This window comes from Rattus norvegicus, chromosome X, assembly GCF_036323735.1.
Source record: "Rattus norvegicus strain BN/NHsdMcwi chromosome X, GRCr8, whole genome shotgun sequence".
Classification (NCBI taxonomy): domain Eukaryota; kingdom Metazoa; phylum Chordata; class Mammalia; order Rodentia; family Muridae; genus Rattus; species Rattus norvegicus.
In genome coordinates this window covers 147542619-147614707 of record NC_086039.1, presented here as the reverse complement: position 1 = coordinate 147614707, position 72089 = coordinate 147542619, and the positions used below count along the sequence as shown (strand labels likewise).

General features: G+C 37.5%; 2 long non-coding RNA genes across 3 annotated transcripts in view; one reads left to right on the top strand and one right to left on the bottom strand.

Annotated features, from left to right (window-relative positions):
• The window catches only part of LOC134484007 (uncharacterized), a 9389-nt gene extending 1459 nt beyond the window's left edge, over window positions 1–7930 (top strand). The window contains exons 1-2 of the long non-coding RNA XR_010061294.1: window positions 1–2748; window positions 4004–7930. The exon at window positions 1–2748 is cut by the window's left edge and continues 1459 nt beyond it. This is a non-coding gene — a long non-coding RNA (uncharacterized LOC134484007). The remainder of the gene's footprint in view (window positions 2749–4003) is intronic.
• Window positions 7931–31259: 23329 nt separating this feature from the next.
• LOC134484005 (uncharacterized) lies at window positions 31260–70386 on the bottom strand. 2 transcript variants are annotated; one of them, XR_010061291.1, is made up of 4 exons: window positions 70266–70370; window positions 56482–56625; window positions 39198–39493; window positions 31260–31367 (listed from the first exon to the last, which is right to left on the bottom strand). It is a non-coding gene; the product is annotated as an uncharacterized LOC134484005 (long non-coding RNA). The 2 variants fall into 2 exon arrangements; XR_010061292.1 differs by lacking the exon at window positions 56482–56625 and having other exon boundaries at window positions 70266–70386.
• Between the last annotated feature and the right edge of the window lie 1703 nt (window positions 70387–72089).

The window sequence follows — 72089 nt, the reverse complement described above, 5'->3', positions numbered from 1 at the left end:
AAGAGGATAAGTAGAGAGAGAAACTTCACTTTAAGAGAGTTCCAATGTAAACTTTAGTCCAGTCTATGAGGTGCTATTAAGCTACAATAATGCTTCAGAGGTATCCTTGAAGAATATGGTGATATTGTATTCCAATGTGAGTCAGTCAGTTTATTTGTGATTTCCTATGGAAAGAGTTATGATTTTGGACATAGAAGGGTAAATTACATGTAGTGCTCAGTTCTGAGTTATCATCAGCTACTACAATAGTTGAATAAATAATCCATTCTGAAGAGAAAATCCAAGTGGCATCTCATAGCCCAGATGCACCAATTTTAATTAGCAGTTAAATGTATACATCTCAGTAATTCTACTTAAACTCACTGTAGAGGCAAGAGAAAAAAATAAGCATACCAGATACCCAAGAATTGAAAAAGATTCTTCAAAGAGAAGCTAAGTATCATAAAATTATAATGAGGTGTCATGAAGCACAACATTTGCCAAATGTTTTGAACTTTCTCCCTCCATAATTTAAAATTCAGTAGCATGGCATTGGAAAGCATTGTGACAGTAGACTTAATGAATGATCAATGTCTGGAGATGAAGGTGAACCTAGTTTTATATTTATCACTCACTCCACTAGTGTCATAGATTTGTACCATTGAAAATCTGTTTTTCAAAGGACCACAAAGACCATTTGTCTGTTTCTCAGTAAATCTTCACCAAGCTTGTGTGCTCTTTGTTGAAAAGAACATTTTGCAAGAAGCAGTATTTCCTTTAGAGTGGACAGTCAAGAATTTGGAATGTTTACTACTGTCACCTACTTCACATTCTTTAGTTAGTTTGTTTGTATAACTATTTATATAAAAACAGAGTACTAAAAAGTAACCATTATGTGAACTGTAGGTGTTCATATAAGGCACAGTGAGTTCATCATATCTCTACTATAAGATGTCTCTTCAACAAGACCAAATTGCCCAAGAAAGGGATGATCTCAGAACTGGCTCCGTCTTATGCCTTGAAACTCACTCTTTATATAATCTTTTATTTTTGTATGAATTATGCCATAAAACACATATTGCTTGGAGTAGTCCTCAGTAGCCACTTGAATACGAGACAAAAGGTTCTTATTCACATTTTGAGCATTGTTTATAGAAGAAAAATAAATTTGTGTGATAATCTCCAGATAATTCCATTTACTGCTTCCATTTCTCTATAGATTTGTATTGTCAATGTACAAATTAACTGAATAAAAGGCAAAGATATTTGATTACACATTCACTTCTACATAAAAGTAATTATAGATCAGAACTAAGAGCATGATTAGGAGACCTTACACTTCTTGAATAATCCTTCAGTGAATGTTTAATACTAAATTCTTCACCTCTATTTTCAAATGATCTAGAGTGACCATTCTATTTTCTGCTAAGAAGTAAATAAGATTTATGACTTTGAAAATAAATAGCCTTGAATGTGACCATCCAGAAGGTTAAGATATCCCTGTTAATGATTTTTAAATATTTAGGAGATTAATCACTAGGAATATTTGCACATATAATGTCTCTGTGAATTATAGTTTATAAACTTCAGGTATAATGGGGAAAGCTACCCAATTTGGATATGACACATTTTTTACAAATGACATATTGAAGGCACTAATCAAGTATTATATGCATTCATATACTTTTTATATAAGTAATACATTTTTATGTAGCAACTGAAGACAGCAATTTTTAATCATACCTTTACAACGTGGAAACCACCATGTTAATTTATATACCTTTTATTACTGGTAATACTAACACTGATATCAGTATTTACTTGTAGCTATCTTATTTCAGATATCCAGTTTAAATGAATATTTTATAGGATTAACTATTTGCCATTTTCCACATTTAATATTTAATTTTCCAATTTTGCCTGTTAGATTTTGATTCAAACCATTTAAGATGATGTAATAATAAATTGATATTGATGACTGCAAAATTTCCCTGATGTGTTTCATCACAGGTATAGGTAATAATGTTAATAATGCTATTATTTGTTAGACATCTGCCTTAGAATAGAGTAATGTGTTATAATAAACATCTCTCATTACACCTTACTTAACCTTTACAAACCCCTTAAGTTGTTGTTCTTTTTTGTTCTACAGATAGGAAAGGTGAAGTTGAGAAAAAAGAATGTAATCAACTTCCCTGGTGAATCCTTTTCAATGTTAATATATTTGAGCAACATACTATGTACAACATACTCCTTTTTGGTATGTGGTGAGCTTTTGTGCAGGAAAATGGCAATGCATTGTCATCTTGGTATATTCTTTAGTTATATGAATCATGCTCAAAGCAGTCTATTGTATGGACACGTTTTTTCTCTTCTGATGTAGTTAAAGAAAATGGGGTGAATTATAAACCTAGATGGTAGTTTTTATATAAAGTTTATTCTCTGTCAGTAACAAAGCAAATATAATATATATAATATTGACTTTCTCAAAATAATTATGAATGAGTATTGGTGACTGTGCATCTCATCAGATTTCCAGGGAAGCTGACATGAGTGCTGATGATATGCCAAATTTTTCAGCACAAGCAAGGCACATGAGACCTGATTGATACTGCTGGAGTGATGGGTTCATTATGCAAATTGCATGACATCACTGTGGGATGATTTTCTTATAATTCCTTCCATAGATACAGAAGCGTGCAAAGAGGTCTAGAGGAACTTAAGGCAAAGAGATCTTTGAACCTGAAAGGACAGAGGCAATGTGAATTGGTAGGTGAGCAGAGACTGGAATTTCTTATGTACCTTAAAAGGAAAGAAAATAACTGTATGGAAGTAATTGCAGAAACTAATTTTCATTTGTCAAGGGATGAAAATATTACTGAGATAAGTGTAAACAGAATCAAAGGCTAGGAAATAGAATTATCTTATGCTTTGATATTCCCTGGTATACCCAAAATATTCCTATGTGAGTCAGGAAAGTTACACAGCCATAGCTTAATAGTGTGGGGAAGGAAACTGATTATAAACCAGTATATAGCTTCCATGTATAGAAGCCTCTAATAAGATAGTAGAGAGACAAATAAGCCATATATTTTCCAGGTCACACTCAGCACCTCTAAGTTCTACTAGCCATGCTATAACCATGAGACCCAAGACTGAACTGTGGTTAGAAGAAAAAGCTGATACGTAGAAATATTTTATTAGGATTCGGGTTTACTTCCATGTCAAGACAACTGGTAACATAATTTAATGGGAAAAATGTATTATTTTTTATTCTGGGTCATCTAGATCTGTTATTTCCATTTTTCTTTTGTGTATCCATCCTTAAATGCTGACAGTGCCTATGCATAGTTTACTTAGTTAAAACACCAAGTACATGATTATATATCTTATTGCCAGTTAAAAGTTTTCAATTATGCTAAAATCTCTAGAGATATATTAGTCATTATTTCAAATATTCCCTTAAATATAGTTCATTTTTCTCTTGATAAAGATGTTTATATTTTACAAATAAGAAAATTATAATTTAGTTTGTTTTCTGAAAATTGCTAAGTCCATTGTAGTATAAAGAAATGGAATATGGTCAGTGAAGTTTCAATTAATAAGGTAAAATTTCATATAAGTAATTGGAAAGATTATTCATTGGTTAATGGTACTTGATGGTCTACTTGAGTACCTAGATTCAGTTCTAAACATCTACATGGTGTCTCATAGCTGTCTATAACCCCAGCTCTGGGTGATCCATAGTCCTCTTTTAGCCACTAGTCATGTGGTATGCAGACACAAATGTATACAAAACATTCATACACAAAATAAATGAAAAGTCAATTTAATAAATACTTTCTCAAAATACATTTCTTAAAATGAATCTAATAAAGACATCTATAGTCTTAGCAAATCTTATGCTTGTTTTCTTAAGAACTAACTTACCATGACTTGTTACTTGTAAGTGGTCTTATATTCTTCTTCATTCTTTCTTTTGTTATTTATTTTTCTGCCCACACATGTTATTGTGCATGTGCAGAAGTCAGAGGTCAACGTTCGGGAGTTGTTTTTTTCCTGTCCTGTGGCACTCTAACATTGAACTCAGGTTTTTGGCCTTTATAAGCTGAGACACATTTCTGGTATGTACATTTCTTTTTAAAACATATTTACATTATATGTGTAAGTGTTTACCTGCAGGTATCTAGTGTAACATGAATATGCATGGTGACCTAGGAGACCAGACAAGATGTCATATTCCTATTTCCTGGAACTGGAGTTATAATTGGTATGAATGGTTATCATGTGAGTGCTGGGAGCCCTATGAAAGTGGTAAGTCCTCTTAATATTGAGCCATATCCTAAGCTCATGACATTGCTTTCCTAAGGAGACATTCCCAGCAGTAAATTTTGAGACTTTAATTTAGATTTTCAGACTGTGATTTTACAATGCTTTTGTTGATCTAGATGGAAAAGTTCCATCTTCTGCAATCAACAAGTTTGAAATTGGTGGGGAAAGCTTTTGGCTGAGGTTCTGAACTTTGTAAAACTTGAGAGATTCAAATCATATCCTCCAATTTTTTGGTATCTAAAGTTTGTGATGTTTTGTAGTAAAAGCAGGCCTGATGATGAAAGTGCTCTCCATCTAAAGCAGCTGTCTTGTATTCACTGGAGTAATTTAAATCATTTAAAGTATTTACATAGCTGACAAAGTGAGAGCATAAGTGGCTGATGTGAGAACATCAAGACAGCTCCCAAAGAAATCATGTTCCTTTCAATATTGACTTCCCTAACTTGATTTTCCATATCAGGTGGTCAGAAATTCCAAATTATTTTTAGATGTAAACAATAATTTTGAAAAGTCTGTTGACTGTGGCTTTAATGTGAAGCACGAGTGTTAGTACTTTGCAATTGTTTACTTCATTTTAGATTTACAATAGCTTTCAGAGCTAAGTGTAATAATCTTCTCTTTGCAATTTAAGAAACTGAGGCATAGAGTCATTCAGTAATCTGCTTAAGGACAAAAACAAATTCAGATAACAGAAATCAAGAATCTTGATTCTGACTATTCTTTTTTGTATAAAAACTCTAGTGGTGTTGATTATATGAATTTTTATAGAAAAAAGCTTATTGTTAGATGCTATTGTTGAATGTTTGTCTTTTATGGACCTGTTACTTAGTGCATTGCTAAAATTTACTTGTGGAATATTCATATCAACATTCTGAGAAGGATGAATAGTCTCATTTCAGAGATGAAAGATCTGAAGTCACATTACATCCATATTTCACAATTTTAAGAACTGAGAAAGTTGGGATTTTCTTTCATTTGGATAGATTGAAACTTTAACAATTGTGCTGATAGTCCTGTTATCCAACTACAAGCATTATAATTTGACTGAAGCTAGATTTGCCTGTAGAAAAAAAGCTTATGTTTATGTATGCTAAACGTGTTGTCTGTGCAGTAGAAAAATCTTAGCTACTGATACACAAGGTCAAGTCATGTCTTTGGAGATTTAATGCAATGATGTGAATACTGAAAGTATATACTAAGTGCCTTGGAACCATCTCTTATTCTATCTAGAATGCACTTAGAATCCTAGACTGCCAAGCCTAGATTAGAAAGATATTAGGGGTCATCCAGTTCAGTATTCTTCTTTTACAAATTAAAATTCAAACAAGCACAGATAATATGGATTTATATTGTGTTTTAATAGCCTTCTAAATTTCTTCTAAAATATTTTCTATTTATTTTTTAGAAAATTAAACTTCTTTTTCTACAGTCTGTATTTATATCAAGAAATTGCATATTAAGTGACTACTTCCAGCTGCATCAAAATATAATGTCCCTATTCATCCTAATCTTCTCTCTTATAACAGAACAAATAAACACAGATGGCTTCAGAAAGATGACTACAACATGGCAGGCTATGTAGGAATCATGGTACCTGGGAAGCATATTACTGTACAGTTCCTAGAGCTTTCAATTTATGTTCCATATATCTTTAAAGGGCTCTAGCAAAGACACAGGACTTAAAAGAACTGTGGTCAAAAAATCCATACAATGTTAAATATTGTTTACTGTAACTGAAAGATTTGAAAAACGGGAAATACAGAAAATAGAAACTTTGTTAAATTTTATTTGTTTTAATTTTTCATAAAACATAATCTGATCATGTTCTTTTAGGAAAATATATCCATTTCAGGCAAACACCAATGAAAAAAGTGCCCCATCAGCATAGTTCTAGTTGAACGTATTGTGGAGCTGGTATTGTTTGCTTCCAATGCTACTGAAGCTTTCTAATGCAATCCCATTCATTTGTAGTCTAGTTTTCATGGAAACAATCATGAAGTTGCTCTTCCATGCCCTATGTACATATGTTTCTCTAATTCCTTCACAGAAAGTGGCAATCACATATCTCTCATTCAGTGCAAACAATCTGGTTTATGTACCTCCAGGATAGCATTTGTAGTCACTGCTCTTAGGGGAGCACAGTAGAAAGTAGCCAAACTTTGGCAAGACTGAACAGTATGATGTAAGTCAGACCTAGTTAGCATGCTACCTTTAATGTCATTTGGACATAAAGGGAAAAATAAATGTCTACATACAATTCTCCATCATAAGAACATCAACCGTTAAATTATAACCTTTGCCCATTACAGAAAATGAATTCTTGATGACCTTTTGTTTTCAGCACCCACATAATGGCTGACCAACATCTGTAACTTAATTTCTATGAAATCTGGCACCTAGCTGTGGCCTATGACGACATCACGTACATACATGGTATAGATCCATGCACTCCAATAGGCACAAAAGCATGCACATAAAATAGGCAAGTCCTTTTTTTTTTTTAAAAGACCACTTGTAAGATTATGGAAGGACAAGTTAAATGATTGGAAATTATATTTACAAATACTACAACAGAACTATTATTTAGCATTAGCAATATGCGTTGAAAACTGAATATTTAAAACTAAAGGACTTCTGGTGTTGTAAATAAATATATTGGAATGATTTGGCCTGTTGTGGTGACACCAAAATTTGAACTGAAACTGACAAGCTGCTAGATGTGTATGAGAGTAAATTAAAAAAAAAAAAAGTTGAGTTACCCAGTTAAAAGTAGAGTCCTGTGCACTGATGACATCTACCTCCAGGAGTTGTCCAAGTTCATCAGAATAGGTGCTAGGAAATTCCTTCTGGCCACCAGAACATGAGTCAGTTTGAAATATAATATTACACATACTCTTCTTATCCATGCCTCTTCTCAGGAGAATCTAATTGACCACTGTCATATTTGTAAGAATTTTTTTTTGCCAGAGTTCAATTTACCTAAGAGGAGAATACCAGCCAGTACCTCAGTGTAAGAAATATCAAGAAGTACTTGCAAAGATCAAAGGACATAGGCCCATGCTCGGATAAACCAGTTACCTATATAAAACCACGGGGTGCTATATACCCCCTCTAAGGTTTACAACTATATTACAAAAGGACTATTTGGTTTTACTTTTTATCTAAAATTTCATGTCCTCATTCAACAAAAAATTATGAGACATGCGATTAGAAAAACCGTTTTTGAAGAAATCGAACAGATACCAAAATCTGATGCAGATATATCAGATAAATCGGGACTTCCAGAAAGGTAATTTTAAATATGGAAAAAATCACTATTGGAGAAATGTACTGAAAAAAAAAACAAGAATAGAAGAGTGATGTTGTCTGCATAATGTGATTCTCGAAAGTAAAGAGAGAAGGCGAAAAGAAAAAAAATATTTGAAGGAATAATGGTTGAAATTTTCACTTAAGCTACATAACCATAGATTAAAAAACTCCGAAAAACATCCTGCAAGATAAATATCTCCTCTTCCCCTCAAAAATGCATGTAATCATCTCCTATTCTACATTCAATATATCAAACAAAAAGAAATCTTGAAACAAGACAGAAAAGTAAAGAAGGTTTAAAATAAAATAAGAAAGTTTTAAAAAGCATTAAAAAAGAACCATACCTTTCTTTTCTTAGAAAGGAGCAAAGGTGCAAATTATATCTAACTTCTGCTTAGAAATAGAATAGCAAGGAACATGCATAAACATATTAAATGTTTACAGAAAAATGGCACCTACCCAGGAAGTCTACATCCAGTGGATTTACCATCCACATTGGATGAAAAATTGAATTTCTCTGATGTTTCTATTATATTCCTTGAGAAAAATGTACAAAAAGACTTCATTAAAAAACTCAAATCTACACAAAGATAGAAATATTGTTAGAAAACAGATTAATCAACACACTTTTCTATTGTTTTTGACTAAAATCAACTTATTACATTATATAAAATATTAGTGACAGTTTATATCTAGAAGATAAAGGATGATATAAACGATGATGAGTACAAAGGGAGAATTGGAAATATTTTTTACAAAATACCCAACCAATTAAGGACACAATATTAAGTATTAAAAGGTATATATGACTGTGCTGTTTAGCTATTTGTCAACTTGACCCAAGCTAGAGTTATCTTGGCAGAGGGAATCTCAATTAAGAAAATGCCTCTATCAGATGGCCTATGTATATGTCTTTGGGATATTTTCTTGATTGACAATTGATATAGGAGTGTCTAGCCAACTGTAGGCAGTACTACCCTTAGATGAGTGGACCTGGGTGTATAAGAAAGAAAGCTGAACAAGCCCTGGATAGCAAGCCAGTAAGCAATGTTTCTCCATGATCTTTCCTTCAGTTCCTGCCTCCAGGTTGCTGCCTTTAGTTCCTGCTCTGAATTTTCTCAGTAACAAAATGTGACCTGAAAACTGTAAGCTGAGATAGACATTTTATCTACTCTCTTTCCCAAGCTCCTCTTTGTCATGCTGCGATAGCATGTTGTCACAGAAACAGAAGACAAACTAGCACAATGTGTCAATTAAAAATGGATATTGTAAATATTAGTGGAACAATTATTTTTAAGGTATCATTAGTATGCTAGGAAATGAGAATGATTCTTACTAATGGGCTAATTCAGCAAGGAAAACAATTGCTTATGACATGCCTGAACTAAAAAATAATATCAACTGGATAGACACCCATCAATTTATTCATCCAAAAGTGACAAATTACATACCCTACTGAAGCTCGCATGAAAAAGTTGCTACGACACATACTCCAAATCCTGAAACACAAATTTAAAATAATAGACAATAATACAATCTTCTCTCTAAGGAATCAAGCTATGAATAAATAACAGCAAGTTGGAAATAACAATATATTGGCAATAAAAATAAATTTCTGTATAATATATGAATACAAATAAAAAGTTATCTAATAAGCATGCAGACAATATCACATTTTGTTATTGAGAATTTCTACTCTTTCCTGATAAAATTTGTAATTTAACAAAGGTGACATGTTATCACTACTTTTTCCACCTTTTTATTACTAATGCAATAAGACAAGAAATAGAAACTAGCTTGTCCATGACTGGATTGTACACTCATCACTGACATTTGTTAAATTTAAAAATAAAGTAAGTATATTTTATTAGTTTAATTTCTAATTTCTTGTCTTCTCCCTTTTGTCCACTCCTCTCTTGTGTTTGTGTGTGTGTGGGGGGGGGTGTTATATACTTACCCTGAGAGAACAGAGGTAAATGTCCAGTACCTTGTTGCTCTCCCTCTCAGTTTTTGAGACAAGGTCTCTTATCTAATTGGATCTGGAGCTTGCTCTTTCTTCTAGACTGGCTAACAAATAAGTCTCTGTGATTTGTCTATCTTCACCAACTGAGCTCTCAGGTTAAAGGCACATACAGCCACTACTTGCTTTAACTTGGATTTGAAGAATCTGAATTCAGATCTCAGTGTTTCACCCATTGAGCTCTCTTCCAGACCCATGATATCCTTTGCTAATTATTTATTTTATTACTACTTACATTTTAAAATTCATGGAGAAGATATAGTGTCTTAATATCTATTTTACAAGAAACAAACTTGATGACTATCCTTGTCTATATATTTGTGGTGTTTTGAATTATAATGCCTTCCATAGGGTCATATGTTTGAATGTTTGGCCCATATTTGGTGTAATTGTCTTGGAAGGATTAGGAGGTGTGGCCTAGTTTGAGGGGTTGTGTCATTTGAGTGAGCCCTGAGGTTTCAAAAACCCATGCAACTCCATTTGGCCCTTATTGCTTTGTGGTTGTACTGTGTATCTGATATAAGTTCTCAGATTCTGCTCCAGCACCATGCTTGTTTCCTTGCTACCTTGCTCTCCATATTTTTTAAGTTGCCCCAATCATGGTGTTTTGTTATAGCAATATAAAAATGACTAAGACAATATACATAAATCTTACTTCTATACTTCTACACTTCTATATTTATAATATTCTTTCTACAATCTATCATATATCTAACACATATACTTACCTTCTCATTCATATAGTATTCATTGTTTTCTCCTTTCTTTAATCATTCCACTTTTAAATAATTAAATGATGATGCCACTTGCTCTAAAAATTAAATATAAACGGCATTTTAGAAAACAGTCCCGCAATGTTTTTTCCCTCAGAATCTGAAATGGAGATGCAAGTGGAATGCACAAGTGTCTGCTATGACTAAAAAAATTTTAAAAAATAAAGAATAAAGAAACCAAGATTTTGATAAATTACTAAGGGCCCTGTTGTATGCCTTTCTTTTTTTTTTTTTTTTTTTTTTTGGTTCTTTTTTTCGGAGCTGGGGACCGAACCCAGGGCCTTGCGCTTCCTAGGCAAGCGCTCTACCACTGAGCTAAATCCCCAACCCCTGTATGCCTTTCTTAAACAGCTGTAGGAAAAGTAATTCATAGTGAAGGCACACTAAAGACACATATAAAACCAAGCAATATATCCTAGACTATAAATCAAGCTCTGACAAATACAAGAGAATTAGGATAATTCCTTGTGGCATATCATACTACAGTGGAAGAAAAGTAGAAATTTGCACCACAAGGGTAAATGATAGCTCTAAGATTTCACATTGTAAACAAAATCAAAGGAAGTTCAAATAAGTAAACAAATGATCCAATTTTAGGCATTAAAAAATAATTCACCATTCCCAAACCCAGAAGGAAGCAAGAGATTGTAAAGTTTAAAGCAGAAGTAGCAATAGAGAGGATCAATCAAGTAAGGATCTGGTTCTTAGAAAAATTAAATAATATTGACTAACACTTACCCAACTGAAGGAGGAGATCTATGTGACTAAAATTACAGACAAAAATTGAGTTATTAAGAGACTAAAAGATACTTATGATATACTTTGTAAACTAATGTTCAAAAGAAATACCTCAAAAACCTTGAAATAGAAAATTTCTAAACATATCTGCATATCAAAATTAAGGCTTGAAGATACAAATAAATTGAAACATCATCATAACAAGCATTGATATTGAAAATATTAACTACATACAAAGATAAAACCAGGACTAAAAGGATTTCCTGATGAATTCTAATCTAATACCAACACTTTTCAAGCTGTTTCTTAAAATAGAAAATGAAAGAACACTTTAAACATCTTCTATGAAGCCCTCATAGCAAAATTCAATACATATAGAACAAAAAATGAACACATCAGACTTATTTCCCTGTTGAACATAGCTGAACATATTTTCAATAAAGCTTTGCAAACCAGTTTCAAGAACACATTAAGGGAATCATATATCATAGTGTAATGTAATAGTGGGTTTCGTCCCACACATGCCAGGTTGATTCAACACATACTATAAATAAACTTTTATGTCTGAAGAGATGGCTCAGTGATTAAGGGCACATACTGCTTTTGTGGAGGATACAAATTCTACTCACAGTTTCCTATAAGCATAGTACCAGCACATTCAACACCTTCCTCCTCTGACCCTTACATGCACCTTCTTTTCTTTTTTCTTTTCTTTTCTTTTCTTTTCTTTTTTTAAAGATTTATTTATTATATTTAAGTATACTGTAGCTGTCTTCAGACACACCTGAAGAGGGGGTCTGATCTCATTACAGATGGTTGTATGCTACCATGTGGTTGCTGGGATTTGAACTCAGGAACTCTGGAAGAGCAGAGGTCAGTGCTCTTAATGACTGAGCCATCTCTCCAGCCCTTCTTTTCTATTCTTTTCTTATTGGATTTTTTAATTTACATTTCAAATGTTATTACTTTTCCTGGTTTCCTGTCCATAAATCTCCTATCCAAGCCCCTATACACAGTATGACAAGTAAAAGGTAAATCATTTTATAAGTAAATAAATAAATACACTCAACGACAAATCACAGAATCTTTTTTAAAAGATACAGAAAATACATTTGATTAAAAAATACACTGACAGCTAAACAGTCATATTTTTCTCTTTTGTTTAACCAAGTAGATTTTATGGTAACCCTATACTTATAAAAGAAAGCTTAGGAAAATAGCATTTGAGGAATAAAACAAAATAGTAATAATACATTATAATAAATGATCCTGTGGCCATGGACTTGCCCTTATACAAACCTAATTTTAAAGTTGTTTTTAAAATGTATTACCTGAATTTCCTGTATTCCATAAGATTTAATACTTTAACTGTGTTTGTGATTTCTCCATTAATGCCTCACCCTACTATTTATTATTCAGAGGCAAACAAGTTAATTTTCTCATAAGAATAGAATGTGGATATGAAAGTCACATGAAGGAGTCCTTGTAGACAAATCAGATCACTGTATTAATGAGTGTGCTAAAGGCTACTTCATTCAAATAAAAATCCAACTGCTACCATGCAAGGCCCTAGTGGACAAAAACTGTAAAGTTTTTTACAATCACCTTTAACAAGCAGGCCTCACGACAACCCAGGGCATACAAGACGAAATAGCTACGCATTTTCTTCCTAATAAATATGTTCTCTCATTCAACATTTATTGTGCACATTCCACAGCTTTTACATATTAATCAGTAGGGAAACAAAACACACACCATAGACACCATTCTCATTTGTTTCTAAGTTAGATGAGGTTTGCATTATGAACTGAAGGATTTTAGATATTTGCGATTTCTTTTATGTTGAAATGATGCTACATTTTTTTCATTAATCTGCCACTTAATTCATTCTTTATGGTTGCTGGGTATCTATTCTGTTCAGTAGACTACTCTGGATTTTAGAAATATAGGAGGTCATTGCTGTCATGGAAGACAGCAGAACCAGGGAAGCAATCACAGATAAATAAGAGTGAATATATAACAACACAAAATCTCAAATGCTACCAAAAGAAATAAATACAGAGTAAAAAGACCTAGAGATTGATGGATATTTAAGAAATGCATCTTGTAAAAAATGCCTTTTGGGGAGAAACATAAAAACACATATTAACATATGTACTTCTCTCTCTCTCTCTCTCTCTCTCTCTCTCTCTCTCTCTCTCTCTCTCTCTCTCATGTTTGGCATGATCTTCAAAGAGTAAGAAGAGCAGTACAGCCAAAATAATAAAGAGTGGCCAGCTGCAGCTGAGGTCAGATACATTGAGGCCACTCGGGCTACACAGAGATTGTCCAAAATTGTTCAGAAATTGGATTTAGTTCTAAATGGCCTTGGAAAGAATCAGATGGCTTTTTACAGAGAAATGTCATTATTTGCTTTAGATTTGAAAGGATCACACTGGCTGCTATATAGAGTCTATTTGTAGGAGAACACAGGTTGAATCAGGGAAATGAGTTAGGAGGATTTGGCAATAATTGAGATGAGATAGATGTGGCCTGAATTAGGATGGAAGGAATGCGACTAGTGAAAAGTGATTAAATTGGAATTTTAGGGAAGACTTTTGGAGTAGAAGTCTTGAAAAGGAATCCCGAGGCTTTAACAATGAACATACTATGTTGGAATTCAGGCACTCAAATGAAAATGTAGAATAAGTAGTTGCCTATATATATCGTAAGCTCAAATAACAGGTGTGGGCTAAAGATAAACATTTTAAAACCTTCAATATGAATATGGCATTTAAAGTCATTTGAGTAGATGAAATCATCAAGTAGCTATGTGAAGAGCTTTTTAAGTTTAAAACTTTGTAGCACAAAATTGTGGCACAGAAGCCAGACCAGATTAATTCCTTAAGATACTAGTTTAAAAGCTGCAAAAGTGGACATGGTCAGCAATGCCAATGCCACTACAGTTATTCAGTAATTACTGACTAAAAGCTCAATCTTTTCTAGGCATTCTTTAAGAGTTTGAGAACCAAAGCTGAAAAATAATATGGCTCTTATCTTAGAAAAGCTTGTTATTCTGTACCAACAGTGGACAAACCAGCAGATGACTGTGTCATATGATGGGCAGTACTAGAGGGATTGCATGCCAAATTATACCGGGAATGCATGCCTTCCCTGTAATGTGATGCCCCCGTTGACACTTTAGAGGGAAGTGATTGGCAGCAACAGATCTTGCTCACTAGTGTAGATCATTGACTGCTTATTGCCAGAGACATTCTAAATTGTATGTGAGGTTGATTTCGTAACAAATGAAACACTACATACATAAAAGAGATGGATACTAAGACTTACACTTTGTATTCTCATTTGAAGTAAACATGGAAGGAAGTAAATAATGCTCTAAATATATGGAGGCACTAGATGAATGTTCTTTTTTATAATTGGTTATTTTATTTATTTACATTTCAAATGTTATCACCCTTCCCCGTTTCCAGTCCACGAGCCCCCTGTCTCCTCCCCCACCTCTATGAGGGTGCTCTCCCACCTGCCCACCCACTCCTGCTCAGTGGTCTAGCATTCGCTTAGTCTCCACAGTACCAAGGGGCTCTGCTCCCATTGATGCCAGATAAGCCAATCCTCTTCTACATAGATAGCTGGAGCCATGGGTACCCCCTGTGTATTCTTTGGTTGGTGGTTTATTCCCTGGAAACATTGAGGGGGTCTGGTTAGTTGATACTCTTATTCTTCCTATGAGGTTGCAAACCCCTTCTGTTCCAGCAGTTCTTGCCCTAACTTCCCCACTGGGGTCCCCGTGCCCAGTCTAATGTTTGTCCGTGTACCTCTGCATCTATACTGGTGTGGCTCTGTCAGAGCCTCTCAGGAGACCATTATACTGGGCTCCTTTCAGTAAGCTCTTTTGGTATCAGCATTAGTGTGGTCTCTATAGGTTCTATCTCTCCTTTGTTGGGTATTTTCACTAAAGTCCTCCCTGTTGTGTCCTTGGAACCTTTTGGGTCCCTGCCATCTGGGACAAACTTTCTAGTGGCTACTCCCAGTTCCCCCTACCCCACTGCTACTTTCAAACTCTTTATCTAAAGCAATTGAACTTTCTTAGAGGCAGCCTCAAGAGTATGTGGGAATAGAGTAACAATGTTTAAAAGTTTTCAAGGTAAGTTGCTTCTTTGCTTAAGCAGCTTATTAATGTGGGTCAATTCACTCAAGTGATAAATTTAGTTGTAAAACAATAATTTCCTGTCTTTGACTATTGATAGACAAAATGACGATATAATTGACTTAGTGCATTTGTTTATTTAAATGCTTCATTGCTTGACCATAAGGTCATAACATACAAACTCTTTAGTGGGTACACACCTTTCTTCAGAAGCTATAGAAAGGAGTAAATCATGTATCAGGCCACCTTGCTTTGAATGTGCTTCCACAATTGACTGGAAAAACTTGAAACTTTATGTTATTTCTCTACCCTTTAGTATTCTCCTCTGTAAAATCAAGAATGTAAGAATAGAGCATGGCTCACAGGGTTATTGTGAGTTCTAAATATGCTTCTTACATACTTAGCAAGTTGTTCGCAACACAGTAGTACATTTGAAGAGTTTGCTATTAATATCTGGTTCTGTCTGGCCTTACCAGCTGCCACTAGGAAACATGCAGCCCTCTTCCAGAAAACCAAATTTGCTTGAAGGGAAGAGCACAGAAAACAGTTAGCTGGTGTTCCACTGTTATAAGCAAGAGTTGACAATGTCAGGGGAGATGGAGAAAAGTCAACTGATATAGATTCTTTTGAAAACTGAGCTGAGATTATTCCCTAATGGATTACCTGTATAGTATGTATGATTAAGCAAAAAACTCTCTAGCTTTCTGACTGGAGTAATAGGATAGAATATACTTGGGAGAGAAGCATATATTATGCTGAGGATGCATTATATATTTTGTCCATATACAAGTGTATATGCAAATGGGCAATTGAAAAAGACATCTAGATTTCATTGGAAACGCTACTGATAGGATTGAAACTCACCAGTACATACATATTTAAGGAACAAAGCCATAGAAATAGGACCAATCCCTTGGTAGATATCTATAGTAACAGTCTATATATGAGGTGTAAGTCCATCTTTTGCACACAATTGCTAGTTTGTAGTATGTGAAATAGATGATTACTCATTAATATTAAGATAAATATTACTGAAATTATGATAATTATCACAATCCTAGATTATTATTTAGCACTGTATCTCTAAACCTTATCTCTATCATGGCTCACACTGAAAATGATGCCATGTACACCAATACTGAGGGTTTTTCTTGTGTTTTTTTTTTTGCTTGTTTTGTTTTGTGTTTTGCATGAGACACCTGGCATAGGTTTTGTCTAGCTACCCTTAGGGAATTGGACACAAATATCCTCTGCTATGGCATTCCATTCTCAGCACATTACTGTAACAATCTGATTGGGACTGTCTAGACTGTAGCCCTGATATTTAGAGTATGACTCACATGGAAGAACCATAACTATATTTGGGACATTGGTTTCTAATACAGGATCTTGATGTATTTTTATCAGATTCCTTAAGCGATTCCTATGCTCCTTAAAATGAGGTGAGTATTGATTTACAGAACAGTTGTGTAAATCCTAAATAACTAACATATAACTTCCAAACTGAGAATGATCACTCCTTCTTTTCTTTCCAGTTTTAACAGAAGCTATATTTATTTTTTGGTTAGGTGCTGGTAAAATTTATAGCCTTTTCTTTGTTTGTTGACAAACTTCATAGTAATGTGTGAAAGTTTTCTGGTACATATTTAATTGTGTCCCATTTTATAAGAACACTTTATACCTGCACTGTGATCATTCATGTCCATGATTGCTATCTTACTGCCATCACTTAAGCTTGCAGTTCTAACATCCAGTTCTCCAGGATGGTCTTCATAGTGGGAAACTCAGAATCTCTGTGGGGACTGTGTTAATGGCTGTTGAGCTGAGCAAATTTCAAATTGGATTCATTCACTGAATTAGTCAGTTAATTTCACTTTTAAATTGCTCATCACAAAAACAGTGCCAAAGTCTTCTTTAAATGATACAAAAATGATACATTTGCATCTTTAACATTTTATGGAATTTTTATTTATATTTCAAATGTTATCACCTTTCCTGGTTTCCTGCCCATAAACACTTATCCATGCCCCTTCCCCTTCTTCTATGAGGGTGATCGCCCAAACATCCACCTACCACTTCCAGGCTCCCCGTCCTAATATTCCCTTACAATGGGGAGGGCGTAATGTCCACCCTTGGCAGGACTAAGGGCTTCTCTTCCCATGGTGGCCAACAAGGCCATTCTCTCCTACATATGCAGCTGGAGCCATGGGTTTAAAATGTGTACTCTTTGGATGGTGGTTTAGTCCATCAGAGCTATAGTTGGTTGGTATTGTTGTTCTTATGGGGTTGCAAACCCCTTCAGCTCTTCAATCTTTATTCTAACTCCTCCACTGGGGACCCTGTCCTTAGTTCAATGGTTGGCCGTGAACAGTCACCTCTGTATTTGTCATGCTCTGACAGATCCTCTCAGGAGACTATTTATTAGGCTCCTGTCAGTATGTACTTCTTTCCGTCAGCAATATTGTCTAGGCTTGGTGGCTATGTGTATATAGTCTGGATCCCCAGGTGGGGCAGGCTCTGAATGGCCATTCCTCAATCTCTGCTCCAAATTTTGTTATCTCCTCCAATGAATATTTTTGTTCCCCCCTTTTTTATTGGATATTTATTTATTTACATTTCAAATATTATTCCCTATCCCGGTTTCCCGGATATAAGCACCCTTTCCCAATTCCCCTCTCCTTCTTCTATAAGGATGTTCTCCCGTCCCAACCAACACCTCTTCCTGCTTCTCCACCAAGATATTCATTACACTTGGGGGTCTAGCCTTGGCAGGACCAGCAGCTTCTCCTTCTATTGGTGCCCAACAAGGCCATCCTCTGCTACATAAGCAGCTGGAGCCATGGGTCATTCCATGTATAGTCATTGGGTAGTGGTTTAGTCCCTGGGAGCTCTGGTTGGTTGGTATTGTTGTTCTTATGAGGTTGCAAGCCCCTTCAGGTCTTTCAATCCTTTCTCTAATTCCTCCGACTGGGATCCCGTTCTCAGTTCAATGTTTACTGCTAGCATTTACCTCTGTTTTCGACATGCTTTGGTTATGCCTATCAAGAGACAGCTATATCTAGCTCCTGTCAGAATGCACTTCTTAGCTTCATCAATCTTATGTAGTTTTGTGACTGTGTATATATGGACTGTATAGCTGTATACCCATGTGGGGCAGGCTCTGAACGAATGTTCTTCAGTCTCTGCTCCAAACTTGACCTCCATAACTCCTCCTATGAATATTTTTGTTCCCCCTTTTAAGAAGGAAGCATCCTCTCTTTGGTTGTCCTTCTTGAGCTTCATGTGGTTTGTGGATTGTATTTTGGGTAATTTGAGCTTCTGGGCTAATATTCCCTTATCAGCGAATGCATACCATGTGTGTATTTTTTTGTGATTGAGTTACCCCACTTAGGATGATATTTTCTAGTTTCATAAATTTCATGAAGTCATTGTTTTAAAATCTGAGTAGTTCTTCATTGTGTAAACATACCACATTTTCTGTATCCATTCCTTTGTTGAAGGGCATCTGAGTTCTTTCCAGCTTCTGGCTATTATAAATAAGGCTGCTATGAACATAGTGGAGCACGTGTCTTTTTTATATGTTGGGGCATCTTTTGGGTATATGCCATGGAGTGGTACAGCTGTGTCCTCAGGTAATACTGTGTCCAATTTTCTGAGGAATTTCCAGATTAATTTCCAAAGTGGTTGTACCAGCTTGCAATCTGGCCCACAATGGAGAAATGTTCCTCTTTCTTCACATCCTCACCAACACCCATTGTTAGCTGAGATTTTTATCTTAGCCATTCTGACCAATGTGAAGTGGAATGTCAGGGTTGTTTAGATTTGTATTTCTCTCACGACTAAGGAAGTTGAACATTTAGGTACTTCTCAGGCATTCTATATTCCTCAGCCAAGAATTCTTTCTTCAGCTCTGTACCCCATTTTTTACTAGGGTTATTTGAGTCTCTAGAGTCTAACTTGTTGAGTTCTTTGTATATATTGGATAGTAGCCTGCTATCAGATGTAGGATTGATAAAGAACTTTGTCCAATTTGTTGGTTGCTGTTTTGTCCTAATGAAAGTGTCCTTTGCCATACAGAAGCTTTGCAATTTTATGAAGTTCCATTTGTTGGTTCTTGATCTTAGAGCATAAGCCATTGGTGTTCTGTTCAGGAAATTTTCCCCAGTGATCATATGTTCCAGGTTCTTCCTCACGTTTTCTTCTTTTAGTTTGAATGTATCTGGTTTTATATGGAGGTTCTTGATCCACTTGGACTTGAGCTTTGTACCTGGTGATGAGAATGAATCGATTTGCTCTCTTTTACATGCTGACCACCAGTTGAACCAGCACCATTTGCTGAAAATGCTATCTTGTTTTCCATTTGATGGTTTTGGCTCCTTTGTCAAAGATCAAGTTACCATAGATCTGTGGGTTCATTTCTGGGTCTTCAATTCTGTTTCAGGGATCTTCCAGCCTATCTCTGGACCAATACCATAAAGGTTTTATCACTATTGCTCTATAATACAAATTGAGGTCAGGAATGGTGACTCCCCCAAAAGTTCTTTTTTTGTTGAAGATAGTTTTTGGCTATTCTGGGTTTTTTATTATTCCAAATGAATTTTTAAATTGCTCTTTCTAACTGTATGAAGAATTGACTTGGAATTTTGATGGGGATTGCATTGAATCTGTAGATTTCTATTTCCAAGATGGCCATTTTTAGAATATTAATCCTGCCAATCCATGAGCATGAGAGGTCTCTCCATTTTCTGAGATCTTCAATTTCTTTCTTCAGAGACTTGAAGTTCTTGTCATACAGATCTTTCACTTGCTTAGTTAGAGTCACACTGACGTATTTTATGTTATTTGGGACTATTGTGAAGGGTGTCATTTCTCTAATTTCTTTCTCAGCCTGTTTGTCCTTTGAGTAGATGAAAGCTACTGATTTGTTTGAGTAAATTTTATACCCAGCCACTTTGTTGAAGTTGTTTATAAGGTATAGACATTCTCTGGTGGAACTTTTGGGGTCACTTAAGTATACTATCATATCTGCAAATAGTAATATTTTGACTTATCCCTTTCCATTTTGTATCCCTTTGACCTCCTTCTGTTGTCTGATTCGAGTTGAATAGGTAGGGAGAGAGTGGGCACCCTTGTGTAGTCCCTGATTTTCGTTGAACTTCTTTCAGTTTCTCTCTATTTAGTTTGATGTTGGCTACTTGTTTTCTGTTTATTGCTTTTACTATATTTAAGTATGGGCCTGGAATTACTCATCTTTTCAAGACTTTTAACATGATGGTATGTTGAATTTTGCTAAATACTTTCTCAGCATGTAATCAGATGATCATGCTTTTTTTTTCTTTGAATTATTTTATATACTGGATTACATTGAAGGATTTTCCCATATTGAACCATCCCTGCATCCCTGTGATGAAGCCTACTTGATCATGATGGATGATCATTTTGATGTGTTCTTGGATTCGGTGTGCGAGAATTTTATTGAGTATTTTTCTGTAAATATTCATCGGGGAAATTGGTCTGAAGTTCTCTTTATTATTGAATCTGTGTCGTTTAGGTATAAGTGTAATTTTGGTTTCATAGAAGGAAATGGGTAGTGTTCCTTCTGTTTCTATTTTGTTGAATAGTTTGGACAGTATTGGTATTAGGTCTTCTATATAGGTCTGATAGAATTCTCCAGTAAACACATCTGGTTCTGGGCATTTTTTTGGGGGGGTGGGAAACTTTTAATTCTTTGCTTCTATTTCTTTAGGAGTTATGGGACTATTTAGATTGTTTATCTGATCCAGATTTAACTTTTGTACCTGGTATCTTTCTAGAAAATTGTTCTTTTCCTCCAGATTTTTCCAGTTTTGTTGACTATATGCTTTGTAGTAGGATCTGATAATTTTTTTAAAAATTTTTCACATTTTATGTTGTTATATCCCCCTTTTCATTTCTGATTTTGTTAATTTCGATACTGTTTCTGTGCCCTCTGGTTAGTCTGGCTAAGGGTTTATCTATCTTGTTGATTTTCTCAAAGAACCAGCTTATGCTTTTGTTGATTCTTTGTATAGTTCTTTTGTTTCTACTTAGTTGATTTCACCCCTGAGTTTTATTATTTCCTGCCATCTACTCCTCTGGGGTGTATTTGCTTCTTTTTGTTTTAGAGCTTCTAGGTGTGCTTTCAAGATTCTAATGTATGCTCTTTCCAGTTTCTTTTGGGAGGCACTCATAGTTATGAGTTTTTCTCTTAGCGCTGCTTTCATTGTATCTCTTGAATTTTAATATTAAAATGTATGTTTTAAATTTTTCATTATTTGAGAGTTTCTTACATTCATATGTTGTGTTTTCATCGAGTCCTTTGCAATTCCTTCTCTTTGTATTCTCCCCCAGCCACAACTATTCATACCCACTCCCAATTTCTTGTTCTTGTCTTTTAATCTCATTGAGTTTACTAAGTGCTGACCGTCTGAACATGAGTATAAGACCATCTACTGAATTATGGATAACCTATTGTCATTGGCCTTATCCTGGAAGCAAGATCACTTTCTCCCAACAGTTATCATTTGCCAATAGCTTCTCAGCTAGTAGTGGGAGTTTTGTGGCCACCTCTCCACTCTAAGTTTTGATTTCTGTCTATCTTGATCTTGCTAAGGTTTTGTACATCCTTCTATATCTGATGTGAATACATAGGTGCAACTCTCTCATATTCTGAAAAAAATAATTCCCCATAGTCATCTATTGCCTCAATATCTTATACTCATTTGGTCTCCTTTCCTCAATCATCCCTGAGCCTTAGATGGTGGGAGGTGTCTTACATATGTCCAATTTAGAAGTGAATTTGTAAACCAATTATTCTGGTTCAGCTGGGCCAGGTTTGTTTTCCTTTCTTAATTGCCATTCATTACAAAAAGAAGCTTTCATAATTAGAATTGAGAGATGGGACAGTCTATCAGTATAGAGATTAGATTATGAGAAATTGGATTTGTACTATGCCAATTTAGCAGAATAATAATACTAGGTTCTCTTCTATAGCCTATTACTTATGTAACTATAGGTGCTTAGCTCTAGTAGTGGAGTAAGTCATAAGTTCCATCCTGTGGAGTGGGTCTGAAATCAAATCAGAAAGCATTTGATTAGAAAATATTGTAATTACATGTAATAAACATATAAATTAGGAAGTTTCTGTTGTATATGAAAAATTGTTCAATGTGAATGTTTTCGAAAGTATTCAGTGTTAATTGAGTCTCCCCATACGGACTCACAGTGCTCTGTCTTCCTATCCCCCATACATTTTAACCATTCTTATGGTGTGGCTATCTTGAAAATAACCTGTAGACATTCTTTATGCCTTCAATATTAGAAGGTAATTTTTATTACAGTATCTACAGGCTTGGACATCTATAATCATTGGGGTTTCAGAGGGCAGTATAGATATTTTTGTATAAGGCAGAACTACTTTGTTGAGTTCTATCATTATGAGAAAGTAAGCTGTATATAATTATATAGCTATCTGCTGTATAATGCAATAGTCCTGTGATTGGAAAGTTTAAAGGACCTTGAAATTCAGAGTCTGTGTAGATTCATTATTAACAGTTGAATATTATATATGTGGGGGAATCCTGCACAGTTTAAAGAGATCTGTGATAAAAGTTGAAGAAGAAAGAATCATGAATAAAGAAAAGCCAAAATGACATGACCATAAATATAGTTAAAACCAGCTAACAGAGTGTCCTGTGATATGAGATAAGACAATTCTTTTTCCTGTGTTCTCTCTTACATAAACTATTTGTCAAGGATAGTATGGATTAATGTAATTTAAAGAGCCCTACTAGCTCTCACATTCTACAATCTTAGCCAAGTTGGTAATGCCAACTTGAATTTTAGCCAACATCATGTTGAAGATTTATAAAAGTAACTAGTTGACCCAAATACTAACATATATTAATTATACCAAAATTTTTTCTTTAGATATCATAAACTAATGGGAAAAGATTTTGACAACTGAGGGATGATGAGATGGAGGAGTGAAATAAAATTCTTGGTCCTGTTCACCATTGACTGAAGTAGTCCAGGATCAAACTTGGAAAACTGCAACAAATAATGTGTAGAAAAGAGATGACTTTTTAGGTGCTTGCTTTACAGTGTTTTGTAGATAACCTTCAGTCACTAGAGCCAGTGAATGAGTGGTGATGAACAGTCAGGCCCTTTGAGAGGAGAAATATCATCTTGTACATGAAAACTAAACAAAATGCAATACAAGCATGGTGTTTTTAATGACCTCAAGGGATTTGAAGAGAATAGTTCCCATGCTCTTTATTTGCGATCTTTGTGTACTGTGCAGTCTGAAGGAACACAGCGATATGGCAGTAATTTCCACTTCTCTGAAAGATTGTTTTTCTTTTCAGAACATATCACTGTCACCCTAATTAGATTTTGTTACCCAAATACTTTAAAATCTCCATGCATTTGAATCACTGAGCACATTTCCTATTCTGGTTAATATTCATGCAAGTGAAAAAAATCATAAAATTGCAATGTGAAATTGAATAAAAATAAAATGAGTAAGACCAACGAAAATGAAATGTACATATTGAACATGCTTTACTTTTTCATTTTAAGGATTTAAAAGTAGCAGTAACTCATAATTATAGTATAAACTGTGGAGATCCATTGTCCAAACAGTAAACAATAGTTGGAATGTATCACATCTGATTACATAACCTCCATTTCAAAAGATGTTTTGGGATATAAACTTCAGTGTCAGTAATTGTGATATTGGTCCTCCAAAAAGGTTACCTCTTGTAGGTGGGCAACATGGACGGAACAACTTGAGACTTGAAATTGGAGGATATTTTTGAGTTCCTGCTCAGCCTTTTTCATCACTGTGTGACCCTTGACAGATCATTGCACTTCTTAAAACTTCGTTATATCCTCAACCATAAAGAAATGAAAATATCCATTTCATGAGGACAGCTATGACAAATAAAATACAATAAATATTTCCCACAGAAAACACTACTAGGAAACCTTACAGGGTAAATCTATTATATAAGCAATATCACTTTCCCACGGGGTATCTTAATATGTTTATAACCTAAATTTGTCTTAAAGTTTTAACAAAACATTTTTTTACTGAAAGGAAGGGGAAATACAGTGAAGGGGAGGAATTGCAGTGAAGACTAGGAAGGTAGCCTCACATTCTGTCAGATGGACATTCTGTCCTACTAGGCATTCTACATGCAGGTATTTATGAGCATTGTTCTTTACCTACAGGAAACCAATACCATACAGCAAGTGTCTAGTTTATTCCATGACCTTTGTCAAGCAAAGTGAGGAAAAAAGTCACCATTTGCATACTTTCATTAATATTAGAAACTTGGTATCCATATAAGAAGCAAGCAATTCATTTAATATTAGATATGGTATTAATTGCTATGTTATTTTTCACTGTAGTAACTCTTACAGCATTTGTGACAGTGAAACTGCCCTGGCTACTTTGGCAATTGTGTTTTGGCAATTGAGGGCCAAAGTTATCAGTTGCATGAAATCAAGTACAGCATATTACTTGTCTGAGTTTCAATGCCAAAATAGGAATGATCAAGTATTCTTTGACAGTTGAATTCATTATTATTTTAAGGAATATTTATATTATAAAATTTTATAAAATGCTATTATTTTGTTTTAATTGTTTGCTTGTGCATGTTCATGGGAAGTCATGCATATATTGCAAACATTTGTACATGTGCATGTGGAGGCCAGAGGACAACATCAGATTTCATTTCTCAGTGGCCATGCATCTAGTTTTGCAACAGTGTCTGTCATTGCTCTGTAACATCCCAAGTAGGCTAGACTGGTGCTATGTGAAATTGTTATTGGTGGGGGGGGGTCATCATTCCTGATAGAGTTCTCAATAATTTTACATCTTATTTTATTTAAAACAAAATATACTCTATCTATCTATCTATCTATCTATCTATCTATCTATCTATCTATCTATCATCTATCTACCTATCTATTTATTTTGGCCTTCACTACAGCACAATATATGAGCATAGTTTCTTTTCACTTCTCTTAATAGCTATGAATTATACATTTTTGTTTATTTTTCAACTAACATTACTTTGAAAGATATGTAGTATTGTAGTTATCATAAATACTATTTATATGTATTTTGAATTTATTATTTGAGAATTTAATATATAAACATCGTGCATTTGGAGCATGGTTATCTCTCTCTCTCTCTCTCTGCCTTCTCTCTCTGCCCAACTAACCTCCAACAAGTTCCTCTCCAACTTCCTACCTCTTTTTAATTTTGTTATAAACTACTTAGTCCAACTAATGCTGCTCATAAGTGAATGTGTTTAATGCCATCTACAGGATCACTGCCATTTTTCTATGGACCATATCACTGAAGAAAAGCTATTCCTTCTCCTTCAGCAACCACCATTTGTCAATTGTTCTTCAGCTAGGGGTGTGGCCTTAAAAACTCTTTTCTCATCTGTACAAAAAAAATTATTTTATTTTTTGTACCAAAATTTTTTACTTTCTTGATTCTGTTCATGCCTTATGTAGGTAACAACAGCTATTTTGAATTGATGTGAATGAATGTCCTATTCAGAGAAAAGCATTTCACAGATCTCCCTACTCTCAGGCATGTATATTTGTTCTACCCCTTCTTCCTTGATATTCCCTGAACTTTAGGTCAATGGTAGATTTTCCCATCTTTGACTGAATACTCACAGTAGCTTATTATCAGTGCTGGGGAGAGTCTGGGGTCTCTGTAATAAGCTCTACCTACTGCAATAAGAACATTTTCTAGTGATGGCTGAGATGCACTTATCTTTGATGTCTACTAGTCGTAGGAGTTTAAGAAAACTGTTTTTTTTTTTAGCTACTTTCATTTTTTACAGCAATCTGTGATTGAAACATTCTAAAATTGATTTAGGGTTACTAGTTATTTCTCAAATGAAGCAAAATCTGCATATGATTATGGAATATAATGTGCCCAGAAATAATGTGCTGCCAAGCTGCACATCTACTATGTGAAAGAAGAAATACTTAAACTTAGGTTTGCTGACTCCAATGTCACTGCTCATTTCCTGCTGCCTCTCTCATATCCAGATCATTCAAATGAAATATTTCTATATTAAAATATGTTATGTTGCTTCAGATATCCTGTAAGTTTCTCACTCTCTTCATCGTGACTTCTGAAATAAAATTAATAGTAATCAAGACTTAGTCATAGATACTTGAACTATAATGGTTAATGAAGGGGAACTTAGGTCTTTCTGTATTTCAACCAGAATCTTTGAACATGACATCAATAAAAGAACCTACTATATCTTCTTAAATATCATATCCTTTATGTATCTCTTTTGTCAGCATAAAATATACATACTGAATATTTGCAAAATGCAAAAGTTTTTCTTTTGAAGCAAAAGGTTTGGAAACATATATATATATTTGTATATACATATATATATTTATATATACATATATATATGTTTCCAAACCTTTTATATATGTTTATACACACACACACACATATGCAGTCTCTAAGGTGTAGTGACGCTACTATATATATATATATATATATATATATATATATATACACACACACACACACACACACACACACACACATATGCAGTCTCTAAGGTGTAGTGACGCTATTATTATTAAGATGTTCTCTTTGTACGTTCAAAGAACAGTTATAAGGAGAATAAGTTGATTATATTAGTATATGTATCATTCCATGGATGTTATCTCTAAAAATGATGCATTTTATTATAATTTTAAGAATTACATGCTAGACTTTATTAGTAAAAAAAATGAGTATTTTACTTCAATAGTCATAAGGAGTTTTTACTGAGACCATTATGATGCCAAGGCCAAGACTGTTCCTCTCCTATAATTGTACATGAGAATTCTACCTTCTTTTTCTTTCTCTGTGAGCAGGTTGTTTAGATCTCAAAAACAAAATGTGGGGCATTATAACTGGTAGAAAGATTAGAAAAATGTGAGTGTGAACTTGGTAAAGAGAATGATCTCCATCCCACATTTCAAAGAGTAAATGAGAATTTCTAATCAAAGATTCTGTTTGGGGTTTAATGGATGAAAGAACATGGAGAGAGAATATTAGTAGTAACACTGATTTTCCTAGACTAGCTCAAGAGAACTGTGATTAAGCCAGCCTGTTATGATAAATCACTGAGTGTGGTCATTTACCAATATTAGTGATTTTGGACAAATAAATTTAATAGAATTTAAACTCACACTTAATTTCATAGGGACACAGAGGAAACGCCAATAAGTAACTAGTCAACCTTGACAAGAGTTTCATTCAAAGTACCGAGTTTTTGTGACCTTTCAACAATTTCTACTTATTAGCTATATATAATTGTTTAAAATATTACCTTATTTCCCTAATTACCATCTTGGTTAAATCCATATTCACATTATCTCTGATCCTTCAGTTTTCTACTTCATTCCATCAGTCCATCCTATACAGAGTAACTGAAGTCATCTTTTGAAAATACAACTCTGATCATATCATTAAAATCACATTTGTAATTTCAAATAATCAGAAGATTTTCTTCTTTATTGGGTATTTTATTTATTTTTATTTCAAATATTAATCTCCTTTCCTGGTTTCCCCTCCAGACAACCCCTATAGCATCCTCCCTCCCCCTGCTTCTATGAGGGTGCTTCCCGACCCACCCACTTCCACCTATCTATCCTGTCATTCCTCTACACTGGGGCATCGAGCCTTCATAGAACCAAGGATTCTCCTCCCATTGATGTCTGACAAGGCCATCCTTGGCTACATATGTGGCTGGAACCATGGGTCCCTCCATGTGTACACTTTGGTTTGTTATTTTAGTCCCCAGTAGTTCTAGGGTGTCTGGTTGGTTGATATTGTTCTTCCTATGGGTTGCAAACCCCTTCAGCTCCTTCAGACCTTTCTCTAATTCCTTGATTGGGGTCCCAGTACTCAGTCCAATGGTTGACTTTTAGCATCTGCCTGGGTATTTCTCAGGCTCTGGCAGAGAATCTAAGGAAGCAGTTATATCAGGCTCCTATCAGCATGTACTTCCTGGTATTCACAATAGTGTATGGATGTGGTGTCTGTATCTAGGATGGATCCCCAAGTGGGGCAGTCTCTGAATGGCCTTCCCTCCAGTCTCTGCTCCACATTCTTTCTCCATATTTCCTCCTGTGTTTTGTTTCCCCTTCTAAGAAGGAGTGAAGCATCCACACCTTTGGTCTTTCTTCTTCTTGAGCTTCATGTGGTTTGTGAATTGTATCTTGTATATTCCCAGCTTTTGTGCTAATTTTGCAGTCCCTTCAAAGCCATTCATGATTATCAGGATTCTCAAAGTACTAACCTGTCGGTATCACTTCTGGACATGTCTCAGTGTGTCTGTTTTCACTCATCATTGCACAGTCATTGCCTATCAGGGCATGAAACACACAGTGTACATCACCTAAAAACAATTATAGAGTGACTTAAATTAAAAAACTGATTTTGTAATTCATAGAGTTAGCGTCTCTATCTCTGGAAAAGCAACAAAATAGTTACATCTCACTAATTAGCAAGAAAGTCAGGACTAGAAGGAACTTTGTTAATTTGCACAAAGACATACATAAGGGACAGATGTTGAATCAAGACACTTTTGAAATTTCCAATTTTGCATGATTCTTGAAGATGGTTTGTAGGTGTCACTGTACTGCTCAACAACATAAAAAGTGCTTAAGTCAGGCTTGGTCAGAAGGGCTATTTTTATATGGATCAAATTAGATTTGTGAGCAGTCTGCCAGACATTACTGGAAACTAGGCAGTAGTTTCTACACCCTGGATTCTTCAACCAGGTCACCTAAGCAAGTGCCAGACACATCATCTCCAGCATTCATGCAGGGCATCTTCCTCTGCCAGTTATGACTTCTTGTCTCTTGCTTTAATCTTCTCCAGCAATCTGAAACCTTTGAGTCTCTACTGTGGTTGAGATATCAGATTTTGTCCTTGTGCGTTCTCATGACACATTTGAAACCCTTTTCCCTAGAGGGAGCCTGTGAGGCTGTCCTGAGACTTTGTGGCCAATGCCCTTTGGCTCCATTCCCTGGCCAGCTTAAGGCAGCTTAGTCTTGCTGACTAGCACTATTGAGTCCAGCAGTACTGTTCTGAGAATAGGAATGGGTAGACAGCTGCAGCATCTTTAAGTTATGACTGTGAAGATAAAAATGGTCTTGATTGAGTAGTACATCTGATGATATATATTCATCAAATCATATTGGATATCCCATTAAGCAACATAAAGTTATCTAGTGATTTATTTCATACCCAGCCTAAAATAACTTTGGAAATTAACTTAGGTTACCCAGAAGTGAAAACTGTCACTGATTTGCCTTCAATTTTAATTGTAAAAATAACTAAAGTTACAAAAAACCAACCAACCAACCAAACAAACAAATAAACAAACAAAAACCCCAAAGAAAAAAACAAGAAAACAGGCTCTCATAGGAACTCTGAATTAAAGATCTTATTCAATATCTGTAACTTAACACTTCTCTTCTCAAGAACTCAAGTATCCCCCTAACTCAAGCTAAAAGATTATGTCAAGATTCTACCAAGTCTATCAGGAATGGCCAAACTTTTGACAATGGGACATGGTGTCATCTATAAATCTCATGCTATAGAATTACACAATTGAACTGCAAACAAGTCAAACCATATTCAAAAACAAACAAATAAATAAAAACAATGTTTTAAATCAGTTTATGATTTGATGTTAGGTCATATACATACCTAACCTGGCATATGTGTAGCTCAGTGACTACAAGCTGAAGATAACCATCACCTAGAACTTTTTTGAACATTTGAACACCTTAGTGGGCTACTTTGGCCTTTGCATTGTGGTTCTTTCTTTGGTGGGAGGCTCCTTAAATGGTGGAAGCATTAGGGAATCTACTGTGTTATCATCACTTTAGACTTCTTTGTTCTTACTATCAAAAGCCTTAAAATTAATGTTCTTGGTAGTATCACAGGCATTCTGACTTAATTTAATCCATCTCTTAATATGTTTTTACCAACTTTACGCATATTGCAATATTAAAATAGTCACTATTTTTCTTCTTAATTTTCTCCCATCTATCTATCTATCTATCTATCTATCTATCTATCTATCTATCTATCTATCTATCCATCCATCCATCCATCCATCCATCCATCCATCCATCCATCTATCTATCTATCTATCTATCTATCTATCTATCTATCTATCTATCTATCTATTCACTTTACATTCTAATCACAGCTCCCTCTCCACCCAGTATCCCCCCCCCCCAGTCTTTCCCTCAATTCCTTTGCCTCTTTTCCTCTGAGAAAGGGGAAATCACCCCATGAGACCAACCCATGCTGACACTTACAATCACTGAAGGACAAGGGACATACTTTCCCACTGAGGGCAAATAAGGCAGTCCAGTTATGGGAACAAGATCCATAGGCATGCAACAGAATCAGGGTAAGCCTCCGGTCCAGTTGTTGGGAGACCCGCTATTAATATTTCAAATATGTGAAGTTGGGTAGACATTCACAGAGAATAAAAATATTCTTATAATCTAGATTTTATGGTTGAGTTATTATTGTAGTTGAATTGTTCTGTATATATTCTCCCACCATGCCTGTGGCGTTCTTTTTGTTGAGTGTATTTCAGACTAAAATGTGGATATTGTTGAATTTCTAGATAAAATAGTTTATATTCAGATCTGTTAAACCAAAAGAAACCACTGACAATTCCTCTTCAGTGGGCCTCAGTTTCTGAATATAATGCAAGAAGAGCAGTTTTTGATGACATCCTTTTATCTGCTTTATTATCTAACATTCTCTAATTGTCTGATATTTGCCCATTTAATTGATTGGCATGCTTATGCAACAAAAAATTGCCTTCTTGTGGGATTGAAAAAGAAGAAAGAAAATGCATTTTATTTATTTATGGTATATTTGTTTAATCAAAGCCAGGGTAGCATAGAATAAAGCTGTTCGCCAGTCCATTGTGATTTTTCCATAAAAACATATGTTTACAGACATCTAGGGAAATAGACAACAATATGTCAGATGGATGTTTTCAAACTTAGGGGAAGAACAATGTCATACTGTTAAAAAGAGAAATGAATAAACATGAAATTGAAAATGAATTTTAATGAAAGTTCTAGCCCTGTCCCAGGGAAGAAAAATACGAATGTCTGATAAGCAGAAATCTGAGTAGTGCAAACCACTGTTTTGAGGCCACTGAACCTAAAAGCATCTGTCCTTTTTTTTGAACATTGGGGTACTTCTGTCACTAAGATCTTTAGACTGAAGGATTTGACAAGGAACATCACGTACATGAAATAAAACCAAATAAGCAAAACTAATAGGCATGAAACAAATATCAAATGGAAGAAATCTCTCAAAGTCAACCAAAGAAATGGAGAGTACAAGCCTGCCTAGCTGTAATATTCCTGTTTTTCTGTGCTACGCAATATTTAAGCACTCTATGTCCCATTTTTCTGGGACTGCCAGAAATGGCCCTGTAGCAAGCATGTAACTCTCTACCCCACTGTTGGTGGGACAAAAGTGCTTCCCATGGACAAGTACTAACTCCAACTATTGCTACCATATATAGACTAAACTTTGCCTTCAGCTCTTATTGCAAAGGGTAATGTGGATTATTTTCAGTAATATAAGGAGATTGATCCCATCAGTGAATTTTTCATACGCTTCATACTGTCCGTAAAAATGTTATTTTTTTATTAACTTGAGTGTTTCTTATTTACATTTCGATGTTATTCCCTTTCCTGCTTTCCGGGCCAACATCCCCCTAACCCCTCCACCTCCCCTTCAATATGGGTTTCCCCCTCACCATCCTCCCCCTATTACCGCCCTACCCCCAAAAATCACGTTAACTGGGGGTTCAGTCTTAGCAGGACCAAGGGCTTCCCCTTCCACTGGTGCTCTTACTAGGCTATTCATTGCTACCTAGGAGGTTAGAGTCCAGGGTCAGTCCATGTATAGTCTTTGGGTAGTGGCTTAGTCCCTGGAAGCTCTGGTTGGTTGGCATTGTTGTTCATAAGGGGTCTCAACTCACTTTAAGCTCTTCCAGTCCTTTCTCTCATTCCTTCAACAAGGGTCCCATTCTCAGTTCACTGGTTTAATGATGGCGTTCGCCTATGTATTTGCTGTATTCTAGCTGTGTCTCTCAGGAGAGATCTACATCCGGTTCCTGTCTGCCTGCATTTCTTTGTTTCATTCATCTTGTCTAATTGGGTGACTGCATATGTATGGGCCACATGTGGGGCAGGCTCTGAATGGGTGTTCCCTCTGCTCTGTTTTAATCTTTGCCTCCTTATTCCCTGCCAAGGGTACTCTTTTTCCTCATTTAAAGAAGGAGTGAAGCATTCACATTTTGATCATCCGTCTTGAGATTCATGTGTTCTATGCATCTAGGGTAATTCAAGCATTTCGGCTAATAGCCAATTATCAATGAGTGCATACCATGTGTGTTTTTCTGTGATTGGGTTACCTCACCCAGGATGATATTTTCCAGTTCCAAACATTTGCCTACAAATTTCAAAAAGTCATTGTTTTTGATAGTTGAGTAATATTCCATTGTTTAGATGTACCACAATTTCTGTATCCATTCCTCTGTTGAAGGGCATCTGGGTTCTTTCCAGCTTCTGGCTATTATAAATAAGGCTGCTATGAACATAGTGGAGCATTTGTCTTTTGTATATGTTGGGGAATCTTTTGGGTATATGCCCAAGAGAGGTATAGCTGGGTCCTCAGGTAGTTCGATGTCCATTTTTCTGAGGAATCTCCAGACTGATTTCCAGAATGGATGTACCAGTCTGCAATCCCACCAACAATGGAGGAGTGTTCCTCTTCTCCACATCCTTGCCAGGATTTGCTGTCACCTGAGTTTTTGATATTAGCCATTCTCACTGGTGTGAGGTAAAATCTCAGGGTTGCTTTGATTTGCATTTCCTTTATAACTAAAGATGTTGAACATTTCTTTAGGTGTTTCTCAGCCATTCAGCATTCCTCAGCTGTGAATTCTTTGTTTAGCTCTGAACCCCATTTTTAATAGGGTTATTTGTCTCCCTGCGGTCTAACTTCATGAATTCTTTGTATATTTTGGATATAAGCCATCTATCTGTTGTAGGGTTGGTAAAGATCTTTCCCAATCTGTTGGTTGCCGTTTTGTCTTAACCACAGTGTCCTTTGCCTTACAGAAGCTTTGCAGTTTTATGAGATCCCATTTGTCGATTCTTGATCTTAGAGCATAAGCCATTGGTGTTTTGTTCAGGAAATTTTCTCCAGTGCCCATGTGTTCGAGATTCGTCCCCACTTTTTCTTCTATTAGTTTGAGTGTATCTGATTTGATGTGGAGGCCCTTGATCCACTTGGACTTAAGCTTTGTACAGGGTGATAAGCATGGATCAATCTGCATTCTTCTACATGTTGATCTCTAGTTGAACCAGCATCATTTACTGAAAATGCTATCTTTTTTCCATTGGATGGTTTTGGCTCCTTTGTCAAAAATCAAGTGACCATAGGTGTGTGGGTTCATTTCTGGGTCTTCAATTCTATTCCATTGTTCTATTTGTCTGTCTCTGTACCAATACCATGCAGTTTTTTTTATCACTATTGCTCTGTAATACTGCTTGAGTTCAGGGATAGTGATTCCCCTGAAGTCCATTTATTTTTGAGGATAGTTCTAGCTATCCTGGGTTTTTTTTTTTTTGTTATTCCAGATGAATGTGCAAATTGTTCTGTCTTACTCTTTGAAGAATTTGATTGGTATTTTGATGGGCATTGCATTGAATCTGTAGATCGCTTTTGGTAAAATGGCCATTTTTACTATATTAATACTGCCAATCCATGAGCATGGGAAATCTTTCCATCTTCTGTGGTCTTCTTCAATTTATTTCCTTAGAGGCTTGAAGTTCTTATTGTTCAGACCTTTTACTTGCGTGGTTAAAGTCACACCGAGGTACTATTTGGGACTATTATGAAGGGTGTCGTTAGCAGATGCTGGCGAGGATGCAGAGAAAGAGGAACACTCCTCCTTTGTTGGTGGGATTGCAGACTGGTACAACCATTCTGGAAATCAGTATGGAGGTTCCTCAGAAAATTGGACATTGAACTGCCTAAGGATCCAGCTATACCTCTCTTGGGCATATATCCAAAAGATGCCCCAATATATAAAAAGACACCTGCTCCACTATGTTCATCTCAGCCTTATTTATAATAGCCAGAAGCTGGAAAGAACCCAGATGCCCTTCAACAGAGGAATGGATACAGAAATTGTGGTACATCTACACAATGGAATATTACTCAGCTATCAAAAACAATGACTTTATGAAATTCGTAGGCAAATGTTGGAACTGGAAAATATCATCCTGAGTGAGGTAACCCAATCACAGAAAAACACACATGGTATGCACTCATTGATAAGTGGCTATTAGCCCAAGTGCTTGAATTACCCTAGATGCCTAGAACACATGAAACTCAAGACAGATGATCGAAATGTGAATGCTTCACTCCTTCTTTAAAAGGGGAACAAAAATACTCTTGGCAGGGAATAGCGAGGCAAAGATTAAAACAGACACAGAAGGAACACCCATTCAGAGCCTGCCCCACATGTGGCCCATACATATACAGCCATCCAATTAGACAAGATGGATGAAGCAAAGAAGTGCAGGCCAACAGGACCCAGATGTAGATCGCTCCTGAGAGACACAGCCAGAATACAGCAAATACAGAGGCGAATGCCAGCAACAAACCACTGAACTGAGAATAGGACCCCCGTTGAAGGAATCAGAGAAAGAACTGGAAGAGCTTGAAGGGGCTCAAGACCCCATATGTACAACAATGCCAAGCAAACAGAGCTTCCAGGGACTAAGCCACTACCTAAAGACTATACATGGACTGACCTTGGACTCTGACCTCATAGGTAGCAATGAATATCCTAGTAAGAGCACCAGTGGAAGGGGAAGTCCTGGGTCCTGCTAAGACTGAACCCCCAGGGAACTTGATTGTTGGGGGGAGGGCGGCAATGTGGGGAGGATGGGGAGGGGAACACCCATAAAGGAGGGGAGGGGGAGGGATTAGGGGGATGTTTTCCCGGAAACCAGGAAAGGGAATAACACTTGAAATGTAAATAAGAAATACTCAAGTTAATACAAAAAAAAAGGAAAAAAATAAAAAAATAAAAAAATAAATAAAAAAATGAAGGGTGTCGTTTCCCTAATTTCTTTCTCGGCTTGTTTCTATTTTGTGTAGAGGAAGGCTACTGATTTATTTGGGTTAATTTTATACCCAGCCACTTTGCTGAAGTTGTTTATCAGCCTTAGTAGTTCTCTGGTGGAACTTTTGAGATCACTTAAATATACTATCATATCATCTGCAAATAGTGATATTTTGACTTCTTCTTTTCCAATCTATATCCCCTTGATCTCCTTTTGTTGTCTGATTGCTCTGGCTATAACTTCGAGAACTATATTGAATAAGTAGAGAGAGAGTGGGCAGCCTTGTCTAGTCCCTGATTTTAGTGGGATTGCTTCAAGTTTCTCTCCATTTAGTTTAATGTTAGCAAATGGTTTGCTGTATATGGCTCTTACTATGTTTAGGTATGGGCTTTGAATTCCTATTCTTTCCAGGACTTTTATCATGAAGTGGTGTTGAATTTTGTCAAATGCTTTCTCAGCATCTAATGAAATGATCATGTGGTTTTGTTCTTTCACTTTGTTTATATAATGGATCACACTGATTGTTTTGCATATATTAAACCATCCCTGCATGCCTGGGATGAAGCCTACTTGATCATGGTGGATGATTGCTTTGATGTGCTCTTGGATTCAGTTTGCCAGAATTTTATTGAGTATTTTTGCATCGATATTCATAAGGTAAATTGGTCTGACGTTCTCTTTCTTTGTTGGGTCTTTGTGTGGTTTAGGTATAAGAGTAATTGTGGCTTCATAGAAGGAATTCGGTAGTGATCCATCTTTTTCAATTTTTGGAATAGTTTGGATAGTATTGGTATAAGGTCTTCTATGAAGGTCTGGTACAATTCTGCACTAAACCAGACTAGACCTGGGCTCTTTTTGGTTGGGAGAACTTTAATGAATGCTTCTATTTCAATAGGAGTTATAGGGTTGTTTAAATGGTTTATCTGTTCCTGATTTAACTTTGGTACCTGGTGTCTGTCTAGGAAATTGTCCATTTCCTGCAGATTTTCAAGCTCTTTTGAATATAGATTTTGTAGTAGGATCTGATGATTTTTTTAAATTCCTCTGATTCTATAGTTATGTCTCCCTTTTCCTTTCTGATTTTGTTAATTTGGACACACTCTCTGTGTCCTCTGGTTAGTCTGGCTAACGGTTTATCAATCTTGTTGATTTTCTCAAAGAACCAACTTTTGGTTCTGTTGATACTTTCTATGGTCCTTTTTGTTTCTACTTGGTTGATTCCAGCTCTGAGTTTGATCATTTCCTGCATTCTACTCCTCCTGGGTGTATTTGCTTCTTTTTGTTCTAGAGTTTTTAGGTGTGCTGTCAAGCTGCTTACATATGGTCTCTCCTGTTTCTGTCTGCAGGCATTCAGAGCTATAAGTTTTCCTCTTAGCACAGCTTTCATTGTGTCCCATAAGTTTGGGTATGTTGTACCTTCATTTTCATTAAATTCTAAGAAGTCTTTAATTTCTTTCTTTATTTCTTCCTTGTCCAGGTTATCGTTGAGTAGAGCATTGTTCAACTTCCATGTATATGTGGGAGTTCTTCCCTTATTATTATTGAAGACCAGCTTTAGCCCGTTGTGTTCTGATAGCACTCATGGGATTATTTCTATCTTTCTGTATCTGTTGAGGCCGGTTTTTTGACCAATTATATGGTCAATTTTGAAGAAAGTACCATGAGGTGTTGAGAAGAATGTATATCCTTTTGCTTTAGGATAGAATATTCTATAAATATCTGTTAAGTCCATTTGGTTCATGACTTCTCTTAGTCTGTCTACGTCTCTGTTTAATTTCTGTTTCCAAGACCTGTCCATTGATGGGAGTGGGGTGTTGAAATCTCCTACTATTATTGTGTGAGGTGCAATGTGTGTTTTGAGCTTTAGTAAGGTTTCATTTATGTATGTAGGTGCCCTTGTATTTGGAGCATAAATATTTAGGATTGAGAGTTCATCTTGGTGGATTTTTCCTTTGATGACTATGAACTGTCCTTCCTTATCTTTTTTGATGACTTTTGGTTGAAAATTGATTTTATTCAATATTAGAATGGCTACTCCAGCTTGCTTCTTCCTACCATTTGCTTGGAAGGTTGTTTTCCAGCCTTTCACTCTGAGGTAGTGTCTGTCTTTGTCTCTGAGGTGTGTTTCCTGTATGCAGCGGAATGCAGAGTCCTCATTACATATCCAGTTTGTTAATCTATGTCTTTTTATTGGGGAGTTGAGGCCATTGATGTTGAGAGATATTAAGGAATAGTGATTATTGCTTCCTGTTATATTTATATTTGGATCGGAGGTTATGTTTGTGTGCTTTTCTTCTCTTTGTTTTGTTGCCAAGACGATTAGTTTATTGCTTTTTCTATGGTGTAGCTTGCCTCAATTGGGCTTTACCATTTATTATCCTTTGTAGTGCTGGATTTGTAGAAAGATATTGTGTAAATTTTGTTTTGTCATGGAATATCTTGGTTTCTCCATCTATGTTAATTGAGAGTTTTGCAGGATACAGTAGCCTGGGCTGGCATTTGTGTTTTCTTAGGGTCTGTATGACATCTGTCCAGGATCTTCTGGCTTTCATAGTCTCTGGCGGAAAGTCTGGTGTGATTCTGATAGGTCTGCCTTTATATGTTACTTGACCATTTTCCCTTACTGCTTTTAATATTCTTTCTTTATTTTCTGCATTTTGTCTTTTGACTATTATGTGATGGGAAGAGTTTCTTTTCTGGTCCAACCTATATGGAGTTCTGTAGGCTTCTTATATGCTTATGGGCATCTCTTTCTTTAGGTTAGCGAAGTTTTCTTCTATGATTTTTTTGAAGATATTTTCTGGTCCTTTGAGCTGGAAGTCTTTACTCTCTTCTATACCTAGCATCCTCAGCTTTGATCTTCTCATTGAGTCCTGGATTTCCTGTATGTTTTGGACCAGTAGCTTTTTCCATTTTACATTATCTTTGACAGTTGTGTCGATGATTTCTATGGAGTCTCCTGCTCCTGAGATTCTCTCATCTATCTCTTGGTTTCTGTTGGTGATGTTTGTATCTACGTCTCCTTGTCTCTTGCTTTGGTATTCTATATCCAGGGTTGTTTCTCTGCGTTCTTTCTTGATTGCTTCTATTTCCATTTTTAATTCCTTCAACTGTTTGTGTTTTCCTGGAATTCTTTCAGGGATTTTTGTGATTCCTCTCTATAGGCTTCTACTTGTTTATTTATGTTTTCCTGAGTTTCTCTAAGGGAGTTCTTCATGTTTTTCTTGAAGTCCTCCAGCATCATGATCAGATATGATTTTAAATCTAGATCTTGCTTTTGTGGTGTATTTGGATATTCACTGTTTGCTTTGGTGGGAGAATTGTGCTCCGGTGATGCCATGTAGTCTTGGTTTCTGTTGGTTGGGTTCCTGCGCTTGCCTCTCGCCATCAGATTATCTCTGGTGTTACTTTGTTCTGCTATTTCTGACAGTGGCTAGACTGTGCTATAGACCAGTGTGTCAGGAGTGCTGTAAGCCTGTTTTCCTGTTTTCTTTCAGCCAGTTATGGGAACAGAGTGTTCTGCTTTCGGCTGTGTAGTTTTTCCTGTGTAGAGGTCTTCAGCTGTTCCTGTGGGCCTGTGTCCTGAGTCCACCAGGCAGGTCACTTAGAGCAGAAATGTAGGTCTTACCTGTGGTCCCGAGGCTCAAGTTTGCTCGTGAGGTGTTGCTTATGAGCTCTCCGTGAGGGCAGCAACCAGGGGGACCTGTGCTGCCTTCTCTGGGAGCCCCTGTGCACCAAGGTTCCAGATGGTGTTTGGTGTTTTCTCCTGGAGTCAGAAATGTGGGCAGAGTGTAGTCTCTTCTGGCTTCCTAGGCCTTTCTGCCTCTCTGAAGGTTTAGCTCTTCCTCCCACGGGATTTGGGTGCAGAGAATTGTTTGTCTGGTCGGTCCCTTCAGTTTTCGGCGGTGTCTGGTGTGCAGGGCCCTAAAAATGATTTTTAAAATTTATTCTTTAATCCTTTTTTACAGTCTAATCTTCATCCCACTTCTTGTCTGCCCCCCACACACACCCCATCACGATCGCAACCCATCCCATAACTCCTCTGTCTCCAAGAGGATGTCCCCACACCCCCAAACCTACCCTATACCACCAGACCTCCCCACTTTGTGAGGCCTCCTCAAGTCTCTCAAGGATTAGGTGCATCTTCTCTCACTGAGGCCAGACCAGGCAGTCCTCTACTGTATATGTGTCAAGGGCTTCATATCAGCTGGTATATGCTGCCCGATTGCAGGCTCAGTGTCTGAGAGTTCTTGGGGGTCCAGAAACTGCTAGACTTTCTTTCCTCCTCAACTTCTTCCAGCTATTCTCCAATTCACTCACAAGGATCCCCAGCTTCTGCCCATTGTTTTGCTGCTAGTATCTGCATCTAACTTTTTCAGCTGTTTGCTGAGCCTCTCAGAGGGCAGCCTTACTAGGCTCCTTTCTGCAAGCATACCATGGCATCTGTAACAGTGTCAGGCCTCAGGGTTTTGAGGTGGATTCCAATTTGGGCCTGTCACTGGGCCTCTTTTCTCTCATGCTCTTTTCCATTTTGTCCCATCACTTCCTTCACACAGGAACAATATAGATCAATGGAATAGAATTGAAGACCCAGATAAAACCACACACTTTGTCTTTGACAAAGAAGCCAAACATATACAATGGACAAAAGAAAGCAACTTCAATAAATGGTGCTGGTTTAACTAGCAGTCTGTATGTAGAAAATTGGAAAAAGATCCATATTTGTCACCTCACAAAGCTCAAGTCCAAGTGGATCTAGGACCTCAGAATAAAATCAGATACAATCTAATACAACAGAAAGTAGGAAAGAGCCTCAAACTCTGGGGCACAGAGAAAAATTTCCTAAACGAAACTCCAGTGGCTCACACTCTAAGGTCAAGAATTGGTAAAAGGGACCTCATGAAACTGGAAAACTTCTGCAAGTCAAAGCACCTAGTCAATAGGACAAACCTGAAACCTACAGATTTGGAAAACATCTTTAATAAACCTTCATCCGATAAAGGGCTAATATTCAAAATATATAAAGAACTCAAGAAACTAACCACCAAAAAAACAAACCCCAAACAACCCAATCAAAAAATGAGATATAGAACATAATAGAGAATTCACAAGATAGGAATCTCAAATGTCTGAGAAGCACCTAAAGAAATATTCAAAATCATTAGTGATCAGGGAAATCCAAATCAAAATGATCCTGAGATTCTACCTTACATGAATCAGATGGCTAAGATCAAAACCTCAGGTGATAGCACATGTTGGCAAGGATATGGAGAAAGAGGAACACTCCTCCATTGCTGGTGGGATTTCAAAATCACTCTGGAAATTAAACTGGAGTTTCCTCAGAAAATTGGAAATAGATCTACCTGAAGACCCAGCTATACCACTCTTGGGCATATACCCAAAAGATGCTCCAAGATATAACAAGAACACATGATCCACTATGTTCATAGCAGCCTTATTTGCAATAGCCAGAAGCTGGAAACAACCGAGATGTCACACAACAGAAGAATGGATACAGAAGAATGGTTCATTTACACAATGGAATACTACTTAACTATTAAGAATGAGCACATCCTTAGTTTTGCAGGCAAATGAATGGAACTGTAAAATATCCTGAGTGAGGTAACTCAGACCTAAGAAGACATGCATGGTATGTACTCACTAATAAGTGGATATTACCCCAAAAAGTACAGAATACTTAGGACACAATCCACTGAATTCAAGAAAGTTAGCAAGTAGAAGGACCCAAGTGAAGATACCTCAGTCCCCCCTGGGAGGGAGAAGAAAGCAATCACAGAAGGGGGGAGGGAGGGACCTTAATTGTAGCAGGGACAGGGAGAGGAAGGCAGAATATGATTAAGTATTAGGTGGGGAGGACTGAAGCCCTGAAGGCCTGCAGAAAGAATGGCAACAGCCTAATTTATGAGGAAAGACATTGTGGGACCCTTTAGAATGTACAAGAGACTTGGGAGGTGAGAGATTCTCATGACTCAATGGACTGGATCATGGATGAAGTGCTCTAGAGTGGAGAGGGGGAACTTGTAGATTCTACCTCCAGTGGAGGGACAAGACGTGACGTGAAAGGATGGGTTGCCATCCCACAGTTAAAATACCTTTTTAATGAACATTCCAGCACTAACATGTGTTTAACAGAAGAATCGCAGAGCTAGATGACTAGGACTTTGGAGGGTAAAAATATAGCCTTAAGTAAGTTTGCTGTCAAAGAATATGTTAATATATACTTTCAGTTCTTTTTTTTTTTTTGTTCTGCTTTTGTCACATTTCATTGGTTCCTGATCTAAACTAGGAAGACATAATGATTCACTTGCTATTTGCATTAAGAAAATAATATTGTGAAAAATTTAAAAATAATAAGGAAAGCTGCATTTCAAATATTGTTTTTCTTTTCCTGTCTTAACACTCTATTGCTTATGATGATGCCTCATTAGGCACTGTCAAACATTTCAAAACCTAATTCTCAAGCTTATTTGAAAATGGCTACACTAATTTGGCATTCAAGTATCCAGTTACCACATGTATGCCTAGATTTGTTAAACATATATGAGTTTAGATTAGGTAATCAACCTTTTTATATAAGTCATATTGGTTCAAGGTTATATATTCCATATTTTCCCTAACAGTATTTCTGAAAAGAGGAGAGAGAAGTGGAGGGTAGTATGGTACAACCGTAATATAAAGCTTCACGTTAGAGTTACATTCTGCAATTATGGTCAGGATATCCAGTACAGATTATGGAAATTAGCAGCTGTATGACTTCTTCATTTGATTTTTTTCTTATTAAAAACATGCTTGATTAGCCCTCTACTCTTTTAAATGAAATTACAAAATAATTATGAGTTCTGCTTCTAAATCCCTTTGCTGAGAACTACAATAAACTGTTGAACACAGAATCAGTGTTTGATACATTTATATGAATGTTAAGTGCATATAAATTGCCAGTTAACATGGCATGTGCTTACTACTTAGTAAAATGAATGTTTGCCCAGCTATTAAACAAGTGGGAAACATTCATCTTTGCAGAAGTCAACTGGGGAACATTTATCTTTGCTGAAGTCATTGTTTTATCTTGGTAAAACTCGTTGAACATATTGTAGCTAGACAGCCACCATGCATATCATCTTTCGTCTGCATTTATTCATGGATTAGAATGTCCATGTGTTGTCCTTAGTAAGTGGAAGACTATGAAGAAAAGGATTCATTGAGTTAATCTATATATATAACTGTTCTCTTTATGGGGAAAATCTCCTTGGAATGTTCCTCATAAATTAAAAACAAGGAGCAACTGTTTGTTTGTGTGTGTGTGTGTGTGTGTGTGTGTGTGTGTGTGTGAGAGAGAGAGAGAGAGAGAGAGAGAGAGAGAGAGAGAGAGAGAGAGCACATCAGAGTCAGCAAAGGGCATGCAATATATGCTTCTCATCCAAGGAGAGAATAAATACATTTGATTCAGATCAAAAGAACATTTTTCTCAAAATGTCTTAAATTGTATTTGTTTAGATTTTGGTGATGGCTTGGGAAGGCAGATTTTTTTTTTAAAAAGGAAAACAATAGCACAGTAGCAACCTCAACACCCAAAGCAAGTGTTACATAGATTATTTGTGCTTAAGTTGCCTCACACACTGAATTTGTCCTTTATGTTTAGGGGTTATCCCTGGAATTGAAGAACATCATGATTCTATCAGTACACTATGGTGATTTCCCCAAGATAGCTGGCAGAATAGATTGTGATCTTACCAAATTAAAAGAGCAACCAAAAATGTTCCAGTGGAGAGAACTTAGAGCCTGTACAATAGCTACAAGCTCATTCAACTGACTCCAACTTGATTTTCAATGTAAATAATATAGTACACTAATATACTCAAGATCGTGTAATAATTCTGGAAGTAAAAAAGCTGTACCTTAAATTAGGGCTAGGACATAGGATTCATAGATAGGTTTAATTTTACTAATGAATTCTATTGATTCATACAATTCTGATATACAGCATACAGAAAGAAGCAAAAAGTATTCTTCATTTGAAATCCATAATAACATCACCTAGGACTGATGTCATAAAATCTAACAGCAATGTAATTAGTACACTCATGCTGATCAGGGTGGTGATAATAAAAGATAGAGTTCTCAGAATGAAAACTGTTGACATTTTCCATGACATATAAATGGAAGAATAATATCTAGATAGATAACATGGAAAGCAAAGAACAGATACAAATGCATCATTTCTTGTAGAAAAGAAACTAATTGAATTTAGAGGCATCAGTTACAAGTTTAGCTTAATAAGACTCTTAATTCATATTAAATGCAATAATTCAGTCTGAAGTATGCTCGAGAAATTGGAGTATGTTTATCTGGTTGTTTATTTGACTAGGAAAGGGAATGTGTTATGTGCTTCTTTTTAATAAAATTATCAAGGGTTGGTGTCTACAAGTTGCCTACAGTTACTTTCATCATTCCTACTTCAATCATCTTTTATCTCTTCTTCTGAAAGTGAAACAAAGAGAAAAATAGGTCATGATAAAGAGGGCATTTTATTTCATTCTAAATAAGCTTTGTAAAAATTTCTAGTTTTAGATCAGCTTCTTACACAATTGATGGTAAATAATGATGAAAATGTAAATCAGGATTCATCCCTTTTTGATAAAGAACTGAAGATGGTTTATTTACATATAACTGGAGAAGAATCAAACTCAATATTGGTAAATATTTACACTTCAGCAATCACAAAAATTTCCTCATGTTCATAGCAATATATATTATTGTATACATGGAAGTAGGACTTGAATTGCTGGTAATTGCATTCGTATTAATCTCCTATCTTCCATTACAGGAAACGTTCATTGTCACTGGCAATATTAGCTAACATAGAAGACAATGGAGTTAAGTTTATGTCTCAACAAGTAATCTTTTAATAAATGTTGGAACGAATCTTAGAGCAGAGCTGCTTCATCAATAAATCAAGGAATTAACAAGGGAGTAACAGAGCAGACTTACATTCTCATTTTACCTTTTCCATGTTCTCAATCATTTCGCTTTTGCAATACATAATTCATATTGGCTATAAGATGGAAAATTTTGTGGTCACATAGAAGAAAGGATCAGACATATACCCAACTATCCTTGAACCCAGATTTGTCAAATGAAATTGTTTTCTCCCTTGAATGGGAATCTATGAGCACTATGGGATTCACCCAGAAACTCGAATTTTCCCTCAGAAAATCACAAATGAATTAAATACTTAGAATTGGTATTTTTCAATCATTTCTTCTTTCTTTTTAACCTAAACTCATGGCTAGAGTCATTCCTCAACAAGCCTTTCTACTCCATTTCCAGTCCATTTTACTGGTCAATAGTCTATTGTGGGCCTTTTTTTCCTCTCAGATCCAACACTGCCATAATCACTTAAATGATTTTTCTTCCTCTAACCCTGTCTAGCTCCAGTAGATGCTTTCGATGCCAGTGTGATAGTATCTTTTAAAAATTGCCTGCTGTTCTCTCCTACAGTGCATTACCTGCAATAAAAAGAATGACAGCTTTGTTTCTGAGTTTGTACATTACTTGCTTGTCTCATTGCTGTGAAAATATAATCACCTGAGAAAAGCCATCTCATGGATAAAAGGTTTATTACGGCTAATACTCAGAAGGTCTAGTGCATCATGGCAGGGAAAATACTGAAGAGTGACCAAGGCAGTTCAGTCAGTGAACAGGTTCTCCAGGGCAGGTGTGAGGATTGAAAAGAAAAAGACAATTAGACAACATTTAACATAACTACAGCCAGTTCTGAGGCTGAAGCAGATGTTTTATTTTCCAATATGCTTTTATACCACTTTAATTACATGCACAACGATAAGATCAGTTCTGAGTCAAGGAACAAGCAAGGTGATGAACAAAATCCTGTAAACACTGTTCTGGGTGCTAATCAGGATGACCAAAACAAAAGGACTGCCACTTCCTGTGAGCCTGCTCGGAGTTTTGCATTAACTCAAATGTAAATGTTCTTAATCAGGACCCATTTCCTGTGTCAGATTCTTGCCCTGGCCTCCTTTCTTTTGTCCTGGTGTCAAATTCCAGCCAAGTGTATAAAAGCAAAGCAAGTGGCCCCCAAAGGCTCTCTGCAGAGGAGGAAGTGTGAAGCATTTGGTCACATTACATTCACAATCAAGAAGAAGAGGGAAATGAAATCTATGCAGTGATTTCTCCCTTGTAAATACTTTATGTGTGTGATTTTTTTTTTTGTCTATATGTTTGTTTGTGGACCATGTATGTACTCAGTTCCTATAGAAGCTTACAGAAGGTGGAAGATTATCTGAAACTGAAGTTACAGATAGTGGTGAGTAGCCATGTGGTTACAGAGAATTAACTACTGAGCTCTGTCTCCTGCCCTGCTTTTTCCTTTGTTTTCACTCTCTGATCCTAAACCAAAAATCTGTGTGGTTTTTAGGTGAGGCAGGTTTTCCTATATTAATGTGCCAATGCTAGATATTTCTTCATAGGAATAGCTAGAGGCTTGGTTGCATGGTGGTTGTAAACTCTATAAAGTTGACAATAAACATTAACCATCACAGTGTGGTTGGAAGGAAGACCATAGAAATTAAATGGATCTGGCTTCAGGCAGAAACTGTGGTAAACTGGAGAGTCAGCAGACCAGTGAAAAGGAGACAACTATCATTCTACTGGGATTGTGAGCTACAAATTTGTAAATTTTTTCTCAAATAAACCTAGACTGTTTAGTGTGTTCTACAAAGTCCTTCCTGAACACCTTCATGTCTACACCTTAAATCTTATTTCTTCTAGTTCATGTCAATTCTACTTACAAAAAGTAGACTTCAAAATCAATTTTTTTTCTATCTCTGGTGCCATTTCCCTATTTTAGGGCACCATCATCTTTCTGGTGGATTATGACAATGACTTCTTAACTGGTTCCTTTGTTGAAAATAACTTTTAGTTCTAGATTATTTTTCCAAATGTGGTCTTTTAAATGCATCAGTGTAATCTATTGGAATTATTAGATTTTTGTCCAATGGGCTGACCTATTGAGATATTTCCTAGTGTTGGCTTTCCTTTTCTACATCTAAAATGGATCAACAGCATTTTCCATTCCTGGAGGAGTAGTGAGAGCAGGTTATTAAAGAAAATAGATGGTGCAGAGTGACTGTCAGCAGAATTTCTTTCCAATATTTGGCTATGGAACTGTTATTTGTGATTCAACCACCAGATCTTGCCCCTGCCAGCGGGAACCCATTTATTTGTGGGGGTCGAGGGGGACCCATACCTGCGGGAGAAAGGGCAAGAAAGAGGAGCGAGACCAAGCAGTGTCCTTGTCAAGGTCTGTTTATTGAGAGGAATGTATAGCATTTAAAGCTCTGAAGCAGGAATTGAAGCAGGAACTGAAGCTTAGGGCAGGGGGAGTACTGGGAAGTGCCCAAGGACATAAGGTGAATCACTAAACTGCAAGATATCCTCCTTAGACAAAGAGGCAATAGTCTTCCGGGAACATGTTCTTCCTTTGAAAAGGTCAAGCCCTTCTCAGGAATCTGCTCAGTGCTGGGCTCTAGCTTTGCTTAGTTCGGACGTCTGGTTCCCGACAGGATCCCAGGACACTGTAAGCTCATAGAGAACAACCACTGATTGTCTATGCAGATTCACTACCTACAGAGCCAAAAGTTGCAAGTCTGAATTCTGTAGGGTGTTGTTGATTGCTTTATAAGCGTATGTGTACTATGATTTCAGCATGGTGCCTAGAATTTAGTAACTCCTTTGTAAAAATTTGGGGGTTTGTGATGGATTAAATAAGATATTTGGCATAGCTCTATGAGGAACCTTACTATAGACATTTTAGCACAGATTGGATAATGTGCTGGAAGTCTACCATATCATTGCTGATGAAAAGCATTAATGGGAACAAGATTCTTTTTTTATCATTAGAACCAAATATAATCAATAAGAGCCAGAGAAACTGGATTTATAGTGTCCGGAATACCATGCTTCAACATAGTAATGTTTCTTGCAGTGTTCATAGTTACAGAGCAAAGTGAAGCTAAAAATCTATGCATATTCAACTATGTTAATGAAAATAAATTTATTGGACTATAGCAAATCAAGGAACAGTTTATGATAGTTCTAAAATGCTCATTAGTTTCTTAGCTTTGCACTGGTTGAAAGGTAAAGATCAGCTAAACAAATACATGTCATAAGATTTCATATGATATTTACAAGAAAATCAGGTGAACCACAGAGTTGATCAAGGTCATAAAGGGATGAACATTGCTACCTAACATGTGGCTCCAAATTTGCAATATTCCAACTCTATATATTGCAAAATTTAAATTAATAAGCCTTGTACATATTTTAATGTAGGTGTAGCATTTTTCTCTAGGAACCTGAGGTCTTATCATCTATATGTGCTATAGACTTAGTCATTATCTGGACAGATAAAACCTTTAGCTAAAAGATGTATTTCTGGCGTGTGAATTTTCTGTCTACAAGATAAACAAGGGTGAGACTACAGTGACAAAATAAATATTCTTGCCTGCCTGATGCACGATGACAAACATCTAGAAATAAGCTCTGATTAAAAGAAAGAACCAAATCTATATTTTTCTTAGAAGTGCTCATTTCTATTCTATTTTCTTAGCTTAGCCATAGACTTCACAAGTACCTTGTAACTTATACTATTTAGCTTAGATCCTACAGTTTTTTTTTAAGTCTACTTTTCATATTTAAGTCTACTTTCCATCCTTTGTCAAAATGGGCAAATCATTTTATTTCATCTTGTACAGTAACTGTGAAAGGAGAAACATATATTGTAATTATGAATATTTCATTTCACTTTTTTACTGTAAGACAGCAGTCATCTAATTGTAATTAGATGAGTATTGTTATTAGGGACAGATTAAGTATAGTTCTAATATCCAGATCCAATAGTGTCAACAATGATACGGAAGTAAATTCTAGTATGATAGTAGAATACTGGTCATATATATGAGATAAGAGATTACGGATGGCTCTTGATCCAGCTACATACTATTTGGGCCATGTAACTTCTTGGCTATGGAAATATATGGGATATGTGTATTTTGGGGGTTGCATAGACTACCGTGGATGAGGGTTGTTTTGTTAAGTATTGTTTTATGGAAATGTATAGGCTTCATATATCTGGAGGTTATATAGATTACCTTGGTTGAAGGATATTTAGTTACTTTTCTATTTGCACAACAAAGTAACATGACCTAGGCAACTTAGAGAAGAAAGGTATTTAATTGGGAGCTTCAATGAAGATAAAGCATTTAATTGTGGGTAAAATCATGACTATCATGGGCAGGGAGCATGGCAGCAGACAGTCAGGCATGGCATTAACACAGTAGCTGAGAGCTCACATCTTCAGAAAACAACTAAAAGACAAAGAGAGATTTAACTTCGAAGGGTGAGGGTGTTTGAAACCTCATATCCCATCTCTGTGACACTACCTCTTTCAACAAGACCATATTTATGACTGGCTATGAATAGTGTATGTTTACTTTAATAAAATTGAACTTACACCATTAATCTCAAGAACTTGGCTAGATTTTATATTTGTTTTGAAACTGAAAGGTAGAAGTTTTAAGGTTGCCTCCCCCCCCAACAAAAGTTTAGAGCAGAAGAAATAAACTGGTTGGGCCCTGGAACTGCATATTCCAGGAACTAGCTGACCACAGAATGAGTAATTACACCAGCCAGTTCAGCAACTCTGTTCCAGGAACTAGCTGACCATAAAGTTAAAGTTTTAAAGAACAATCTTGAGAATCAGGAAGCTTCTCCTTGTGATTTTTCACTGGTATTCTCGACATTTTCCAATGATGCCATCCCTACCCGCTTGGGTTGTGGTTTCTTCCTTTAAATACCCCTTCTTCCAGCCACTTGGGGTCATGCTCAGCTACCCCTGTGTGGGATAGGAGTATTGACCCCAGTGCACTGGTTCCTGTCAATAAACCTTGTGTTATTACAGCAAGGACAGTCGCTTGTGAGTTCTTGGGGGGTCACGTCATCCCCAGACTTGAGTGAGGGTCTCCCCATTTCAGATGTCTTTCATTTGGGGGCTCGTCTGGGATTGGTGCCCACCCTCATCTCCGGAAATCCACTTGGAGGTAAGATATTGTCTGTGTCTTTTTGTTTTCATGCTGGCTGAATTCTGGTTCTGTATTTGCTCGCGAGTTCTGTGTTTTGCAGTTGCTCGCGTCTTGGGTAGAGACGGGGGCTCTTATCTCAGGAGAGACAGCAAGTGTGAGCAGTAGACGTGCCAGGGGCTCACCGATTGTGCTGCCCTGGGAGACGTCCCAGAAGGTCTGGAGGGACCCCAGGGACTCCTGGGAAGTTCCTACATGGGTACCAGTGAGGATAAAATAGTTCTGTAGTTCTCCTGGATTGGAGAAAGCTACACACCCTCCCAGCCATCTGTATTGTCTGTCTAGGTGGAGACAGACGTCTGTTAGTTTTTGTCTGTGTGTTTGAGGTCTCTGTTTTGTATTACTTATGTCTGTTGATGGGACAGACTGTGACGACTCGTCTGAGTTTGACTTTACTGGACTGAAGTTAGTGCTAGAGCACACAACTTGTCAGTTGAGATTAAGAAAGGACCGTGGCACACTTTTTGCTCCTCGGAGTGGCCGGCATTTGATGTCAGCTGGTCTCCTGAGGGCAGCTTTGACTTAGCCATTATTTTTGATCTGCTTCCCTTCATGTGTCTTTGGTGAGCTCATGGAAGCTCCTGTCTGAATCAGTTCAGTTTGTGGTGATCTTGCAGCAGCCGCTTGTATTTTGTTTTTGTGTGCACTTCTGTTTTTGTTTGTTAATCTTTTGATTGTCTTTCTGTGTGAGTGAATGCTATTTGTCCTCTTCGGTGGACCTCTCTTTTCTGGACTCTCTTCTTTTTTTTTCTCACTAGCCCACTTGAGATGCTTGTTAGTAGCTGTTTCAGGAAATGCAGAATTATACTAGAGGCCAGAATGTTCCAGATACAGATGGAAGGCCCTCTCTTCTGCATGTTGACTTCAATATACCTGATGGTAGAGAGGGCCAGGTCTACCACCAGGCTCCAAAGGTAGGTCTCTGAGGGGCTGGTAAATGCTCCACCAATTTGGCTAAGGTAAAAAAAGATATGAGGAAGAGGTTGCAGAAACTTGAGGGGTTAAGCTAAGTTGCTGAGAGAGTTAATGTAAGTTGCAGAGAAAGTAACGTTAACATGTGGTTCAGGGTCTGTGCACATAAGTGGACAGCGTAGAAAAGAAGACAGAATGAAGAAGAAGCTAGAGAGCTAAAGAGAGATAAAAGGAGAGGAACTTATACTGGTCACAGTAGTTAGAGAGACTAGGAAGACAGTACCTGGCAACAGAAGAGAATTCCTGTCTAAAGATCAGTGTGCCTATTGTAAGAAAAAAGAACACCAGGTCAGAGACTGCCCCAGGTTAGAGGGGAAGCCCACTCAGTGTTTTGTGGATACAGGGACCCAACACCCTGTGCTCCTACACCCAGATGGTCCAGTGTCCATCAAAAGACCTTGGGTGCAGGGGGCTATCGGCAACAAACAATATTTATGGACTACCCGAAGAACAGTAGACCTTAGTGTGGGCGGGGTAACCCACTCGTTCATGGTCATCTCTGACTGTCCCTATACCTTGCTTATGAGAAATTTGCTCTCCAAAATGGCTTGTGTGGGCTGAAATGGCTGTGTGAGGCCATGTGTATGCATATCTATAGACTGTGTATGTGGAGCTTAAGACCCAGGCTGACCCGTCTCAGTGCACCAGTACTTAAAAGGTGTTTTTTTCTGCCTGAGCTGGGTACCCCAAAGTCAAATATGTTTTGACTTTGAATGGAATGTCCCAGAGAATGGGACCACTGGTCAGCTGACATAGACTAGATTCTTTACCAGTTGGGGGCAATCTGGTCACTTTGCTGCCCAATCCTGACCTGGAGCCACCACAGCACAAGTGTCAAGTAGTGGCAGGAGCCCATGGGTGGAGGGAAGTCCTCTGCAACTGACAGATCGACCTCTGATGAAAGTCGAGGCTACCTTTTCTACAGACAGGAACAGTTCTCTTCATGAAGGTCAGTAATGAGTAGGTGCTGCCATAATGGACAACACAAATGTCACCAAACCTCTACTCCCCAGCACATCAGTACAGATGCCTTTGCCATCTCTTGGATGCCCTGATGAAGCTACAACTGTGAGTATTATTCACTGCCCAGGATATCAGGAGGGAAGATATTCAGTGGCATGGGGCAATAACAAAGCGGATCAAGTGGCTCAAGAAATGGCTATGCAGTAGCCTATCCTGGTTGGAGGCCTGCAAGAGATAGCCACTGGGAACTGGGATCAGACTAAGGGATGGCCTCACTTAGAATGTACAACAGAAGAAAAGGCCCAAATTGCTTAGAAGAAAAAGGACAATGGCACACTTGCGGGGAAAGCTACACTCCCCGGAGAACAAACAAAAGACTCACTTTGCCAAATAAACATATGGAATCATTTAGGGGATAAGAAGCTTACCCAAGTAGTTAAGATATATGTAATATACTTTAAGGTTTTAGCCAGAGAGACAGTAGAAAAGTATAAGATATGTCAGCAAGTGAATGCTTAGCAAGCAAACAGGGCAAAGAGAACTAGGAAGTTTAGTGAGAAGTCGAAGTGAACTTTATTGAGATAAAATCAGGAAAATATGGTTACAAGTATCTTCTAGTGTTTGTAGATACCTTTTCAGGATGAGTAGAAACTTTCCTCACCAAGCAAGAGACGGCCTTGGTAGTCATCAAGAAGATACTAGAAAAAAAATCTTCCCCCAGTTTGGAGTGCCCAAGGTAATCGGGTCAGACAATGGCCCTGCTTTCATTGCCAAGGTAAGCCACGGTGTGGCCAGGTATTTAGAGGTCAATTGGAAATTACATTACAGACCTTAAAGTTCAGGACAGGTAGAGAGAATAAATAGGACTCTAAAAGAGACCCTGACCAAATTCAGGAGAAATTATGAGTATTACTTTGAATTTATAGGTGAAAAACTGAGGCTCAAGTTTCCAAACAGGTCAATTGCCATTCTTCATGCATGACTAAGAGTAATGTTTTATTTTATGTATGTCTTCATTAGGATTTTATTGTTGTAATGAAACACCATGAACAAAGCACCTGGAATCCATTTTCTCACACAAAAATGTTTATTTCATTCACATTTCCACATCATCTTTGATCTTTGAAGAAAATCAAGGCAGAAACTTTAACAGGACAAGGCCTTAGAGGCAGGAGCTGATGCAGAGGAAATGGAAGACTGTTGCTTACTCAGCCTGCTTTCTTATAGAACAAAGGATCACCAGCTCAGAGGTGGAACCTCCCACAATAGGCTGGACCCTCCTGCATTAGTAACTAATTAAGAAAATGTCTTACAAAGAAAGATCTCTTGTGGGGATAATTTTATTAATTAATGTTCCATTATTTCAGATGAGTGTAGTTTGTGTCAAGTTGACATAGAACTAGGCAATATAATGTGAATGTTGGTGAAGTGTTGGTTTTTCCTTTCATCATATAGGTTCTGATGATAAATTCAGGCATCGGGCTTGGCAGCAGTCACCTTTACTTGAAAAGCTCCTTCCTCCTTCATTGCCCTAGCTATGAGTATGTTGTAAGTAGTTTAATCTAAAATCTCATGTAGTCAATATGTCAGAAGATGGAATTCTAAATTATGTGTATTTGAAGCAAATAGTAGCTTTTTCATAAAACAACAATAATTTAGCAATCAATGAAGCCTTCAGAGAATTTACTAGTCCCAGCTCTCTGATAGAATTGATCAGCATGAAATGCTTACTACTTTCTACACACACACACACACACACACACACACACACACACACACACACTCATACATGTACATGCATAACTATTAGGAACTACACAGTTAACTCAAACACACTATAAATATTTACTTTGTAAACTCCATTCTTTCCTACTAATAACTTTCATCACCACACTAATATAGTACAAGGTCTTCCATCATACTTAGTCACTTTTGACAGCAGCTACTGTCTATGTTCATAGGCTGCCAGATCCACAGCGGTATAAGGAAAGTGCTGGATTCTTATATAAGACATTACAATATCTCCATTATACCAGAGTGTAATACTCCCAGCCAGAAGGCTTTATATATAATGTACATACAGAATCTCTGTCTTGTTTTCAGAAAGAACAACTGTCACCTACTCCCCTGTGGTGCATTGCAAAACTGTCATAATTACATGGACAGCCATAGAAACTCACAGTCAAAATCAAAAGAGACAATTCAATTAAGTATGTTTTACAAACAACATTCAGAATGAGTCTCATCAAATCAAAATGGCTTTCTAATTACTTAGGTGTATGCATGGAGATATACTCATTTTTATTATGTTAAGGGGATTCATCTCTTTGCTTCTTTAGTTGAAGTGAAGGGACCTTTTAAAAGTAATCTGTTAAAGAAACTTATATCTACAGTTTAAAATGTGGCATATGTACTGGTCAGGCTCTGGCAGAGTCTCTCAGGAGACATCCATATCTGGCTCCTGTCAGCAAGCACTTCTCAGAATCAGTAATATTGACTGGGTTTGTTGACTGTATATGGGGTGGACCCCCAGGGGGCAGTCTCAGGAAGCCTTTCCTTCAGTTTCTACTCCACTCTTTGTCCCTGTATTTCCTGTAGACAGGAGCAATTCTGGGTTAAAATTTTTGAGGTGGGTGGGTGGTTCATTCCTCAACAAGGCACGGTGATTAATCTCTGTAACCTCTAGATATGTTCTCTACAGGTTGTTTCTCCCCTTTGTCGGGTATTTCAACTAATGTCATTCCTGTTGGGTCCTAGAAACCTCTTGCTTTCCTGGCATCTGGGACTTTGTGGTGTCTACCCCCAGTTCTCTATCCCCTATTGCTATAGATCAGCATGGCCCCTGGCAGTCATGTGTCCTTTTTCAGTGACTTTGGGATGGATTCAGCCAAACAAACATAAAACCTATTGACATAACTGAGAGCATCTATGGAATTTAATCAAGCATACCTGGTTTTTGATAAATCAGTCAATGCATGAATAAATTGTGTTAACAAATGTTTAGGAATAAGATATTTAAAGATGACTTACTTTGAGAATAATAGTCCATGGGATGAAGAGCCTAAGGTTCTCAATAAAGGACAGAAATCTAAGTATAACTTTCTATACTCATTGAATAGCCCTCTTTCTCTTTAAAATACTCCTTCAGGTTTCCATCCTTCTCTGAACCCTACATACCATTGTTTAAACATCATCCTGAAACTGAACCTGTTATTTATTTTGACCAAATCCATGACAGACATTCATTTTGGCTGACAATGTGAGAGAGGGAAGTCCATCATGGTCATACTACTGAATTCCCATGGTAAGATGTGGCTGAGCTTATTCACAGTTTCAGTGAAAGAGGAGTAGGAGCAAAGGTACTGTTGGAACACAACTGACTTGCTTTTTTAAATTTTTCATTTATGTTTAATTTTTTATTAATCATTCCATTGGTTTACATCTCAAAATATATCTCCCTTCCAGGTTCCCTCTCCACAACTCCCCTTCCCATCTGCCCTCTCCCCCATCCAATTTGCCTCTATAAGGGTGCTTTCCCCATCCATTCATGCATTCCAGCCTCACTGCTTCAGCAATTCCCTATGCTGGGGCATCAAACCTCCACAGGACCAAGGGTCTCCCCTCCCATAGATGTCAGACAAGGCCATTTTCTGCTACATTCATATCTAGAGCCGTCGATCCTTCCATGAACATTCCTTGATTGGTGGTCTAGTCTAGTCCCTGGGAGCTCTAGGTGTTCCAGCCAGCAGACATTGTTCTTTCTATGGGGATGTAATCCCCCTTTGCTCCTCCAGTCCTTCTGCTAGCTCTCCCATTCATGTCCCGAGCTCAGTCAGATTGTTGGCTCCATGCATCCACATCTGCATTGGTGAGGTGCTGGCAGAACCTTCCAGGGAACAGCCACACCAGGTTCCTGTCAGCAAACACCTGTGGCCTGGGGTTCGAAGTTCCTTCTGGGCCCTGTCAGTATTTGCCCCCTTGCTGATGCATGTGAAAACCTTTGTTCTCTTGAAGGAACATCCTGGCCTTCCTGGCCTTTGTCCTAGGGGTAGCTAACACCTGAATGCTAGATCTTTGATCTCAGTTTTAGTTTCAGTTTCTGTTTCCCTGCTGAGAATGTTTCTCCATTGTGCTTCCACTCAGTGGTTGGGGTACACATTCTGTGAACCTAGTAAAAGCTTCGTCATTCATTTTCTCAACATGAGTGACCTGAGTCTTTCTGTTTCTTCTTAAATCTCGCAGGCCTATGCCGGGTTCTCAGTATCGGTCGACGCAGGTGTCGTCACCCAGTTAGGTCAAGTATTGGGGCGAAGATCGGAATATCCCTTGTGATCCTGGATGTGTCAGAATACCTGGTGGTCAAACTGCATCTTGGTGTGAGCTGAGTGGTGGGGATCCAGAGCACAGGTGCAACCTGGAAAGAGATTGTGTCTCTGGCTAGGCAGGGTCTCTACCTTCCCTGGGTACCAGGGGTCCCAGTTAGGCCAGGTATTGGTGTAGGGGTAGGAGTCTCACCTCTGATCCTGGATGTGTCAGAACACTTTGGAGTCAAGCTGTGCTCGTTTTTTATTTTTTACTCAGTCTTTTTTACTCAGGCCACAGCCAATTAAATTGTATCACCTTTCTATATAGTGGGTCTTTCTCCTCAGTTAATCTTTTTCTGGGGAAGATCTCACCAATGTAGCAGAGATATCCATCATTTGTGACCTTTACTATTCTAGTTGATGTGACAATAGAGATTAACCATCATATCACTTTAGATACCCACTCCCCAGAAACATCTTGAATGCTTGTACTTACCCACACTTAAATATATAGCCTCTTAAACAGCGCTGACTAAAGCTGCATTTAGCATCCTGTTCCTTTCATTTTTATGTATACTCCTTGACATCAAGAGCTCCCAGAATATTGCTTGGTTCATGGAAGGAACTTCATAAATCATTGCTAAATGAATAAATAAAAATCATTAAACTACTCAGAAAGAGTTACTAATCCTCCAACCCAATGTTTTTTCTTACAATTTTAGTTTTAAGGCATAATCTGTCTATTTAGCTCAGGTGAAGGTAGTCAACTCATTAAATAGCTATCCCTTTCAAATTCTAGCATTACAGTCTTGTATCAATATATGCAGAGCTTCTGTTGACTTAAAGATGAATACAGTTGTTTTATAAGCTTTCCTGTAATGTTTCCAAACTTTTAATGCCATAAGTTTTAAAATCAACAAATAGGCAGCTTTTGATTGTTTGTTTGTTTTGTTTTGCTTTGCTTTGCTTTATCAACCTGACACAATATAGGTTCATTTGCAAAGAAATGAAAGAGGGAAAGCATGCTTCCATCATATCAGCTACTGTCTTCACTAATGATCGAGGTGAGGAGGCCCAAGCTACTGTGGACACTTCCACTCCTGGGCAGGTGCTCCTTCCTAGAGGTATAAGAAAGTAGCTAAACATTGTCCTAGAGAATAACACTTCCATGGATTCTGCTTAAATCCTGACTCTGATTTCCTGCCCTGTTTAATTTCTCCTGCCTTGGCATTCCCCAGTGATAGACTATGATCAGAATATTTAAGCCAAATAAACATTTTCATCTCCAAAGTTGATTTTGCTTAGTTTTTTTTTAATTAACTTGAGTATTTCTTATTTACATTTCAAGTGTTATTCCCTTTCCTGGTTTCCGGGCAATCATCCCCCTAATCCCTCCCCCTCCCCTTCTTTATGGGCGTTCCCCTCCCCATCCTCCCCCCATTGCCGCCCTCCCCCCAACAATCTAGTTCACTGGGGGTTCAGTCTAAGCAAGACCAAGGGCTTCCCCTTCCACTGGTGATCTTACTAGAATATTCATTGCTACCTATGAGGTCAGAGTCCAGAGTCCAGGGTCAGTCCATGTATAGTCTTTAGGTAGTGGCTTAGTCCCTGGAAGCTCTGGTCGCTTGGCATTGTTACAGCAATAGAAACCACCCCAAGGCAGATGCGAATGTGAATTCTGTTCAGAATCATATTTGATTTCATTATTTTCTAATTACATGATATATTCAATAATTTGCTCTTCTGTACTGTCAATTCCTTGTGTGAAAAGCAGGCATAAAGATAAGCATATGAAGTATGCAGAAAGTATTATTTTTGGGAGAATTCAATAAAATGAGTATATATACTGGTAATTTGTGACTAGCCAATAGATAACTGTGACCAAATGATAGTATTCATTAGGTCCATATTGAACTGTTTTCTTCTTTTAATTACTTTTTGAAAAAGTCAGCATGGTAGTAAGTGTAACAGAGAAGCAGTCATCAAATTAATTAATTCCATACCAGTAATAATTCAATTATTGTTTAACTGCAGTAAAATTGTTTATTTCCCTTTGCAGTGGGAGGCAGTGGAGGAAATGAGAATAGTACTTACTTGTTCCAGGAAAATGAAATCCAGTCAGTCCTCTATGGTATAAGTGCAAGGATCACCCTATCTTGAGTTTTCTTTGAGAAGGAAAGATTAGGGGAATTTAGAAAACAGTGTGGTATCCCTGGCCCAAGAGGAAACTGGATACGGCCTCTGGGTTCCCGTAGAGGAGGGCCAAGGAGCACCGGGTCCACTGCCTCTGAGACACCGCCAGAACCAGAAGGGACCGACAGGATAAACAGTTCTCTGCACCCAAATCCCGTGGGAGGGAGAGCTAAACCTTCAGAGAGGCAGACACTCGTGGAAAACAAGAAGAGACTGCACTCTGCACACATCTCTGACGCCAGAGGAAAACACCAAACGCCATCTGGAACCTTGGTGCACGGAAGCTCCCGGAAAGGGCAGCACAGATCTTCCTGGTTGCGGCCACCACAGAGAGCTCATAAGCAACACCCCACAAGCAAACTTGAGCCTCGGGACCACAGGTAAGACCAACTTTTCTGCTGCAAGCGACCTGCCTGGTAAAATCAAGACACAGGCCTACAGGAACAGCTGAAGACCTGTAGATAGGAAAAACTACACGTCTGAAAGCAGAACACTCTGTCCCCATAACTGGCTGAAAGAAAAGAGGTAAACAGGTCTAAAGCACTCCTGATACACAGGGTTATAGGACAGTCTAGCCACTGTCAGAAATAGCAGAACAAAGTAACACTAGAGATAATCTGATGGCGAGAGGAAAGCACAGGAACCCAAGCAACAGAAACCAAGACTACATGGCATCATCGGAGCCCAATTCTCCCACCAAAGCAAACACGGAATATCCAAACACACCAGAAAAGCAAGATCTAGTTTCAAAATCATATTTGATCCTGATGCTGGAGGACTTCAAGGAAGACGTAAAGAGTCTCTGCTCCCAAACCCCGTGGGAGAGAGACCACACCGCCTGATCAGGTGGGCACTCCTGAGGCTGCAGAGCGGAGGAGACCACCAACACTGCCCACCCCTGCCCACATCCCTGGCCCAAGAGGCAACTGTATAAGGCCTCTGGGTTCCCGTAGGGGAGGGCCCAGGAGCGGCAGGACCCCTGCGCCTAAGACACCGCCGGAACCTGAAGGAAACAGACCGGATAAACAGTTCTCTGCACCCAAATCCCATGGGAGGGAGAGCTAATCCTTCAGAGAGGCAGACACGCCTGGGAAACCAGAAGAGACTGCACTCTGCGCACATCGAGACGCCAGAGGAAAACACCAAACGTCATCTGGAACCCTGGTGCACGGAGGCTCCCGGAAAGAGCGGCACAGATCTTCCCGGTTGCTGCCGCTGCAGAGAGGACTTAGGCAGTACCCCACGAGCAAACTTGAGCCTTGGAACCACAGGTAGGACGAACTTTTCCCCTGCAAGATACCTGCCTGGTGAACTCAAGACACAGGCCCACAGGAACAGCTGAAGACCTGTAGAGAGGAAAAACTACACGCCCGAAAGCAGAACACTCTGTCCCCATAACTGGCTGAAAGAAAACAGGAAAACAGGTCTACAGCACTCCTGACACACAGGCTTAAAGGACAGTCTAGCCACGGTCAGAAATAGCAGAACAAAGTATCACTAGAGATAATCTGATGGCGAGAGGGAAGCGCAGGAACCCAAGCAACAGAAACCAAGACTACATGGAATCATCGGAGCCCAATTCTCCCACCAAAATAAACATGGAATATCCAAACACACAAGAAAAGCAAGATCTAGTTTCAAATTCGTATTTCATCATGATGCTGGAGGACTTCAAGAAAGACGTGGGGAACTCCCTTAGAGAACAAGTAGAAGCCTACAGAGAGGAATCGCAAAAATGCCTGAAAGAATTCCAGGAAAACATAAACAAACAAGTAGAAACCCATAGAGAGGAGACACAAAAATCCCTGAAAGAATTCCAGGAAAACACAGTCAAACAGTTGAAGGAATTAAAAATGGAAATAGAAGCAATCAAGAAAGAACACATGGAAACAACCCTGGACATAGAAAATCAAAAGAAAAGACAAGGAGCTGTAGATACAAGCTTCACCAACAGAATACAAGAGATGGAAGAGAGAATCTCGGGAGCAGAAGATTCCATAGAAATCATTGACTCAACTGTCAAAGATAATGTAAAGCAGAAAAAGCTACTGGTCCAAAACATACAGGAAATCCAGGACTCAATGAGAAGATCAAACCTAAGGATAATAGGTATAGAAGAGAGTGAAGACTCCCAGCTCAAAGGACCAGTAAATATCTTCAACATAATCATAGAAGAAAACTTCCCTAACCTAAAAAAAGAGATACCCATAGGCATACAACAAGCCTACAGAACTCCAAATAGATTGGACCAGAAAAGAAACACCTCCCGTCACATAATAGTCAAAACACCAAACACACAAAATAAAGAAAGAATATTAAAAGCAGTAAGGGAAAAAGGTCAAGTAACATATAAAGGCAGACCTATCAGAATCATACCAGACTTTTCGCCAGAAACTATGAAGGCCAGAAGATCCTGGACAGATGTCATACAGACCCTAAGAAAACACAAATGCCAGCACAGGTTACTGTATCCTGCAAAACTCTCAATTAACATAGATGGAGAAACCAAGATATTCCATGACAAAACCAAATTTACACAATATCTTTCTACAAATCCAGCACTACAAAGGATAATAAAGGGTAAAGCCCAACATAAGGAGGCAAGCTATACCCTAGAAGAAGCAAGAAACTAATCATCTTGGCAAAAAAACAAAGAGAAGCAAAGCACACAAACATAACCTCACATCCAAATATGAATATAACAGGAAGCAATAATCACTATTCCTTAATATCTCTCAACATCAATGGCCTCAACTCCCCAATAAAAAGACATAGATTAACAAACTGGATACGCAATGAGGACCCTGCATTCTGCTGCCTTCAGGAAACACACCTCAGAGACAAAGACAGACTCTACCTCAGAGTGAAAGGCTGGAAAACAACTTTCCTAGCAAATGGTCAGAAGAAGCAAGCTGGAGCAGCTATTCTAATATCAAATAAAATCAATTTTCAATTAAAAGTCATCAAAAAAGATAAGGAAGGACACTTCATATTCATCAAAGGAAAAATCCACCAAGATGAACTCTCAATCCTCATCTTCGGTTGGTTTATATACAAGTGTGCAATTTCTAGGCTTGAAAGTAAAATGATACTATCTGGTGCTGGATAGAGGAGCCTTATTTTTCATTATGGCAGCTTGCTATTTTTGTAACATGGTGATTTGGTTGAACACAATAAAGTACAGTAGTAACTGATCTCCCCTTCTTCCTGGATGAGTGAGGAGATGATTAAATGTTGATGTCAGCATCTTTGAGCATATTCAGATGAGCTTCTGCTTCTGTTGAAAAGGATGCTGTGTTTGATTGTGGTCCGAAGCTTTGAAGCACTACTTGGCATCTCCTTCCTTGGAGGTCTCACTGTTTAAACATAACAGATTTGATAGCTTGTTGGTAAGGTGAGGTCCAGCTTGTCTCCACTAGGTCATCTTCATGTGAATCCGGTGGTTATACGGTTTTGTTTTAGGGATATTTCATTTTTTTAATAACGGTTTTAGCTGACATTCATGGAGAGAATGAATCCTTAGAACTGTGCCACTAGTGAAAGGAAATCCTGTCTAGAGTATGTTTCTTTACAAAGCTGTGTCACGCCATCCTTTGGGCCCTCTGCTGGAAAAGTAGAATCAAGTCTCAAATAATGCCTTTTAAATTGTATCCTCCAGTATTATAGATGTAGGACAGTACTGTATCATACCTCTGTGGATGTAAAATAGCTTTATGATACGTAGTAGTGACCGTGCTTTATCAGAGCTGTTTTTAATGATGTTGCTCAGAATGTTTTCTTTCCAGATGATGATTCAGAAGCTAATTTTAAAAAAAAAATGGTGCCAGGTACCACAAGAGTAACAGAACTATGCTGCTTTCTCAGGTTTTGTTTTTTTACTTTTTTTTTTAATGGAGTGTGCTGGATGTCTCTACAGTTTTGTTCAGATGACTGCAGAACCTGGAAAAGCTGTTGCTGCTGTTGATGCATAACACACTGCTATTATTGGTATATATATATATATATATATATATATATATATATATATATATATATATTGAATTTCTTGAAACTTTAGCTGTGCTGTCAACTTTGGAAAAAAGTATCCCCGTTTACTGTGTTGAGTTGGCACTGTACAGAAATTAACAGCCATATTGGTCTAGAAATGTTGAACTTAAGTTTTTTCCATTTGTACAGGGGTAACACACTGTATTAAATATGTAAGGTCTTATCTACGTGGGTTTGATTACAAAAACTAATAAAGTATTCTCTAAATTTAAAAAAAAAAAGAAAGACGTAAAGAACTCCCTTAGAGAAACAGAGGAAAACATTAATAAACAAGTAGAAGCCTACAGAGAGGAATCACAAAAATCCCTGAAAGAATTCCAGGAAAACATAAATAAACAAGTAGAAGCCCATAGAGAGGAGTCACAAAAATCCCTGAAAGAATTCCAGGAAAACACATTCAAACAGTTGAAGGAATTAAAAATGGAAATAGAAGCAATCAAGAAATAACACATGGAAACAACCCTGGATATAGAAAACCAAAAGAAGAGACAAGGAGCAGTAGATACGAGATTCACCAACAGAATACAAAAGATGGAAGAGAGAATCTCAGGAGCAGAAAATTCCATAGAAATCATCAACTCAACTCTCAAAGATAATTTAAAGCGGAAAAAGGTACTGGTCCAACACATACAGGAAATCCAGGACTCAATGAGAAGATCAAACCTAAGGATAATAGGTACAGAAGAGAGTGAAGACTCCTAGCTCAAAGGACCAGTAAATATCTTCAACAAAATCATAGAAGAAAACTTCCCTAACCTAAAAAAAGAGATACCCATAGGCATACAACAAGCCTACAGAACTCCAAATAGATTGGACCAGAAAAGAAACTCCTCCCGTCACATAATAGTCAAAACTCCAAACACACAAAATAAAGAAAGAATATTAAAAGCAGTAAGGGAAAAAGGTCAAGGAACATATAAAGGCAGTCCTATCAGAATCACACCAGACTTTTCGCCAGAAACTATGAAAGCCAGAAGATCTTGGACAGATGTCATACAGATCCTAAGAGAACACAAATGCCAGCACAGGTTACTGTATCCTACAAAACTCTCAATTAACATAGATATTCCATGACAAAACCAAATTTACACAATACCTTTCTACAAATCCAGCACTACAAAGGATAATAAATGGTAAAGCCCAACATAAGGAGGCAAGCTATACCCTAGAAGAACCAAGAAACTAATCGTCTTGGCAACAAAACAAAGAGAAGAAAAGCACACAAACATAACCTCATATCCAAATATGAATATAACAGGAAGCAATAATCACTATTCCTTAATATCTCTCAACATCAATGGCCTCAACTCCCCAATAAAAAGACAGAGATTAACAAACTGGATACGCAACAAGGACCCTGGATTCTGCTGCCTACAGGAAACACACCTCAGAGACAAAGACAGACACTACCTCAGAGTGAAAGGATGGAAAACAACTTTCCAAACAAATGGTCTAAAGACGCAAGCTGGAGTAGCCATTCTAATATCAAATAAAATCAATTTTCAACTAAAATTCATCAAAAAAGAAAAGGAAGGACACTTCATATTCATCAAAGAAAAAATCCACCAAGATGAACTCTCAATCCTAAATATCTATGCCCCAAATACAAGGGCACCTACATACTTAAAAGAAACCTTACTAAAGCTCAAAACACACATTGCAACTCACACAATAATAGTAGGAGATTTCAACACCCCACTCTCATCAATGGACAGATCATGGAAACAGAAATTAAAAAGAGACGTAGACAGACTAAGGGAAGTCATGAGCCAAATGGACTTAACAGATATTTATAGAACATTCTATCCTAAAGCAAAAGGATATAACTTCTTCTCAGCTCCTCATGCTACTTTCTCCAAAATTGACCATGTAATTGGTCAAAAAATGGGCCTCAACAGGTACAGACAGATAGAAATAATCCCATGAGTGCTATCAGACCACCATGACCTAAAGTTGGTCTTCAATAACAAGAAGGGAAGAATGCCCACAAATACGTGGAAATTGAACAATGCTCTACTCAATGATAACCTGGTCAAGGAAGAAATAAAGAAAGAAATTAAAGACTTTTTAGAATTTAATGAAAATAAAGGTACAACATACCCAAACTTATGGGACACAATGAAAGCTGTGCTAAGAGGAAAACTCATAGCGCTGAGTGCCTGCAGAAAGAAACAGGAAAGAGCATATGTCAGCAGCTTGACAGCACACCTAAAAGTTCTAGAACAAAAAGAAGCAAATACACCCAGGAGGAGTACAAGGCAGGAAATAATCAAACTCAGTGCTGAAATCAACCAAGTAGAAACAAAAAGGACCATAGAATCAACAGAACCAAAAGTTGGGTCTTTGAGAAAATCAACAAGATAGATAAACCCTTAGCCAGACTAACTAGAGGACACAGAGAGTGTGTCCAAATTAACAAAATCAGAAATGAAAAGGGAGACATAACTACAGATTCAGAGGAAATTCAAAAAATCATCAGATCTTAGTATAAAAGCCTATATTCAACAAAACTTGAAAATCTGCAGGAAATGGACAATTTCCTAGACAGATACAAGGTACCGAAGTTAAATCAGGAACAGATAAACCAGTTAAACAACCCCATAAATCCTAAGGAAATAGAAGCAATCATTAACGGTCTCCCAACAAAAAGAACCCAGGTCCAGACGGGTTTACTGCAGAATTCTCTCAGACCTTCAGAGAAGTCCTCATACCAATATTATCCACACTATTCCACAAAATTGAAACAGATGGAGCACTACCGAATTCCTTCTATGAAGCCACATTTACTCTTCTACCTAAACCACACAAAGACCCAACAAAGAAAGAGAACTTCAGACCAATTTCCCTTATGAATATCGATGCAAAAATACTCAATAAAATTCTGGCAAACCAAATCCAAGAGCACATCAAAACAATCATCCACCATGATCAAGTAGGCTTCATCCCAGGCATGCAGGGATGGTTTAGTATATGGAAAACCATAAACGTGATCCATTATATAAACAAACTGAAAGAACAAAACTGCATGATCATTTCATTAGATGCTGAGAAAGCATTTGACAAAATTCAACACCCCTTCATGATAAAAGTCCTGGAAAGAATAGGAATTCAAGGCCCATACCTAAACATAGTAAAAGCCATATACAGCAAACCAGTTGCTAACATTAAACTAAATGGAGAGAAACTTGAAGCAATCCTACTAAAATCAGGGACTAGACAAGGCTGCCTACTCTCTCCCTACTTGTTTAATATAGTTCTTGAAGTTCTAGCCAGAGCAATCAGACAACAAATGGAGGTCAAGGGGATATAGATCAGAAAAGAAGAAGTCAAAATATCACTATTTGAGGATGATATGATAGTATATATAAGTGATACCAAAAGTTCCACCAGAGAACTACTAAGGCTGATAAACAACTTCAGCAAAGTCGCTGGGTATAAAATTAACTCAAATAAATCAGTAGTCTTCCTCCACACAAAAGAGAAACAAGTTGAGAAAGAAATTAGGGAAACAACACCCTTCATAATAGACCCAAATAATATGAAGTACCTCGGTGTGACTTTAACCAAGCAAGTAAAAATCTGTACAATAAGAACTTCAAGACTCTGAAGAAAGAAATTGAAGAAGACCTCAGAAGATGGAAAGATCTCCCGTGCTCATGGATTGGCAGGATTAATATAGTAAAAATGGCCATTTTATCAAAAGCGATCCACAGATTCAATGCAATCCCCATCAAAATACCAATCCAATTCTTCAATGAGCTAGACAGAACAATTTGCAAATTCATCTGGAATAACAAAATACCCAGGATAGCTAAAACTATCCTCAACAATAAAAGTACTTCAGGGGGAATCACTATCCCTGATCTCAAGCAGTATTACAGAGCAATAGTGATAAAAACTGCATGTTATTGGTACAGAGACAGACAGATAGAACAATGGAACAGAATTGAAGACCCAGAAATGAACCCACACACCTATGGGAACTTGATTTTTGACAAAGGAGCCAAAACCATCAAATGGAAAAAAGATAGCATTTTCAGCAAATGGTGCTGGTTCAACTGGAGGTCAACATGTAGAAGAATGCAGATTGATCCATGCTTATCACCCTGTACAAAGCTTAAGTCCAAGCGGATCAAGGACCTTCACATCAAACCAGATACATTCAAATTAATAGAAGAAAAACTAGGGAAGCATCTGGAACACATGGGCACTGGAAAAAATTTCCTGAACAAAACACCAATGGCTTATGCTCTAAGTTCAAGAATCGACAAATGGGATCCCATAAAACTGCAAAGCTTCTGTAAGGCAAAGGACACTGTGGTTAGGACAAAACGGCAACCAACAGATTGGGAAAAGATCTTTACCAATCCTACAACAGATAGAGGCCTAATATCTAAAATATACAAAGAACGCATGAAGTTAGACCTCATGGAGACAAATAACCCTATTAAAAAATGGTGTTCAGACCTCAGAGACAAAGACAGACACTACCTCAGAGTGAAAGGCTGGAAAACAACTTTCCAAGCAAATGGTCAGAAGAAGCAAGCTGGAGTAGCCATTCTAATATCAAATAAAATCAATTTTCAATTAAAAGTCATCAAAAAAGATAAGGAAGGACACTTCATATTCATCAAAGGAAAAATCCACCAAGATGAACTCTCAATCCTCATCTTCGATTGGTTTATATACAAGTGTGCAATTTCTAGGCTTGAAAGTAAAATGATGCTATCTGGTGCTGGATAGAGGAGCCTTAATTTTTATTATGGCAGCTTGCTATTTTTGTAACATGGTGATTTGGTTGAACACAATAAAGTACAGTAGTAACTGATGTCCCCCTCTTCCTGGATGAGTGAGGAGATGATTAAATGTTGATGTCAGCATCCATGAGCATATTCAGATGAGCTTCTGCTTCTGTTGAAAAGGATGCTGTGTTTGATTGTGATCCGAAGCTTTGAAGCACTACTTGGCATCTCCTTCCTTGGAGGTCTCACTGTTTAAACATAACAGATTTGATAGCTTGTTGGTAAGGTGAGGTCCAGCTTGTCTCCACTAGGTCATCTTCATGTGAATCCGGTGGTTATACGGTTTTGTTTTAGGGATATTTCATTTTTTTAATAACGGTTTTAGCTGACATTCATGGAGAGAATGAATCCTTAGAACTGTGCCACTAGTGAAAGGAAATCCTGTCTAGAGTATGTTTCTTTACAAAGCTGTGTCACACCATCATTTGGGCCCTCTGCTGGAAAAGTAGAATCAAGTCTCAAATAATGCCTTTTAAATTGTATCCTCTAGTATTATAGATGTAGGACAGTACTGTATCATACCTCTGTGGATGTAAAATAGCTTGTACCTGCTTTATGATACGTTGTAGTGACCGTGCTTTATCAGAGCTGTTTTTAATGATGTTGCTCAGAATGTTTTCTTTCCAGATGATGATTGAGAAGCTAATTTAAAAAAAAAATGGTGCCAGGTACCACAAGAGTAACAGAACTGTGCTGTTTTCTCGGGTTTTGTTTTTTTACTTTTTTTTTTTAATGGAGTGTGCTGGATGTCTCTACAGTTTTGTTCAGATGACTGCAGAACCTGGAAAAGCTGTTGCTGCTGTTGATGCATAACACACTGCTATTATTGGTCTTTTTATATAAATATAAATATATATATATACAGATATATAATTTGAATTTTTTGAAACTTTACCTGTGCTGTCAACTTTCGAAAAAAGTATCCCGGTTTACTGTGTTGAGTTGGCACTGTACAGAAATTAACAGCCATATTGGTCTAGAAATGTTGAACTTAAGTTTTTTCCATTTGTACAGGGGTAACACACTGTATTAAATATGTAAGGTCTTATATACGTGGGTTTGATTACAAAAACTAATAAAGTATTCTCTAAATTAAAAAAAAATGGTGTTCAGAGCTAAACAAATAATTCACAGCTGAGGAATGCCAAATGGCTGAGAAACACCTAAAGAAATGTTCAACATCTTTAGTCATAAGGGAAATGCAAATCAAAACAACCCTGAGATTTCACCTCACACCACTGAGAATGGCTAAGATCAAAAACTCAGGTGATAGCAAATGCTGGCGAGGATGCGGAGAAAGAGGAACACTCCTCCATTGTTGGTGGGATTGCAGACTTGTACAACCATTCTGGAAATCAGTCTGGAGGTTCCTCAGAAAATTGGACATTGAACTGCCTGAGTATCCAGCTATACCTCTCTTGGTCATATACCCAAAAATGCCCCAACATATAAAAAAGTCACGTGCTCCACTATGTTCATGGCAGCCTTATTTATAATAGCCAGAAGCTGGAAAGAACCCAGATGCCCTTCAACAGAGGAATGGATACAGAAAATGTGGTACATCTAAACAATGGAATATTACTCATCTATCAAAAAGAATGACTGTATGAAATTCGTAGGCAAATGGTTGGAACTGGAAAATATCATCCTGAGTGAGGTAACCCAATCACAGAAAAACACACATGGTATGCACTCATTGAAAAGTGGCTATTAGCCCAAATGCTTGAATTACCCTAGATGCCTAGAACTAATGAAACTCAAGATAGATGGTCAAAATGTGAATGCTTCACTCCTTTAAAAGTGGAACAAGAATACCCTTGGCAGGGAATAGAGAGTCAAAGATTAAAACAGACACAATAGGAACACCCATTCAGAGCCTGCCCCACATGTGGCCCATACATATACAGCCACTCAATTAGACAAGATGGATGAAGCAAAGAAGTGCAGGCTGACAGGAGCTGGATGTAGATCGCTCCTGAGAGACACAGCCACAATACAGCAAATACAGAGGTGAATGCCAGCAGCAAACCACTGAACTGAGAATGGGACCCCTGTTGAAGGAATCAGAGAAAGAACTGGAAGAGCTCGAAGGGGCTTGAGACCCCTTATGAACAACAATGCCAACCAACCAGAGCTTCCAGGGACTAAGCCACTACCTAAAGACTATACATGGACTGACCCTGTACTCTGACCTCATAGGTAGCAATGAATATCCTAGTAAGAGCACCAGTGGAAGGGGAAGCCCAGGGTCCTGCTAAGACTCAACCCCCAGTGAATGTGATTGTTGGGGGGAGGGCGGCAATGGGGGGAGGATGGGGAGGGGAACAACCATAAAGAAGGGGAGCGGGAGGGATTAGGGAGATGTTTGCCCAGAAATCGGGAAAGGGAATAAGACTTGAAATGTAAATAAGAAATACTCAAGTTAATAATGAAAAAATAAATAAAAAATAAAAAATAAAAAAAAACGGTGTGGTGTCCATCTTTGCTCTTTTCTTACTGATGGTAGGGTCGCAGGAATTTAGGCCATGCTCACTACAAAAACAAACAAGATATGGAACACAGAAATATGAAAGTAAACTAAGGGTTCAGGACAAGTTGTTTCAAAAGTGCCTAGTTTTCTGAGAATGAGTGTAGGAAAGTGGTAAGCAGATGTTTGTGGTAGAGTAATTAATTGGGAAAGAAGGGACGATGCTCGTAAAAGGATAGCATACTTCAGAGGTCTATTTACTGTAAGGTAACCATAGTTAATACCAATATATTGTTTATTGCTAAGTTTAAGAAAAACAGCTTTAATGCTCTTATCACAAAAAAATGGGAGCATGATGGATATGCTACTTAGCATAATTGAATTTTCAACAATGTATACGTAAATAAAATATTCAATTTTAATCCATACATGAATACAAGTATTAATGGTCAATTATAAACAACAAAATAAGTATGAAAGATAAATATAAAGACAGAAGATTGAGAATTGAAAAATCTTTTAGTTGCATTCTTCACTTAAAATTTCTGTATACATTTCAAAACATTTCTAATGTATACTGCTTTATCTTTCTTATGCGATCTAAATAAAAATATTAAAATATAAATTGTACCTATTGGTGTGATTTAGGGTGAGATTTTAATACATGTTTTGGCCTTAACTGAATGTCTTAATTATGGTTTAACTGCTGTGAACAGACACCATGACCAAGGCAAGTCTTATAAAGACAATATTTAAATGGGGCTAGCTTACAGGTTCAGAGGTTCAGTCCATCATCATCAAGGTCAGAATAGGGCAGCATTTAGGCAGGCATGGTGCAGGCAGGGCTGAGAATTCTACATCTTCATCTAAAGTCTGCCAGCACAATTCTAACCTCCAGGCATCTAGGATTGTGTCATAAAGCCCATGCCCACAGTGATGTACCTACTCTAGGCCACACCCCCTAAAGTGCCACTCCCTGGGCCAAGCATTTACAAACCATCACTCTCCACTCCCTGGCTCCCATAGGCTTGTTCAAATATATGAATCTATGGTGGCCATACCTAAACATAGTATAATAAAAAACTACATTTAATACAACTTCCAAAGTTCCCATAGTCTAGAGCAGTCTCAACAGTGTTAAAAGTACAAAGTTCAAAGTATCTTCTGAGAGTCATCCAATCACTTAACTGTAACCCCTGAATTAAGACAGGCAACCAGCTGGGCAAACTTCAAACTCTGCCATCTCCTTGCCTGATGTAAAAGTGTTTTTCAGATTTCTAACTCCTTTTTCATCTTTGTTGACTGTAACAAATTTCTTACTCCTGGGCTGGTTCCAACTCTCTGTTATCAGGTTTCCTCGGCAGGTATCCCATGGCTCTGGCATCTTTAACACCTTTGGTTCTCAAAGGTAGCTTGGATGTTACAACTTTTTGTTTCAATGTCCAGGATCCACACATGATCTTCTGGGATCTTCCAAAGGGCTGGCTTCACTTCTCCAGCTCTGTCCTCTGTAGCACTCTAAGGTCAGGTTGATCCACTATACTGTTGCTGTTGTTCTTGGTGATAATCCCATGATACTGACATCTCTAATACATTGGGGCCTTCTGTTACACTAGGCTTCACCAATAGCCTCTCATAGGCTCCCTTCATGGTGCCTAGCTTCAAATCCTTTGCATGACCCCTTCAGTCCTGGATTGTCAACTATAACTGAAGCTGTATTTTCACGAAAAGCCTTCCCTTGCCTCTCATAGTGCCAAGTCGTTGCTGTTCCTCATGATGGACTTCCTTTGACTCTCACAGTACCAAGCCTCAGCTATTCTTCATGACCCCTTCATGCCTTCAAAACTAGCACCACCCAGGTGACTCTTACACATTACCAACTACATCTGCAGCATGAGGTACAACCTTGGTCATCTCTGAAACACAGCTTCCTTGTGGTCTCAGAAAATTCTTCCCTGAAGATTTCACCTTAGTGATGATGATCTCTTCTTAATCACCAATAATTTCTAGCTCCAGCTAACCAGCATCAATTGTTCCAATAGTCTCTTTCTCTTGAATATAAAACCAGAGACACATGGCTGAAACTGAAGAGTTCTGCTGCTTGCAGTAGCTGGAACATTCCCCACTCCCTTCTTGTTCTATTACCCTATCACTAGCTTCATTTTTTCCAACTCCTTCCCTGCCTAAGCTTGGCTGTCCTGGATCTTGCTCCATAGTCTGAAGTCAGAGAGCTGCATGCCTGTTGCCTAAGCACTGGGATTAAAGGTGTGGTCCACCAAGCCTGGATTTAAGTTTTTCTTCACCTAGAATTACTCTCTTCTAGGCTGGCCTTGAACATAAAAATATGCTTATCTTTGCTTCCCGGGATTAAAGTCTTGTTCTACCATGCCTGTACCGAAATTTAGCTGGGTGGAATCTTGTCCCTCAAGGTCACTACTCCCTTAATTCAATTTAATATCCTTGAACACAGGATTCAGCTCCATTTCATGTCTTGGGTCCCCTTAGTACTCAAAATATATTTTATATTTTTATTTTCTCAGCTTAATATATTTGTTCAAAATATTCTTCCTTACATTTAATCAGAGAACAAAGTCT